Source organism: Copadichromis virginalis, linkage group LG4 (assembly GCF_057382275.1).
Source record: "Copadichromis virginalis isolate Kocher_CV1m ecotype Utaka linkage group LG4, C_Virginalis_male_GT1.1, whole genome shotgun sequence".
In the NCBI taxonomy this organism is placed as follows: Eukaryota; Metazoa; Chordata; class Actinopteri; order Cichliformes; family Cichlidae; genus Copadichromis; species Copadichromis virginalis.
The window spans coordinates 25,579,835-25,645,031 of record NC_140621.1 but is presented as its reverse complement, the minus strand read 5'-3'; the positions used below and the strand labels follow the sequence as shown (position 1 = coordinate 25,645,031).

General features: G+C 40.3%; 2 protein-coding genes and 1 pseudogene across 3 annotated transcripts; all 3 read left to right on the top strand.

The window, feature by feature from the left end:
* Positions 1–6,652: 6,652 nt before the first annotated feature.
* On the top strand, positions 6,653–16,653 carry LOC146711598 (myosin heavy chain, fast skeletal muscle-like; annotated as a pseudogene). Its single transcript, XR_014920184.1, has 35 exons — positions 6,653–6,713; positions 6,918–6,975; positions 7,064–7,286; positions 7,376–7,519; positions 7,614–7,770; positions 7,955–7,982; positions 8,072–8,363; positions 8,452–8,515; positions 8,808–8,906; positions 9,506–9,609; positions 9,707–9,845; positions 9,931–10,049; positions 10,149–10,298; positions 10,383–10,553; positions 10,641–10,947; positions 11,100–11,173; positions 11,293–11,380; positions 11,463–11,580; positions 11,694–11,817; positions 11,899–12,035; positions 12,139–12,394; positions 12,585–12,827; positions 12,942–13,118; positions 13,211–13,356; positions 13,452–13,542; positions 13,646–14,035; positions 14,141–14,267; positions 14,394–14,512; positions 14,729–14,925; positions 15,018–15,201; positions 15,294–15,459; positions 15,593–15,717; positions 15,837–16,145; positions 16,233–16,436; positions 16,519–16,653. The product of XR_014920184.1 is annotated as a myosin heavy chain, fast skeletal muscle-like (transcript).
* Positions 16,654–16,729: 76 nt separating this feature from the next.
* On the top strand, positions 16,730–17,887 carry LOC146711597 (uncharacterized). The gene is made up of 5 exons (XM_085454496.1): positions 16,730–16,900; positions 17,042–17,146; positions 17,237–17,332; positions 17,447–17,578; positions 17,768–17,887. The coding sequence occupies exons 1-5, from the start codon at positions 16,736–16,738 to the stop codon at positions 17,783–17,785; spliced, it is 516 nt and encodes a 171-aa protein (XP_085310622.1). The 5' UTR covers positions 16,730–16,735; the 3' UTR covers positions 17,786–17,887.
* Positions 17,888–21,746: 3,859 nt separating this feature from the next.
* On the top strand, positions 21,747–47,473 carry LOC146711596 (uncharacterized). The gene is made up of 77 exons (XM_085452967.1): positions 21,747–21,780; positions 21,972–22,021; positions 22,115–22,337; positions 22,435–22,578; positions 22,664–22,820; positions 22,995–23,022; positions 23,102–23,399; positions 23,487–23,550; positions 24,082–24,180; positions 24,271–24,374; positions 24,468–24,606; positions 24,692–24,810; positions 24,910–25,059; positions 25,144–25,314; positions 25,402–25,708; positions 25,842–25,915; positions 26,015–26,102; positions 26,185–26,302; positions 26,416–26,539; positions 26,621–26,757; positions 26,861–27,116; positions 27,314–27,556; positions 27,691–27,867; positions 27,977–28,122; positions 28,218–28,308; positions 28,412–28,801; positions 28,907–29,033; positions 29,160–29,278; positions 29,500–29,696; positions 29,789–29,972; positions 30,065–30,230; positions 30,364–30,488; positions 30,582–30,890; positions 30,979–31,182; positions 31,265–31,390; positions 31,478–31,648; positions 31,790–31,894; positions 31,985–32,080; positions 32,195–32,326; positions 36,893–37,105; positions 37,203–37,346; positions 37,432–37,588; positions 37,763–37,790; positions 37,870–38,167; positions 38,255–38,318; positions 38,860–38,958; positions 39,052–39,155; positions 39,249–39,387; positions 39,473–39,591; positions 39,691–39,840; positions 39,925–40,095; positions 40,183–40,489; positions 40,623–40,699; positions 40,854–40,941; positions 41,024–41,141; positions 41,255–41,378; positions 41,456–41,592; positions 41,696–41,951; positions 42,149–42,391; positions 42,526–42,702; positions 42,813–42,958; positions 43,054–43,144; positions 43,248–43,637; positions 43,743–43,869; positions 43,996–44,114; positions 44,338–44,534; positions 44,627–44,810; positions 44,904–45,069; positions 45,203–45,327; positions 45,421–45,729; positions 45,818–46,021; positions 46,103–46,228; positions 46,316–46,486; positions 46,622–46,726; positions 46,817–46,912; positions 47,027–47,158; positions 47,354–47,473. Exons 3-77 carry the CDS (start codon positions 22,134–22,136, stop codon positions 47,369–47,371), a joined length of 11,808 nt encoding a protein of 3,935 aa, XP_085309093.1. The 5' UTR covers positions 21,747–21,780; positions 21,972–22,021; positions 22,115–22,133; the 3' UTR covers positions 47,372–47,473.
* The last annotated feature ends 17,724 nt before the right edge of the window (positions 47,474–65,197 follow it).

The following is a 65,197-nucleotide window of genomic DNA, read 5'->3' as shown; positions in this document are numbered from 1 at the left end:
TCCTGTAACTATGTCTGATTTTATATAGACTTTGTGAACTGGCCTGGGAACGTAGCCCAGCTCTATCCCATGCAGAACAGAGTTGAAACCACAGGTACTCTCTGCTGAAAAAGGTATGACGCTAGAGAGAATGACAATCTGGGATCCTCCAGTGTCCCTCAAAATACTTACTGGTTTCTGATCAGGGGGATCAGCTGTCAGTGACACCAATCCATCAAAAATGAAAGGTTCAAAACAAGGGTCAGGAATCTTATCACCACAACCAAGGACCTCATTGCGGGACTCTGTTGGAAATTTGACTGTGTTTTTCAAGCTTGGCCACCTTCTGTTTATTCAAATACAAAACAACATGCTCAGGGATGCAGTTTTCAAAGTCTTCCAGAAGCATTAATTCACATAGGGAGTCATAATCATTGGCTTTTGATGCAAGACACCACTTATCAAAGATGATTCCCTTCTCTCTGGCAAATCCCAAATAAGTTTGATCACAAGGTTTCCTCTGTTGTCGAAACTTCTGTCTATAAGCTTCAGGGACCAACTCATAAGCCTGCAAGACATCTGCTTTAACACTGATAATTTAGACTGTCTTTTAAAGGAAGAATGGCCACCACCATTTGAGCTTTACCAGAAAGTTTGCACTGAACAAAAGGAGCCAAATATCACTAGGCCACTGCAAAGCACCAGCAATGCATTCAAATGCTGCAAAATATGAGTCAACTTCAGCTTCTCTAAAAGCTGGCACTAGGTTGCTGACATCAAATGCTGTAGCAGACATGGGGGTAGAACCCACAGAGTCAGCAGAGGCTGGGACTCCATCTCAAGCTTGCGCAGCTTTACTGCTTTGTCTGCCTCTATCTCCAGCCACCTAATTTCAAGCTCCAGCTGAGCTCGCCTGGCCTGGCCATTTTCTTCAGCCTCCAAATGGAGACATAACAACACTTTTAGCCAAGCTCCATCTTGGCCTTTTGAAGTCCTAGAAGACAGTGGATCATAGCTAGGGAGTGTACAAGCTGTCTTCCCCCACTCATCCACCTCACCATCCACACTGTGACCATCTTTATGGTCCTCTTGAAACAAGGCAGCTTGGCTTGGCACAATAGAATCCTCAGGCAGATCAGGTGCTTGAATCAAACCAGCTTCCATCAACTTGGCTACTACTAGAGCTTTTAAATCACTTTTAAGGACTGGTGTTGGGACCTGCAACTTAAAGTGGTCCACAATGTGCAGCAAATCCCACTCGTGGCAATTATTAAGATGTTCAAAAGACAGAGCCGCTAAAAAGCATGCCAAACAAAATATAGCCAACATAGCACTTGAACACTAATGAAAAGACTACCCTAAGCCAAAAACATTTTCAGCTCCAGACACAGGGACCCTGTTTGTGTCTCCTGGATGAGCCCCCACTTATGTTAGGAGTCCTAGAGGTCAGAGAAGGTAACATAAAAGATAGTGTCATGATGGTAAGATTAAAAGGCTGTTATATTACCAAACCAACAAACAACCAATACCAAACCACTTTTCTAGTAAAGCGTGTGTGTCTAACTACTTAAAAGAAAATAATAGAATAATAATAATAGTTAGAAAGACTTTCTAACTAAACTGACTAACAGAAAAACAAATAAAACAAAACACAGGGGAGGAGCAAAACCCAAACGGCTTTCACTTCAGGTTTCAAACAGTAGAAATCAAAATTAACCTTTCAGGCTTCAGTAAAACTAACTGTTAGATTAAATAGTTAAACATTTGTCATTTTTATATTTACCATTTGTCCATTGTTTTAACTCTGTGAAAGGAATTCTTTCTTTCCTCCCATCCCCAGATTCTCGAGGTTCTGGGTGGGAGGTTGAAGTGTTTTATCACAGGAACGTCCTTTTGAAGATCTGTTTGATGTTTGGTAGAGCTTCCTACCCTTTGTATGGTTTCACTGTGTTATCTTTGGTAAACCATACATTGGGTGTGGGGGAAGACTACCCTCTTTATGACCAAGGATGTTGTTCCTGCTTTTAGGTTTTATGACCCTTTGATCAACACACACACACACACACACACACACACACACACACATTCTCACATAACACCCACACACACACACTTACATACAGTGCCTTGTCTTTGTAACCAAAGGGGGTTGCAGGGGGAGGTGTTTTGTAAACTATTGTTTGAAGTTTGTCAATAAAAGGCAGCGAGAGGAGGCCATCATCGGGGTTCATTGTCGTGCTGGACACAGATGAGGGGGCCTCCCTTGCGCAAGAAATCGATCGAACACTGTTGCCTTGCTTTTCTTTCATGGGAATAAGTCTTGGATACAGCGGGGTCTGAGTTTAGACCCAACACTAACATTATATAAGTAAATCTCACAATTGAGTCAGGCTTCCACAAAGAAAACTCAAAGACAAAAGCAATACGGGGCAACTGCACACTGTTCCTCAGCCTTTTAAAGGTGCAGGTGTGACCAATCAGTTGCTAATTGGTCTGCCTCACTTCTTCTTTAAAGCCAGGGGCTGTAACATTGTATAATTCTCCTCTCACCCCTGTGGATGGGTTAGGGTTAGTACTGTTAATACTGTTCATACTCATCTTGTAGTCAAGCATCTGATTGCTGCTGCTGTGGTGTAGATCAGAGGATTGGTTTCAATGATGGTCACAGTAGGGATTGTACGTAGTGCTGCATTCACATCTTAAACCTTCAGAGGGTACCTCACGTAGTCTTGGTAACCGGCAACAGAGGCTGCTCTTGCACTCAACATTCCTTCTCCCACCATACTTAGGGGGTGATGATATCTCCCTCATGACCTGGCTGCCCCTTGCCGTAGCAGTTGTGTGGTATTACCTTGTCGATCTCTAGCAACCCCTTCCTCTGGGGTTACTTGCATAGTAACATTTCAACAGTGCCCTGTTCTCTTACCCACTCTGGTGAGGAGTCAAACCACCAATTGGAATTTTTTTGGTGTGTAGGGGTGGACATATAATGTGTTAATTGCACTTAATTTATTTGAAAATGCGTAAAAAAATATTAACACATTTAATCACACTTTGCATTCGAAAGTGCATAGTTTTGAGCACTGTAGCACCTTACGGTACCATCTAAATGCAAAACATGTTGCAGCAAGCATAGAAACTGTTGGAGCTGTTAGCACTAGCAATTCGAGTTCCAACAAAAGGTGTTGGCATATGGAACGCCAGGACTGCCATAATGAATTAATTAAATGCACCATTAAATAATTAATTAAATGTGGCAATAATTAATTAATTAAATGTGGCAATAATTAATTAAAATGTGAAATACATAAATAATTAATTAAATGTGTCAATAATTAATTAATTAAATGTGTCAATAATTAATTAAAATGTGAAATACATAAATAATTAATTAAATGTGTCAATAATTAATTAATTACATGTGTCATAACTATTTATTTAATTAATTAATTCCAATTTTAATTAATTATTGCCACATTTAATTAATTATTTAATGGTGTATTTAATTAATTCATTATGGCAGTCCTGGCGTTCCATATTGGCAGACCAAACTTGATGAAATGACTGACTTCAGGACCAAAATTAGTAAGTCAACATCGGACCATCTTACAAATTCTCTCACAAAATGGATTACTCTGGACTGTAGACCACTATCAGTGGTAGACGATATGGGGTTAGAAAATGTTTAGCTGCCCCTCCGGTGGTCCTCCTTGGGCTCTCGCACTCTGGGGCCTCTGGATGTCTGGGGCCTGGATCTCCTCCATGCCTGCTTCATGCCTTGTGGGACAGGGCTATTACATGGGGAAACCTTGTAATAGGTGCACACGGGTGTCCACTGTTCATAGACATAAACTACACCTTTATTGGCTGCTATTTCCATGCACAATGTGCGCTGTCGGTCCTGCTTGCTACACAACAACATTCAACATTTCGTATTTACTGCTGTTTACACTTAGCTAGATTAATGTGATGGTTTTGTTTTTAGTATGTTGCTCTGTTGTTGTTGTTTTTTTGCTTGTTTTCTCTTCTTTTTCTCTCAACAGGTGATCCAGGAGATTTTATTTTTCTTTTTTTTCTCTTCTTTCTCTTTTTAAGTGCCTTCTCTCACTGTCCCTCTTCCCTTTTGTTTTTCTTTTCCTTCATCTTTCTTTCTCCCTTTCCTATCCCTCAGTCATGTCTGTCCCGTCTGTAACAACTGAAAATAAAATAAAAATAAATAATAACAACAAAGGTCGATCAAATGGACCAATACGGCAAGGCCATGATGATCCATTTGGCAAAGTGAATCCATTGGGTACAAACAAAGCAAGATGCGAACGAAAAATAAAAACAACAAAAACAAAGAAACAGACAAAAAACAAAACAAACAAACAAACAAAACAACAAAACAACCCCCCCCCCCCTACACACACACGAACCCCCCCCCCCCCCCCAAAAAAAAAAAAACAAACAAAAACAAAAAACTCAGCACCAAGTATCATTTTCTAAAGTCACAATTCTTTGGGTATATACCCAACACACACATTTTTGCTTCAACAGGTATATTTACTCCAACAATCTTAGATAAAGTTTGCGTGATTGATTTCCAGTACTGCTGTAATTTTGGACAGCTCCATACATAGTGAAAAAGAGTGCCCTTCTCGTCTAAACATTTACTGCAGCTATCTGGGATGACAGGCGACCAGCGATTCAGTTTGACTGGGGTTCTGATCCACCCTTTAGTGTGGTCTCTATGACTCTTGTGCCAGGAGCTTGTTCCTGTGCTGCTATGATTAGTGCCTCTGTGCTATATTTCAGTCCAGTTATGTACAGCCATTGGTAGGATTTCTTGATATCAGCCAATTCTTCTAACAAAGGTAGAAGGCAGGCGCCATCCTTCCATGGTGGTTCCTGTTCTTGTTCCTCTTCTTTTTTGGGTTTCAACTGCCTGACGTATTCACTAAGTACACTATTAGTTGTGGCCATCTTCCTGATGCACTCATGGATGTTTGTTGTTTAATCCTGCTGATTATGATTCTATGAAGGGTTGCATAACATACAGGAACTACATCATCTGTACTTACTGTTCTTTGATAAGAAAAGAAAACCTACAATCTTTTGTCTTTTGTTGTAAAAGAACCATATAGCATTACATTATGACCAGCAAATTTAAGAATTATCATGGAAGCAAAGAAGAAAGAGTAGGGAAGGAGTTAAGATGGTTCAGCAAAACCTTGACTTCACTCCTTGCTATTCCTCTCCCTTCTCAAACTCACAATAATTATTTTAACTCTATCTCTGTATTGTATTTACTGTATTTAAATTCATTTATAAATCTAACCATGATGATTTTTGATGGTCAGTATCTGACAAAGTCTGCCTACAATTTTTTTTTATTTGGGGTGGTCGGGGTTCAATCAAATATATATTACATAAATATTAGTGCCTGTATGGGTAGCAAGTGATAGCAAAGTGGTCATTTATACAATGGTTCGGAAGGGAGTCATGCTCTTCTGTAATGCCAGGGCTAAAAGGAAGCAGATGAAGTCAGTTGTTTTCCTGTTTTGGTTATAGCTCCTCCTTAATCACATGTGTCTACTCTGCAATTTCTTTTTTTCTTTTTTTTGCTCTGCTGCCTGATTCCAAGAGTTATAGTTAAAATGCACAACATCTTGTACTTTATCCCTTATCTATAAATCCATACTTTTTAGCAAATTAAATATGAATATTAAACAATAAAAAGAGAGAAAGAAAGTACATAAATTAAGATTAAGCTTATGTTGGGTTATGGTGTTAATATCATTTCTAAATGTGTCCTATAAATACATCTTTCTCTTGTGCCAAACACAAATCGCTTCCCTTTGCTGGATTTATTTTCAAATAAGCTGGCAAGCTGCTGGTAAGATGGCAAATATTAAGCCAACTCCATGCAAAACTTGGAAATGAAAGTTAACCACAGGGTTTCTCTTCTGTAAATCATTTAGCACTCACTCAATACATCAAAAATTCAAACCTATGTATTTCCCAGGAGATATACAACACCTGTCTGGCATAAACAGAAAGTCTTACCATGAATTTTATTTCCGATGTCTGAGATTTCTATGCTCTGTAACAGAACACCAGTGACATTTCAAGACTTCTCCAAATTTAAATCCATTACTGGCTGTGATATTACATTAACAGGACACGCATGTGCTTAGTATAAGCTATGTGAACTTAATATCTGTTTCCCTTCAACATTTATTTGAATAAATAATCTACAAACCATGCAATACAGTATTATAATTTGCTTTAGACATTTTGTGGGCATTACTGATCTCCTAAAAATGCAGTTTATATACTTTCAGTGAAATATGAACCAAATGACATTTAATACTGTTTTTTTTTAAAATAAGAACCATAATTATATTGATTGTAAAAATAGTTTTAATAAAAGAAAGATTTGAGTTGATGCCATTTAAGTATAATGTAATTAATCTGCCATTATTATTGCATATAATTTGTTCTTTAATAAAATAAAGAAATTAAATGTATATACATTTATTATTGTACGTATTATTATTAAAATCCTCTGTAAAATGGTAATTTGATGTGTAGAAAATGACGCATTAGCTTATTTTTGACCATATCTATCAGCAAGGTGTCAGAGAATCCTGACCAAACTTAGTGAGCTGCAGTTGCTGAGGAAGCAGATCCGATGTGTATAAAAGCAGGAGCTCTGAGTGTTTGCTCTAACTGAAAGGCTTCTAAGGCAGGTGAGTAGAGTCAACATTTTCCTCTGCCATGTCTCTGCTGTGAGTTAATAGATTATTTGTTTTAGTAATCAGTTACTTAAATTATTTTACACACTGATACATTTTTGTGAACATTTTGTTTTTAAATATATTCTTAAAGTCTTTTACAAAATCTACAAGTCAATATAAAAAGTGCATGAATCTACCTTTAACCTTATTTTATAGTGCCTTGACATACACAGGATCACAGGATACCAAGGAATTTCTGTTTGCATCAGCTGAGGTAAATTCCATAAAACCAAAACAATGGAGATTAATTGTGGGTTGCATAACAAACATATGATTTATTTTTCAATCGATCATATTTTCAGTCTTGATTAAAGTGCCACCATGAGCACTGACGCGGAGATGGAGCAGTATGGCGCGGCGGCCATTTACCTCCGCAAGCCAGAGAGGGAGAGGATTGAAGCCCAGACTGCTCCATTTGATGCCAAGACGGCCTTCTTTGTGACTGTTCCTGATGAGATGTATGTCAAGGGCAAACTTACCAAGAAGGAGGGTGGTAAAGCCACTGTTGAGACAGACGACGGAAAGGTAGATGAATAATCTATGTACTTAATTCATGTGTTTAATATGCACTGTGTAATTGTAAAAGTTGAGGCTGATTTACATTTTCTATTCAGACGGTCACTGTAAAGGAGGATGAAATCCACCCTAGAAACCCTCCAAAGTTTGATAAGATGGAGGACATGGCCATGATGACCCACCTTAATGAGCCATCTGTGCTGTTTAACCTCAAAGAGCGTTATGCATCATGGATGATCTACGTAAGTTTTCACTTTCCTATGTTTGCTGTGTGTAAAATGAACGTATCATGCTGATCTGTAAATGTTTAAATGATATTTATTGTCTATGATACAGACCTACTCTGGGTTGTTCTGCGTTGTCGTCAATCCCTACAAGTGGCTTCCTGTATATGATGCTACATGTGTAGGAGCATACAGAGGAAAGAAGAGGATTGAGGCTCCACCCCACATCTTCTCCATCTCTGACAATGCCTATCAGTTCATGCTTACTGGTAATGTCAATTACTGTTAATATGTTTTAATACAAATTATAGACATTACCTTAAATTTCAGTTTATTGAAGTTGTCATTAATCCTTGCAAATAAATAGTTTCTTAGCACTTTATTAATTAACCTTATAGTTATTAAAGAAATGATGAAAGCAGGATTCATGAACCTTGTATGCTTTTATTTTAGATCGTGAGAACCAGTCTGTCCTGATTACGTGAGTATATTACAAATCTGTGTGTAAAATCTATACAAAACTTTAAGATACTGAAGCTGAAATTTAACAATGTGTCCCATAAACCCCAGCGGAGAATCTGGTGCAGGAAAGACTGTCAACACCAAACGTGTCATCCAGTACTTTGCAACAATTGCAGCTCTTGGTGGTAAGAAGGCTGAGCCAACACCTGGCAAAATGCAGGTAGATTCTTTATTTAGTATCAAGCTACTTGCAACAGAAAAATAAAATAGAAACTTCAGCTCACATAAACACAATATATTCTTGCAGGGCTCTCTTGAGGATCAGATTGTTGCTGCCAACCCTCTGTTGGAGGCCTACGGTAATGCCAAGACTGTGAGGAATGACAACTCCTCTCGTTTTGTAAGTAATTAAGAGTGAGTTAAAGTAAGTCAGATATTTACTATTTGCTTTCAGAAAAGACAATGCTAATAAAGATTTTCCACTCTAGGGTAAATTCATCAGGATTCACTTCGGTACTACTGGCAAGCTGTCTTCAGCTGATATTGAAACATGTAAGTTTGAACCAGTCTACATTGTACTTATCTGTGCTAGAAATGTTTCTTAACTACTCAATTCAATTTATTTTATATTTATATATTTAGTTCAATGCAGTACATCAAAAAAAAAAAGACTTGGGTACATAATTAGTAAATTATGTAATAAGTAAAGTAACAGAATTGAAATCACTCCCATGACTCTTTTGATAATCTATGAAAATGGTAGGCTTGACATGAAATGTTAGTCTGTCATGCCTTATGTCTACATGACATGTCTACACTCTCCAACTGAATTTGTTGTTCTTAGATCTGCTGGAGAAGTCCCGTGTCACCTTCCAGTTGTCTGCTGAGAGAAGCTACCATATCTTCTATCAGCTGATGACAGGCCACAAGCCTGAGCTCCTGGGTATGACAACTTTAATTATTTATGACACTAACTAACTTTGATTGAATTGAATTCAACTATATATGGACAGTTCATATAACAACAACAATATTTTTAAATGTTGTATACCAGTATATAACGACTATTAATTGTACTATTAAAATATAGTGTATTAATTATAATTAATCAATATTAACTAATTAATTATTTAATTATAGTATTAAAATACAATTTAATTTTTGCACAATATCAGATATTATATGGTAATGTATAAACCCTGTAGTATTAAAGAGAAAACCCCAACCGATGATGAGAATTGCCTATGAGCCGACACTTGGCAATGATGGAATAGAAGAATTGCATTTGAACAAGAAAACCAAAACTCTCCAAACCCAGGCTCAGACAGGGGTACACAACTAGGGGATGTTTTACTCTGACCTGATCCATTCTTAACCATAAGCTAATTTAAAGAAGAATTTTTAAGCAGAATCTTCAAAGTAACAAACATGTCTTTCTCCTGAATATAAAGGCTGAAGGCTTTGCTTCCCATTTCATGTTTGAAAAGATTGCAAACAATATACTAAAAATACCTCACTGATTTTCGGTATTGCATTTTACAGAGGCTCTTCTGATCACAACCAACCCATATGACTACCCAATGGTCAGTCAGGGTGAAATCACAGTGAAGAGCATCAATGATGTGGAGGAGTTCATTGCAACAGATGTAAAATCGCATTTGTCTTTGGATTTGTATACTTAACTATAAATGAAGTGTTTTTAAAAATAACATAAATTGTTGCTTTCATTCTTGTGTCGTACAGACTGCTATTGACATCTTGGGCTTTACTGCTGAAGAGAAGTTAAGCATCTACAAGCTGACTGGTGCTGTGATGCATCATGGCAACATGAAATTTAAGCAGAAGCAGCGTGAAGAGCAGGCTGAACCTGATGGCACCGAGGGTATTGTGAAAAATTTCTATAATGGAGAAATGTTTGAAGTATTTGTATTTATTAGGTATTATAATGATTTGTTTTAATCCAACAGTGGCTGACAAGATTGCGTACCTACTGGGCCTGAACTCGGCTGATATGCTGAAAGCTTTGTGCTACCCAAGAGTCAAGGTTGGCAATGAGATGGTGACCAAAGGTCAGACCGTCCCACAGGTAATTTAAAAAAGGGAGACTTGTATAATCATATTATATTTATAAACATTATAGCTGTATTCATATGGTTTTGTATCATTATAAATTCTTGTTTGCCAGGTCAACAATGCTGTCTCGGCTCTGTGCAAATCTATCTATGAGAAAATGTTCTTGTGGATGGTTATCCGTATCAATGAGATGCTGGACACAAAGCAGCCCAGACAGTTCTTCATTGGAGTGCTGGATATCGCTGGGTTTGAGATCTTTGATGTGAGCACTTGAAACATTTCACCACATTTGCTAAATGTTAAATACTGTATTGCCATGAAGTTAAACATGTTTGTAATGTTACAGTTCAACAGCTTGGAGCAACTCTGCATCAACTTCACCAATGAGAAACTGCAACAGTTTTTCAACCATCACATGTTTGTCCTGGAGCAAGAGGAGTACAAGAAAGAAGGCATTCATTGGGAGTTCATTGACTTTGGTATGGACTTGGCTGCCTGCATTGAGCTTATTGAGAAGGTAAACAGCTACTATGGAAGAAATTTACATATGGGTGCATATGTTACCTCCCTTGAAATTTTAATATGACATGTGACATTTTCTCAGCCAATGGGCATCTTCTCCATCCTTGAAGAGGAGTGCATGTTCCCCAAGGCCTCTGACACAACTTTCAAGAACAAGCTGCACGATCAGCATCTTGGCAAGACCAAATGCTTCGAGAAGCCAAAGCCTGCAAAGGGCAAGGCTGAGGCACACTTCTCCCTGGTTCACTATGCTGGTACAGTGGACTACAATATCACTGGCTGGCTGGACAAGAACAAGGACCCACTGAATGACTCAGTTGTTCAGCTCTACCAGAAGTCTTCAAACAAACTAATGTGCTTCCTTTATGCAGCCCATGCTGGAGCTGATGGTAAGAAACAAAAGTGCTCACAAGCTAGCGTGTCCAGTACAGATAGTATGTATCTGTGTAATAACTATAATGTGCATACTGCAGGCTAATACGTATACTGTGAAAAATATTCATTAAATTCCAATAATGAAATTTACTGTTTATGAAAACAGAGGCTGCTGGTGGTGGCAAGAAGGGTGGTAAGAAGAAGGGTGGTTCCTTCCAGACTGTGTCTGCTCTTTTCAGAGTATGTATCGATTTATAATTAAAATAAATAAATAAATAAATAAATAAATAAATAAATAAATAAATAAATGCTAATTTTTAAATAGTAATAACCTATTATCTAATGATGCTGATCTACAGGAGAATCTGGCCAAGCTGATGACCAACTTAAGAAGCACTCATCCTCACTTTGTCCGTTGCCTGATTCCCAATGAGACAAAGACCCCAGGTACCCCACAGTAATATTAACTGTAAAAATGACAGTAAGAATATAGAAAAGATTTGAAACATTATGCATTTCTGACTCTCAGGTCTTATGGAGAACGCCCTGGTCATCCACCAGCTGAGGTGTAACGGTGTACTAGAGGGCATCAGAATCTGCAGAAAGGGTTTCCCCAGCAGAATCCTCTATGGTGACTTCAAGCAGAGGTGACAGCACATTACAATATTGGAAAGGAAAAATGGTTTCATTGTTGTTGTAAAGGACAAACTTGAATATGATGGAAGAAAAATCTAAGTAACAACCTGATTCTCTCTTGAAGATACAAAGTGTTGAATGCCAGTGTCATCCCTGAGGGACAGTTCATTGACAACAAGAAAGCTTCAGAGAAGCTGCTTGGCTCCATTGATGTGGATCACACACAGTACATGTTTGGGCACACAAAGGTACACTTTGTTATATTAATAGACATTTTGAAAAAAAACTCTCAATATCCACGTATACATATGTTTTCAATGATTAAATAGGTGTTCTTCAAAGCTGGTCTGCTGGGCACTCTTGAGGAGATGAGAGATGAGAAACTGGCTGAGCTGGTGACCATGACTCAGGCTCTCTGCAGAGGATACGTCATGAGGAAAGAGTTTGTGAAGATGATGGAGAGGAGGTAACATTATCATACTAAACTCTATTGTATTCTCTTTTGTATTTCCTTCCTCATATTAAGATCCTACGACACTAAAAGTAACACTCTCATGTTTGGTTTTTAGAGAATCTATCTTCTCCATCCAGTACAACATCCGTTCTTTCATGAATGTCAAGAACTGGCCATGGCTGAAACTGTACTTCAAGATCAAGCCTCTTCTGAAGAGTGCTGAGACTGAGAAGGAGTTGCAGAACATGAAGGAGAACTATGAGAAGATGAAGACAGACCTGGCTACTGCTCTGGCTAAGAAGAAGGAACTGGAAGAGAAGATGGTCAGCCTGCTGCAGGAGAAGAATGACCTGCAACTTCAAGTGGCTGCAGTAAGTAGTAGAGAAAAGTATACATTGCACCTGTAGTTCATGTATATAAGGTAGATATAAAAGGACCACCTGTTTGTCTCATCCTCTGATTATTTATTTGCTAAAAGTGTAGTTAAAATTACAATCAAGAAAACACTAGGACAATGTGACTCACAAATAATCTAACTTGTGTGTTCAACATGTATTATAGGAAGTTGACAATCTCTCTGATGCTGAAGAAAGGTGTGAGGGGCTCATTAAGAGCAAGATCCAGCTCGAGGCCAAACTCAAAGAGACAAGTGAGAGACTGGAGGATGAAGAGGAAATCAATGCTGAGCTGACTGCTAAGAAGAGGAAGCTGGAGGATGAATGCTCTGAGCTGAAGAAGGACATTGATGACTTGGAGCTCACCTTGGCCAAAGTGGAGAAGGAGAAACATGCCACAGAAAACAAGGTTCAATTTATCTATATCTGAGAGGAAAAATGACTCTAAATGAAAATATATTAATTCTTTCCTGAGATATAGTTGTTAAGTTATATTTAAATACATCCTTTGTACAATTCTTAGGTGAAAAACCTGACAGAGGAGATGGCATCTCAGGATGAGGCCATTGCCAAGTTAACAAAGGAGAAGAAAGCCTTACAAGAAGCCCATCAGCAAACACTGGATGATCTCCAGGCAGAGGAGGACAAAGTCAACACTCTGACCAAGGCCAAGACAAAGCTGGAACAGCAAGTTGATGATGTAAGAAAATTATAATCATATAGCTTTTTAATGGAAAGAGTATTGAATCATTGTCTTTCCAACCACTTGAATCAACTGACATGACTTTATAGCTTGAGGGTTCACTGGAGCAAGAGAAGAAGCTCCGCATGGACCTTGAGAGAGCCAAGAGGAAGCTGGAGGGAGATCTGAAACTGGCCCAGGAATCCATAATGGATCTGGAGAATGACAAGCAGCAGTCTGATGAGAAAATCAAGAAGTAGGGCTTTTTTTGTAAATAATTTTCTTTACACACACTGCATTGCAATAATCATATGGACTATGATCGTAAAACCATACTTCTTCCACACCAAGGAAGGACTTTGAAATCAGCCAACTTCTCAGCAAAATTGAAGATGAACAATCCCTTGGTGCTCAACTTCAGAAGAAGATTAAAGAACTTCAGGTAACACTAATGACCAGTGTTCATAAAGAATATTGTTCATTATAAGTCAAAAACCTAGTTTAGTTTAGGTTCTAATCGATAAATCCAAATAATTTCAAACTAGGCTCGTATTGAGGAGCTGGAAGAGGAGATTGAGGCTGAGAGGGCAGCTCGGGCTAAGGTAGAGAAGCAGAGAGCAGACCTCTCCAGGGAGCTTGAAGAGATCAGTGAGAGGCTCGAGGAAGCTGGTGGAGCAACAGCTGCTCAGATTGAGATGAACAAGAAGCGAGAGGCTGAGTTCCAGAAACTGCGTCGTGATCTTGAGGAATCAACTCTGCAGCATGAAGCTACTGCAGCAGCTCTCCGTAAGAAGCAGGCTGACACTGTTGCAGAGCTCGGAGAGCAGATCGACAACCTCCAGCGTGTCAAACAGAAGCTGGAGAAAGAGAAGAGCGAGTACAAGATGGAGATTGATGACCTCTCCAGCAACATGGAGGCTGTTGCTAAAGCAAAGGTGCGGACAGTATTTATAGAGAACAGATTTTTTCTTTTTTACATTTCAGGACCGCCAAAGCAGCTCATTAACTGTTAACATGGATATGGCATTACTTGGTGACAGGGCAACTTGGAGAAAATGTGCAGGACTCTTGAGGATCAACTAAGTGAACTCAAAGCCAAAAATGATGAGAATGTTCGTCAGCTGAATGACATTAATGCCCAGAAGGCGAGACTTCAAACAGAGAATGGTAAGTGATGTATAACAAAGAAACAGTCTGTGTCTGGAAATTTGTCATTTACAGGTACCTAAAACTACAACCAATCAGTGGGTGAAATGAAACAAACTGGGCTTAATACATGTGTGTTAACTACAGGTGAGTTCAGTCGCCAGCTTGAGGAGAAAGAAGCTCTTGTTTCTCAGCTCACAAGGGGCAAGCAGGCCTTCACTCAGCAGATTGAGGAACTGAAGAGACACGTTGAGGAGGAAGTGAAGGTCTGAAATGTTTTCTCTCTTCTGTTAAATTTCAGCACTTCAAACAGAGACAAGTTTTAATCAGTTACAGAGACACTCAGTAACTCTGAGACAGATAATCCTCTAATATCTTTCTAAGGTTTTACCTCTTAAATCTGTTATCCTCTCAGCATTAGACTTTAAAATTGATTTCAACAATAAAATATCAAAATCTGAAATCAACTGTCACTTCAACAGGCCAAGAATGCCCTGGCTCATGCTGTTCAGTCAGCACGTCATGACTGTGATCTGCTCAGAGAGCAGTTTGAGGAGGAGCAGGAGGCCAAGGGTGAGCTGCAGCGAGGAATGTCCAAGGCCAACAGTGAGGTGGCTCAGTGGCGATCCAAATATGAGACTGATGCTATCCAGCGCACTGAGGAGCTGGAGGAGGCCAAGTAAGTCACCATACTTTCATTGTTTAAATTGGTTTTCAGACTTAAAACCAACCAATTCAGCCTTAATAAAAACAGAATTCTTTTAACAACAGGAAAAAGCTTGCCCAGCGCCTGCAGGAGGCTGAGGAATCCATTGAGGCTGTGAACTCCAAGTGTGCCTCACTGGAGAAGACCAAGCAGAGGCTGCAGGGTGAGGTGGAGGACCTCATGATTGATGTGGAGAGAGCTAATGCTCTGGCTGCCAACCTTGACAAGAAGCAGAGGAACTTTGATAAAGTAAATTTTAAACATAACCTCTGTCATCAAAGGAGAAATTACACCCATTACAACAACTAATTATTTAATTAATTAATTTTTAATTAATCTAGGTCCTGGCAGAATGGAAGCAGAAGTATGAGGAGAGCCAGGCAGAGCTGGAAGGAGCCCAAAAGGAGGCTCGTTCTCTCAGCACTGAGTTGTTCAAGATGAAGAACTCATATGAAGAGGCTCTGGATCATCTTGAGACCATGAAGAGAGAGAACAAGAACCTGCAGCGTATGCTTATCTTGCTATAGATCATATGGATATGATTCTAATGTTTATATTCATATACAGCTTTTGTTGTGGCCAAAACATTTGCATATATCAGCTCCAAGTACTAAAACTCTTGGCTGTGTTTGCTCTGTAGAGGAGATCTCAGATCTGACTGAACAGATTGGTGAAACAGGAAAGACCATCCATGAGCTGGAAAAGGCCAAGAAGACTGTTGAGACTGAGAAGTCTGAAATTCAGACAGCTCTGGAGGAAGCTGAGGTAATGATTTATATATTACAAAACAAAATATGTATTTTCCTTAAAAAAAATTAGTCCTAGTCTGTTCAATTCATATTATTAAGAGATTCATTAGTAACAGTTGTTACATTTATTTAAAGGGAACTCTGGAGCACGAGGAGGCCAAGATCCTTCGTATTCAGCTTGAGCTAAACCAGGTGAAAGGTGAGATTGACAGGAAGCTGGCAGAGAAGGACGAGGAGATGGAGCAGATCAAGAGGAACAGCCAGAGGGTGATTGACTCCATGCAGAGCACTCTGGATGCTGAGGTCAGGAGCAGGAATGATGCCCTGAGAGTCAAGAAGAAGATGGAGGGAGACCTGAATGAGATGGAGATTCAGCTGAGCCATGCCAACAGACAGGCTGCTGAGGCCCAGAAACAACTGAGGAATGTCCAAGGACAGCTCAAGGTGAGTTGGTAGATTGTGTGTGTGTTTGTGTTTTTTAATTAACCTCCAAGCAAACAATGATAATATCTTTTGTTTGTTTGTCATCAGGATGCCCAACTGCACCTGGATGACGCAATCAGAGGACAGGAAGACATGAAGGAGCAGGTCGCCATGGTGGAGCGCAGAAATGGTCTGATGATGGCTGAGATTGAGGAGCTGCGAGCCGCTCTGGAGCAGACAGAGAGAGGACGCAAAGTAGCTGAGCAGGAGTTGGTTGATGCTAGCGAGCGTGTTGGACTGCTTCACTCTCAGGTTGGTATTCATTACTTTACAAGAACTTTGAGACATCAGAGAGTGAGAATCACATCATTAAAACGGTTTCTTTTTCATTCAGAACACCAGTCTTTTGAACACCAAGAAGAAGCTGGAGGCTGACCTTGTCCAGGTTCAGGGTGAGGTGGATGATGCAGTTCAGGAAGCAAGAAATGCTGAGGAGAAGGCCAAAAAGGCTATCACTGATGTAAGTTAGTACTTTACAAGCCTTCTTTTCTTTTAAATTTTTGTTCATGCTTGATCAATAATGCCAACACCACCCATACTTTCAGGCTGCCATGATGGCTGAGGAGCTGAAGAAGGAGCAGGACACCAGTGCTCACCTGGAGAGGATGAAGAAGAACCTGGAGGTCACAGTCAAGGACCTGCAGCACCGTCTGGATGAGGCAGAGAGCCTCGCCATGAAGGGTGGCAAGAAGCAGCTCCAGAAACTGGAGTCCAGGGTATGTACTGCATATATATATGCATATATAGTTATTATTCAAGTATTAAATAAACACTTTGATGCCATCACATGATCTCCACCCATTTTCTTTCTACTCTTAATATTTATTAAAAGCTGATTACTTATCATGGCATTAAAGGTCCGTGAACTAGAAACTGAAGTTGAAGCTGAGCAGAGACGTGGAGCTGATGCTGTTAAAGGAGTCCGCAAATATGAGAGGAGAGTGAAGGAGCTCACCTACCAGGTGATTACACATTTACCTAAACATCTATTACATTTAAGTTCCTAAATTGTTTCTTCTTCAGCCATCAGTAACAGTTTGTTGTTTATGCAGACTGAGGAGGACAAGAAGAATTTGGTCAGACTTCAGGATCTGGTGGACAAGCTACAGCTCAAAGTCAAGGCTTACAAGAGACAGGCTGAGGAGGCTGTGAGTGAAATGTTTTGTGATTTTTACATATGGAATTCACAGCTTCATAACTGAGATATCTCTCATATATGATCAGATATGTTTTTAAATAAAACATATTGTTGCACTGAACAGGAGGAACAGGCCAACACCCACATGTCCAGACTGAGAAAGGTCCAACATGAGATGGAGGAAGCTCAGGAACGTGCTGACATTGCTGAATCTCAGGTCAACAAACTGAGAGCCAAGAGCCGTGATGCTGGAAAGGTAATTCATGTAATTTGTTTTACGAAAAAATGTACCGTTGTTTAATGGAGTTGTTTGATATAAGAGCTTTATGTTAATAATTTTCTGTGAATTGAAGAGAGTGTAGATACTATATTTACAATGTAGAATGAATTGTTTCAATGTTGATAATATGTGTTGAATCATTTTACCTTTCATTATTTTTTTCAGGGTGAAAGTGCTGAATAAGACACATTCTTTTGGAACTTTTTGGCAGTGTTCATAAAATATGAACTAACTGTTAAATTGTCCACGTATGATGTATTAATTCAATAAACACTTTCATTATGATTTCATGAAATGTAAAGAGTTTAATTTATTCTTTATTCTAAAAAAAGTCACATTCACATATACAATTTTTAACACGATAGTTTCTTCAGAATAATCGTGATTCATACCTACAGGACATCGTCCTGTGAAATGAGGACAGCACTTTTCCCTTTGTGTTCTCCCTTCTTGTGTTCAGCATTAGTGATGGCAGAGTTAAGTTAACCTTTAAAAGAAAACCATTCTTCCAGAAATATATTTGTAAGGTCAGACAATGTTGTTGGATGAGAAGGCCTGGTTCACAGTCTAACTCACTCCAAAGGTGTTTAATCAGGTTTTGGTCAGGACTCTGGCAGGCCAGTCAAGTTCTTGCACACCAAATTCCCCCATCCAATTTGTGCACTGGCACTCCATCATGTTAGACCAGGAAGGGGCTGTCCCTAAACTGTTCCCACAAAGCTAGGAGCATGAAACTGTCCAAAATGTCTTGGTGTGTTGAAACATTTCACCGGAACTAAGGGGCCAAGGCCATTTCGTGAAAAATAACTTCACACCGGCGCGATTCATCTCTTATCCAGAAAACATGAATACTGCCACAGTGTCAGTGTGCTTTTCTGCATCTTATGTATTGCATTGTGCCTGGTTATGTAAGGCTTTAGTGCAACTGCGTAGCCATGGAAACCCATTCCATGAAGCTCTATAAACACTGTTCATGAGCTAATCTGAAGACCACATGAAGTTTAGAGTGTTGTAGTGACTGACTCCAGAAAGTTGGTGACCTCTGTGCACTATGTGAGACCCTGCTTTATCAATTTATGTGGCTTACCAATACACGGCTGGTTGCTGTGGTTCCTATTCACTTCCACTTCATTATAACACCACTAACAGTTGAATGTAGAATATTTAGTAACAAGGAATTTTCACTACTGGACTTGTTGCACAGGTGGTATTCTATAATGCTGCCATGTCGGAATTCACTGAGCTCCTGAGAGAGACCCGTTCTGCAATAAATGATTGGAGAAGAAGACTGCATGCCTAGGTGCTTGATTTTAAGCATGTGTTGCCATGGAAGTTTTTGAAACAATTGAATTCAGTGCTTTGGGTGGGTAATTAAAAAATTCTCTGTAGAACAATATGCCATTTTGCATCTTTAGCAGGTTAAACATTTTAGGCTAAATATTACCATAAATTCACAGTCAAAAACTGATAATGCCTGAGATTGACTTTTTACATCCAATCTATTTACAGTTATAAAAATATTCCTTCAGACAGAGCTGTATATATGTGTTTATATTAAAATGTCCAAATTAATCTTATTACCAAACTTTAATAGGTATATTCAACAACTGCCATAATAACATCACATATTTTTTCAGGATAGTATTTGTAGCTGCACTGCTCTATATATACAACTCTGGTATACATTTACTTTTGAGAAAGGCAAAGCAGTAAAAAAGACGGACCAAAATCCAGTTCGCTTGTAAAAATACAAATTGAGTTTAAGGCAGTGCAAGTCACCATAAAACAGTGTCACTGATATAATACTGTAATGCTCACTCACATATAAGGCCACAATTGGTGGTGCCTTTCTACTTTCTATTTCGGATCATGCAGTACAGCTTACCTCAACTGAAAATGTGGACAGACCTCTAACAAAATCTGATATCTCCCCCACAGCACATCTATCTATACGCGTGTGTGTGTGTGTGTGTGTGTGTGTGTGTGTGTGTGTGTCTGTGTGTGTGTGTGTGTACATGTTTAGACATTTTTGTGAGGACAGAAAATTGGCATACTACTATACTTGTGGGGACCATCAATCCCCAAAGTAAAATGAAGAGTAGAAGAGGATTTGAAATTTTGAGCTGGACATTTCCTCTGCTCTTTAATGTCACCCTATGGTCATCCCTCTCCTTGAAATATCTGTTCACAACAGCCCTTTCCATTTTTATTTGTCAGAGTCTGATACAATCACCACTCTCTCCCCAGGAACACTCTCTACCACTTTACCCAACTTACTCCAGAATTCTTTTTCTTTTCTAACTGACATCCAACTTGTGGGGCATATGTACTGACAACATTCAGAATCATCCTTTTGATTTCCAGGTTCAAACTCATGTTCCTGCCTGACACTTTATTCACCTCTACAACAGGATAGCAAGGTGTGACAAAAGAAAATAATAATGAAGTGATGTGGATAAAAAGAATAGCAAGAAGTACCAGGTCCAGTGTTCCATGACTAGGATAAAAACTGCATTGTTCCTCCTTAATTAAAGGTTCAACTAAAAGACACACTCTGCAGCATGCTGGCATAGACCCTACCAGAGAGGCTGAGGATGATGCCCACCATTTGACACTCTGTGCTTTTTGCAAATGACTTCATCCTGAGCACTTGAGACATGTGTGAAAGGTTCTGGAGAAGCCACGGATAATGTTGTCAGACCTCTCGTTTGGGCAGAGTACTTGATTTGTCATTCATCATAGTAAAGGGATCTTATCCTTGTCTCATTAGAGTTTAAGGCTTTGTGAATGGTGAAGGGATCACAGAGACTTCATGTGTAGAACTGTCAATTAAATTGGGGGATTTTGTGCATGTTAGTGGCATCCATAGATGTCTAAGTGATCAGACAGTACTCATCACTAGCTCTCTCTAATGAGAGAGAGTTAGTAGCTCCATTGTAATTAAGAAATTTCAGTGCACTCGTCCAGATAGAAGTCCAAGCAAAAGAAACTCATCTATGACTCGATATGGACTACGATAGTATTTTCACAAAAGTATTAAGATATTAGTAAGTAAGAAGTAAGACACTTAATACTGTACACCTAGCAAAGCACTGGGCTAAATAAAAAGCAGATCAAAAAGTGTTTCCATTTTTGGTTGTAATGCTGTGTGTCTGCTCTGCAGTTTTGTTGCAATTCTACTGGCCCTTGGAATTACAGTGAAAACACACAACATACTGCATTTGATATTTGACCATGGACTTACCTTACCAATAGGTATAGGTACTTGTGGGTACTTCTGTGTTGTTGAAAAATAAATATATCTGTCTTTTGTGCCAACCACAAACCACTCCTCCTGTCCTTTGCTGGATTTATTTTTGACCATGATAGTATCTCATGTTCTGCTAGAAAGATAGCAAACATTAAGCCAAGTTTGTGCAAGCTTTAGAAATAAAAGCTAATCCTTGCTATGATCCCAGATTTTCCCTTCCTGTAAGAATATATCATTTAATTAGTTTATCAAAATTGTAAGCTAAAAGCTGTACGTTCACTTCTATCCACACAGAAATGAAATGTATTTATAACAAATTATTTTATAGTAATAAATTTTTTAATATTATGTTCCCAGTAGCTATATATAACACCCTTCTGGCAATAACAGAAAGTCTGATGATTTTTATGTCCTGTAATTATACACCAGTGGCACTAGAAGTTTAAAACTGGCTATCAAAATATCAAAGATAGTTGGACACACAGATAAGCTTACTATAAACTGTATCAAATTAATATCCATTTATCTTCAAAAGTTATTAGAATGAATAATCCCAAAACCATGCAGAGCACTATTTTAATTTAACACTAACTATATTGTTAACATTTCTTACATTTTCCATATTTAGGAGCATAATCACTTAAAGAAATATACCAAATAAACCACAATACATTGGCAATATTTTTTTCACTAAGGAATACAGCTGAATTGTTTATATTTGAAAGTATGTTGTATTAGAAAAGAGGGATTACATATGTGGAAAATGGATCAAAACAATTCATTTATTTTTGACCATATCAGTATCAAGAAGCAAGGTGTCAGACATTCATGACCAAACTAAGGAGAGTGTAAATGCTGAGGAAGCAGTCGTTGTTTATAAAAGCAGCAGCTCTGAAGATTTGCTCTAACTGACGGGCATCTAAGACGGGTGAGTACAGTAAAGGATTCAGCTACCATGTTTTATCTACTGTGTATTATATGCTCTCATTAAGTTTATATTTTCCATTTTTAAGTGTTCAGTTATTAAATTTTTTTTTGACACTGAAAATTTTACTTTTTGAATGGATTCTTAAACTGAAGAGTAAAATGTCCATTGATATACGTTTACTTATTTTATAGCACCTTGACATACACAGGATACCAAGGAATTTCTGTTTGCATCAGCTGAGGTAAAATCCACGAATCAAAAAGAATGGATGTTAATTATGGTTTGTATAATAAGTACAGTAAATGATTTATGTGTCAATCCATCATATTTTCAGTCTTTAGTAAAGTGCCACCATGAGCACAGACGCGGAGATGGCGCAGTATGGCGCGGCGTCCATTTACCTACGCAAGCCAGAAAAGGAGAGGATTGAGGCCCAGACTGCTCCATTTGATGCCAAGACGGCCTTCTTTGTGACTGTTCCTGATGAGATGTATGTCAAGGGGAAACTTACCAAGAAGGAGGGTGGTAAAGCCACTGTTGAGACAGACGACGGAAAGGTAGATGAATTATCAATGTACTTTATCTATTTGTCAAATATATAGTGCCAAACTTTGAAAGCTGATTTTTTCTAAGTGATCTTAATTTTCTATTCAGACGGTCACTGTAAAGGAGGATGAAATCCACGCTAGAAACCCTCCAAAGTTTGATAAGATGGAGGACATGGCCATGATGACCCACCTTAATGAGCCATCTGTGTTGTTTAACCTCAAAGAGCGTTATGCATCATGGATGATCTACGTAAGTTTTCACATTGCTGTGTGTGAGAGGAAAGTATCATGCTGATCTGTAAATGTTTAAATGATATTTATTGTCTATGATACAGACCTACTCTGGGTTGTTCTGCGTTGTCGTCAATCCCTACAAGTGGCTTCCTGTATATGATGCTACATGTGTAGCAGCATACAGAGGAAAGAAGAGGATTGAGGCTCCACCCCACATCTTCTCCATCTCTGACAATGCCTATCAGTTCATGCTCACTGGTAAGCTCAATTCTCTATTAAAGACTTTAAATGCATTTAGGACTTCTACTTAAAGAGATGACCATTAATCATTGCGTGAAAAAAATTGCTTCTTACCACATTACTACTTATAAGTGATTGGAAATAAATGAATCCTAAGATTATTCAAGACATGCTTATATGTTTTTCTTTTAGATCGTGAGAACCAGTCTGTCCTGATTACGTGAGTATAATAAAAACTGTATGCAAAATATATAAAAACGATATAAAGGCATTTTAACAATGTGTCCCATAAACCCCAGTGGAGAATCCGGTGCAGGAAAGACTGTCAACACCAAACGTGTCATCCAGTACTTTGCAACAATTGCAGCTCTTGGAGCTAAGAAGGCTGAGCCAACACCTGGCAAAATGCAGGTAGATTTTTTATTCTGCATCAACGTCTTTGTGACAGAAAAAGAAAATCAATTTTGGAAGATCAGCTCACATAAACACAATATATTCTTGCAGGGCTCTCTTGAGGATCAGATTGTTGCTGCCAACCCTCTGTTGGAGGCCTACGGTAATGCCAAGACTGTGAGGAATGACAACTCCTCTCGTTTTGTAAGTGATTAAAACGAGTTAATGTAAATGAGCTTTTTACTACTTGCTCTCATGAAAGGCAATATTAATAAAGATCTACCCCTGTAGGGTAAATTCATCAGGATTCACTTTGGCACATCTGGCAAGCTGTCTTCAGCTGATATTGAAACATGTAAGTTTGAACCACAGTGCAAATTACCATTATCTGTGACAGAAATTATATTTAATTAGTCACTTAAATGTATTCAAGCTCTGGGGAATGAGAATCAAACTGATAAGTCCAGAATGCCCCCCCCCCCCAAACCAACCAAAAAAACCCCTAAATATTATGTAACAGATCTGTTTAGTTATTTTACAGCACATAAGAATATGAGTCACTTAATTTCAGAAGAAGTAATATTGTCTGTTGTGGTGGAACACACGGATGCATGAACAGTGTGGTTACGCTATATATATAAGTTATATACTGTAACCCAGCAGTTATCGTGTGTAAGTATAAGTAGGAACATATTGCAACTTCACGGAACATTTAAAGTATAATAAGGTATACTGTGAAGCACGTTATAAGTAAAGCAACAGAACTGAAAAAAGTTTCAAACACGCCCAATGACAGCCAAGGAAATGAATGCATGCATGATCCATTTTGCAGTTTTGACTGTGATGTCTCATGTCTACAGTGTCAAAATTAATCTGTTGTCCTTAGATCTGCTGGAGAAGTCCCGTGTCACCTTCCAGTTGTCTGCTGAGAGGAGCTACCATATCTTCTATCAGCTGATGACAGGCCACAAGCCTGAGCTTCTGGGTATGTTGACAGGACACCTAAATTTAAAATTTAAAACCATTAAAATCACATTCTAAGCAAAAAACAAGTTAACTTCATTTCTCCTTTCAGAGGCTCTTCTGATCACAACTAACCCTTATGACTATCCAATGATCAGTCAGGGAGAAATCACTGTCAAGAGCATCGATGATGTGGAGGAGTTCATTGCAACAGATGTAAAATCACATTTGACACAGAATCTTATACTTAACCATAAATATCTTCTTTTGTTTTATTTATTGATAGCTGATTTCATTTTTTTCTTACAGACTGCTATTGACATCTTGGGCTTTACTGCTGAAGAGAAGTTAAGCATCTACAAGCTGACTGGTGCTGTGATGCATCATGGCAACATGAAATTCAAGCAGAAGCAGCGTGAAGAGCAGGCTGAACCTGATGGCACCGAGGGTATTGTGAAATATTTCTATAATGGAGAAATGTTTGAAGTATTTGTATTTATTAGGTATTATAATGATTTGTTTTAATCCAACAGTGGCTGACAAGATTGCGTACCTACTGGGCCTGAACTCGGCTGATATGCTGAAAGCTTTGTGCTACCCAAGAGTCAAGGTTGGCAATGAGATGGTGACCAAAGGTCAGACCGTCCCACAGGTAATTCATAAAAGGGAGACTTGTATAATCATATTATAATTATAAACATTATAGCTGTATTCATATGGTTTTGTATAATTATAAATTCTTGTTTGCCAGGTCAACAATGCTGTCTCGGCTCTGTGCAAATCTATCTATGAGAAAATGTTCTTGTGGATGGTTATCCGTATCAATGAGATGCTGGACACAAAGCAGCCCAGACAGTTCTTCATTGGAGTGCTGGATATCGCTGGGTTTGAGATCTTTGATGTGAGCACTTGAAACATTTCACCACATTTCTTAAACTTTAAAGACTTTATTGCCATGAAGTTAGACATGTTTGTACTATTACAGTTCAACAGCTTGGAGCAACTCTGCATCAACTTCACCAATGAGAAACTGCAACAGTTTTTCAACCATCACATGTTTGTCCTGGAGCAAGAGGAGTACAAGAAAGAAGGCATTATATGGGAGTTCATTGACTTTGGTATGGACTTGGCTGCCTGCATTGAGCTTATTGAGAAGGTAAACAGCTGCTCTGGAAGAAATGTACATGTGGTTGCATATGTTACCTCCCTTGAAATTTTAATATAATTTATGATATTTTCTCAGCCAATGGGCATCTTCTCCATCCTTGAAGAGGAGTGCATGTTCCCCAAGGCCTCTGACACAACTTTCAAGAACAAGCTGCACGATCAGCATCTTGGCAAGACCAAAGCATTTGAGAAACCAAAGCCTGGAAAGGGCAAGGCTGAGGCACACTTCTCCCTGGTTCACTATGCTGGTACAGTGGACTATAATATCACTGGCTGGCTGGACAAGAACAAGGACCCACTGAATGACTCAGTTGTTCAGCTCTACCAGAAGTCTGCAAACAAACTAATGTGCTTCCTTTACGCAGCCCATGCTGGAGCTGATGGTAAGAAACAAAAGTGCTCACAAGCTAGCGTGTCCAGTACAGATAGCTACAATGTGCATACTGCAGGATAAATTTATACTGTGAAAAATATTTTTTCAATTCCAATAATGAAATTTACTGTTTATGAAAACAGAGGCTGCTGGTGGTGGCAAGAAGGGTGGTAAGAAGAAGGGTGGTTCCTTCCAGACTGTGTCTGCTCTTTTCAGAGTATGTATAGATTTATATATATATATATATGTGTATATATAAATTAAATGCAAATTTTTAAATAGTATTAACCTATTATCTAATGATGCTGATCTACAGGAGAATCTGGCCAAGCTGATGACCAACTTAAGAAGCACTCATCCTCACTTTGTCCGTTGCCTGATTCCCAATGAGACAAAGACCCCAGGTACCCCACAGTAATATTAACTGCAAAAATGACAGTAAGAATATAGAAAAGATTTGAAACATTATGCATTTCTGACTCTCAGGCCTTATGGAGAACTTCCTGGTCATCCACCAGCTGAGGTGTAACGGTGTACTGGAGGGCATCAGAATCTGCAGAAAGGGTTTCCCCAGCAGAATCCTCTATGGTGACTTCAAGCAGAGGTGACAGCACATTACAATATTGGAAAGGAAAAATGAATTCATGGTTGTTGTAAAGGACAAACTTGAATATGGTGAAAGAAAAATCTAAGTAACAACATGATTTTCTCTTGAAGATACAAAGTGTTGAATGCCAGTGTCATCCCTGAGGGACAGTTCATTGACAACAAGAAAGCTTCAGAGAAGCTGCTTGGCTCCATTGATGTGGATCACACACAGTACATGTTTGGGCACACAAAGGTACACTTTGTTATATTAATAGACATTTTTAAAAAAAACTCTCAATATCCACGTATACATATGTTTTCAATGATTAAATAGGTGTTCTTCAAAGCTGGTCTGCTGGGCACTCTTGAGGAGATGAGAGATGAGAAACTGGCTGAGCTGGTGACCATGACTCAGGCTCTCTGCAGAGGATACGTCATGAGGAAAGAGTTTGTGAAGATGATGGAGAGGAGGTAACATTGTCATACTAAACTCTATTGTATTCTCTTTTGTATTTCCTTTCTCATATTAAGACCCAACGACACTAAAAGTAACACTCTCATGTTTGGTTTTTAGAGAATCTATCTACACCATCCAGTACAACATCCGTTCTTTCATGAATGTCAAGAACTGGCCATGGCTGAAAGTATACTTCAAGATCAAGCCTCTTCTGAAGAGTGCTGAGACTGAGAAGGAGTTGCAGAACATGAAGGAGAACTATGAGAAGATGAAGACAGACCTGGCTACTGCTCTGGCCAAGAAGAAGGAACTGGAAGAGAAGATGGTCGGCCTGCTGCAGGAGAAGAATGACCTGCAACTTCAAGTGGCTGCAGTAAGTAGTAGAGAAAATTTTATATTACACTTATAGTTCATGTATATTAAATTTAGATATGAAAAGGCCACATGCTTATTTTATCCTCTGATTATTTATGTGCTAAAACAAAAGTGTAGCTAAAAGTACGATCAAGAAAACACTAGGACAATGTGACTCACAAATAATCTAACTTGTGTGTTCAACATGTATTATAGGAAGTTGACAATCTCTCTGATGCTGAAGAAAGGTGTGAGGGGCTCATTAAGAGCAAGATCCAGCTCGAGGCCAAACTCAAAGAGACAAGTGAGAGACTGGAGGATGAAGAGGAAATCAATGCTGAGCTGACTGCTAAGAAGAGGAAGCTGGAGGATGAATGCTCTGAGCTGAAGAAGGACATTGATGACTTGGAGCTCACCTTGGCCAAAGTGGAGAAGGAGAAACATGCCACAGAAAACAAGGTTCAGTTCATTTTGATTATATTCTTAGTTCAATTAAAACATATAATGTTGTTCTTTGAATATATATGTTAAACGTTCAAATAATCAGCAAAATCTCAAACAAAATTAAACTTAATGTATTCACATTGTTTCAGGTGAAAAACCTGACAGAGGAGATGGCATCTCAAGATGAGTCAATTGCCAAGTTGACTAAGGAGAAGAAAGCCTTACAAGAGGCCCATCAGCAAACACTGGATGATCTCCAGGCAGAGGAGGACAAAGTCAACACTCTGACCAAGTCCAAAACAAAGCTGGAACAGCAAGTTGATGATGTAAGAAAACTATAATAATGATGTGTTTGTTTTTGTTTTTTATGGAAAGAATTTTAGTGCTGAATCATTGTCTTTCCAACCACTTGAATCAACTGACATGACTTTATAGCTTGAGGGTTCACTGGAGCAAGAGAAGAAGCTCCGCATGGACCTTGAGAGAGCCAAGAGGAAGCTGGAGGGAGATCTGAAACTGGCCCAGGAATCCATAATGGATCTGGAGAATGACAAGCAGCAGTCTGATGAGAAAATCAAGAAGTAGGGCTTTTTTTGTAAATAATTTTCTTTACACACACTGCATTGCAATAATCATATGGACTATGATCGTAAAACCATACTTCTTCCACACCAAGGAAGGACTTTGAAATCAGCCAACTTCTCAGCAAAATTGAAGATGAACAATCCCTTGGTGCTCAACTTCAGAAGAAGATTAAAGAACTTCAGGTAACACTAATGACCAGTGTTCATAAAGAATATTGTTCATTATAAGTCAAAAACCTACTTTAGTTCAGGTTCTAATCGATAAATCCAAATAATTTCAAACTAGGCTCGTATTGAGGAGCTGGAAGAGGAGATTGAGGCTGAGAGGGCAGCTCGGGCTAAGGTAGAGAAGCAGAGAGCCGACCTCTCCAGGGAGCTTGAAGAGATCAGCGAGAGGCTCGAGGAAGCTGGTGGAGCAACAGCTGCTCAGATTGAGATGAACAAGAAGCGAGAGGCTGAGTTCCAGAAACTGCGTCGTGATCTTGAGGAATCAACTCTGCAGCATGAAGCTACTGCAGCAGCTCTCCGTAAGAAGCAGGCTGACACTGTTGCAGAGCTCGGAGAGCAGATCGACAACCTCCAGCGTGTCAAACAGAAGCTGGAGAAAGAGAAGAGCGAGTACAAGATGGAGATTGATGACCTCTCCAGCAACATGGAGGCTGTTGCTAAAGCAAAGGTGCGGACAGTATTTATAGAGAACAGATTTTTTCTTTTTTACATTTCAGGACCGCCAAAGCAGCTCATTAACTGTTAACATGGATATGGCATTACTTGGTGACAGGGCAACTTGGAGAAAATGTGCAGGACTCTTGAGGATCAACTAAGTGAACTCAAAGCCAAAAATGATGAGAATGTTCGTCAGCTGAATGACATTAATGCCCAGAAGGCGAGACTTCAAACAGAGAATGGTAAGTGATGTATAACAAAGAAACAGTCTGTGTCTGGAAATTTGTCATTTACAGGTACCTAAAACTACAACCAATCAGTGGGTGAAATGAAACAAACTGGGCTTAATACATGTGTGTTAACTACAGGTGAGTTCAGTCGCCAGCTTGAGGAGAAAGAAGCTCTTGTTTCTCAGCTCACAAGGGGCAAGCAGGCCTTCACTCAGCAGATTGAGGAACTGAAGAGACACGTTGAGGAGGAAGTGAAGGTCTGAAATATTTTCTCTCTTCTTTTAAATTTCAGCACTTACTAATAAAAACAGACAAGTTTTAATCAGTTACAGAGACACTCAGTAACTCTGAGACAGATAATCCTCTAATATCTTTCTTAGGTTTTACCTCTTAAATTTGTTATCCTCTCAGCATTAGACTTTAAAATTGATTTCAACAATAAAATATCGAAATCTGAAATCAACTGTCACTTCAACAGGCCAAGAATGCCCTGGCTCATGCTGTTCAGTCAGCACGTCATGACTGTGATCTGCTCAGAGAGCAGTTTGAGGAGGAGCAGGAGGCCAAGGCTGAGCTGCAGCGAGGAATGTCCAAGGCCAACAGTGAGGTGGCTCAGTGGCGATCCAAATATGAGACTGATGCTATCCAGCGAACTGAGGAGCTGGAGGAGGCCAAGTAAGTCACCATACTTTCATTGTTTAAATTGGTTTTCAGACTTAAAACCAACCAATTCAGCCTTAATAAAAACAGAATTCTTTTAACAACAGGAAAAAGCTTGCCCAGCGCCTGCAGGAGGCTGAGGAATCCATTGAGGCTGTGAACTCCAAGTGTGCCTCACTGGAGAAGACCAAGCAGAGGCTGCAGGGTGAGGTGGAGGACCTCATGATTGATGTGGAGAGAGCTAATTCTCTGGCTGCCAACCTTGACAAGAAGCAGAGGAACTTTGATAAAGTAAAGTTTTAAACATAACCTCTGTCATCAAAGGAGAATTACACCCATTTCAACAACTAATTATTTAATTAATTAATTTTTAATTAATCTAGGTCCTGGCAGAATGGAAGCAGAAGTATGAGGAGAGCCAGGCAGAGCTGGAAGGAGCCCAAAAGGAGGCTCGTTCTCTCAGCACTGAGTTGTTCAAGATGAAGAACTCATATGAAGAGGCTCTGGATCATCTTGAGACCATGAAGAGAGAGAACAAGAACCTGCAGCGTATGCTTATCTTGCTATAGATCATATGGATATGATTCTAATGTTTATATTCATTTACAGCTTTTGTTGTGGCCAAAACATTTGCATATATCAGCTCCAAGTACTAAAACTCTTGGCTGTGTTTGCTCTGTAGAGGAGATCTCAGATCTGACTGAGCAGATTGGTGAGACTGGAAAGAGCATCCATGAGCTGGAAAAGGCCAAGAAGACTGTTGAGACTGAGAAGTCTGAAATTCAGACAGCTCTGGAGGAAGCTGAGGTAATGTATTTTATAAAAATGTACTTTGTTTGTAATTACATTTCTAAAACTATCCCTTCTCCAGTTTATGTTGAAATAAACCTTTATTTAAAGGGAACTCTGGAACACGAGGAGGCCAAGATCCTTCGTGTTCAGCTTGAGCTAAACCAGGTAAAAGGTGAGATTGACAGGAAGCTGTCAGAGAAGGACGAGGAGATGGAGCAGATCAAGAGGAACAGCCAGAGGGTGATTGACTCCATGCAGAGCACCCTTGATGCTGAGGTCAGGAGCAGGAATGATGCCCTGAGAGTCAAGAAGAAGATGGAGGGAGACCTGAATGAGATGGAGATTCAGTTGAGCCATGCCAACAGACAGGCTGCTGAGGCCCAGAAACAACTGAGGAATGTCCAAGGACAGCTCAAGGTGAGTTGGTAGTTCATTTGTGTTTGTGTGAATTTTTAATTAACCTCCAAGCAAACAATGATAATATCTTTTGTTTGTTTGTCATCAGGATGCTCAGCTGCACCTGGATGATGCAGTCAGAGGACAGGAAGACATGAAGGAGCAGGTCGCCATGGTGGAGCGCAGAAATGGTCTGATGGTGGCTGAGATTGAGGAGCTGAGAGCCGCTCTGGAGCAGACAGAGAGAGGACGCAAAGTAGCTGAGCAGGAGTTGGTTGATGCTAGTGAGCGTGTTGGACTGCTTCACTCTCAGGTTGGTATTCATTACTTTACAAGAACTTTGACACATCAGAGAGTGAGAATCACATCATTAAAACGGTTTCTTTTTCATTCAGAACACCAGTCTTTTGAACACCAAGAAGAAGCTGGAGGCTGACCTTGTCCAGGTTCAGGGTGAGGTGGATGATGCAGTTCAGGAAGCAAGAAATGCTGAGGAGAAGGCCAAAAAGGCTATCACTGATGTAAGTTAGTACTTTACAAGCCTTCTTTTCTTTTCAAAATTTTTGTTCATGCTTGATCAATAATGCCAACACCACCCATACTTTCAGGCTGCCATGATGGCTGAGGAGCTGAAGAAGGAGCAGGACACCAGTGCTCACCTGGAGAGGATGAAGAAGAACCTGGAGGTCACAGTCAAGGACCTGCAGCACCGTCTGGATGAGGCAGAGAACCTCGCCATGAAGGGTGGCAAGAAGCAGCTCCAGAAACTGGAGTCCAGGGTATGTACTGCATATATATATGCATATATAGTTATTATTCAAGTATTAAATAAACACTTTGATGCCATCACATGATCTCCACCCATTTTCTTTCTACTCTTAATATTTATTAAAAGCTGATTACTTATCATGGCATTAAAGGTCCGTGAACTAGAAACTGAAGTTGAAGCTGAGCAGAGACGTGGAGCTGATGCTGTTAAAGGAGTCCGCAAATATGAGAGGAGAGTGAAGGAGCTCACCTACCAGGTGATTACACATTTACCTAAACATCTATTACATTTAAGTTCCTAAATTCTTTCTTCTTCAGCCATCAGTAACAGTTTGTTGTTTATGCAGACTGAGGAGGACAAGAAGAATTTGGTCAGACTTCAGGATCTGGTGGACAAGCTGCAGCTCAAAGTCAAGGCTTACAAGAGACAGGCTGAGGAGGCTGTGAGTGAAATGTTTTGTGATTTTTACATATGGAATTCACAGCTTAATAACTGAGATATCTCTCATATATGATCAGATATGTTTTTAAATAAAACATATTGTTGCACTGAACAGGAGGAACAGGCCAACACCCACATGTCCAGACTGAGAAAGGTCCAACATGAGATGGAGGAAGCTCAGGAACGTGCTGACATTGCTGAATCTCAGGTCAACAAACTGAGAGCCAAGAGCCGTGATGCTGGAAAGGTAATTCATGTAATTTGTTTTACGAAAAAATGTACCGTTGTTTAATGGAGTTGTTTGATATAAGAGCTTTATGTTAATAATTTTCTGTGAATTGAAGAGAGTGTAGATACTATATTTACAATGTAGAATGAATTGTTTCAATGTTGATAATATGTGTTGAATAATTTTACCTTTCATTATTTTTTTCAGGGTGAAAGTGCTGAATAAGACACATTCTTTTGGAACTTTTTGGCAGTGTTCATAAAATATGAACTAACTGTTAAATTGTCCACGTATGATGTATTAATTCAATAAACACTTTCATTATGATTTCATGAAATGTAAAGAGTTTAATTTATTCTTTATTCTAAAAAAAGTCACATTCACATATACAATTTTTAACACGATAGTTTCTTCAGAATAATCGTGATTCATACCTACAGGACATCGTCCTGTGAAATGAGGACAGCACTTTTCCCTTTGTGTTCTCCCTTCTTGTGTTCAGCATTAGTGATGGCAGAGTTAAGTTAACCTTTAAAAGAAAACCATTCTTCCAGAAATATATTTGTAAGGTCAGACAATGTTGTTGGATGAGAAGGCCTGGTTCACAGTCTAACTCACTCCAAAGGTGTTTAATCAGGTTTTGGTCAGGACTCTGGCAGGCCAGTCAAGTTCTTGCACACCAAATTCCCCCATCCAATTTGTGCACTGGCACTCCATCATGTTAGACCAGGAAGGGGCTGTCCCTAAACTGTTCCCACAAAGCTAGGAGCATGAAACTGTCCAAAATGTCTTGGTGTGTTGAAACATTTCACCGGAACTAAGGGGCCAAGGCCATTTCGTGAAAAATAACTTCACACCGGCGCGATTCATCTCTTATCCAGAAAACATGAATACTGCCACAGTGTCAGTGTGCTTTTCTGCATCTTATGTATTGCATTGTGCCTGGTTATGTAAGGCTTTAGTGCAACTGCGTAGCCATGGAAACCCATTCCATGAAGCTCTATAAACACTGTTCATGAGCTAATCTGAAGACCACATGAAGTTTAGAGTGTTGTAGTGACTGACTCCAGAAAGTTGGTGACCTCTGTGCACTATGTGAGACCCTGCTTTATCAATTTATGTGGCTTACCAATACACGGCTGGTTGCTGTGGTTCCTATTCACTTCCACTTCATTATAACACCACTAACAGTTGAATGTAGAATATTTAGTAACAAGGAATTTTCACTACTGGACTTGTTGCACAGGTGGTATTCTATAATGCTGCCATGTCGGAATTCACTGAGCTCCTGAGAGAGACCCGTTCTGCAATAAATGATTGGAGAAGAAGACTGCATGCCTAGGTGCTTGATTTTAAGCATGTGTTGCCATGGAAGTTTTTGAAACAATTGAATTCAGTGCTTTGGGTGGGTAATTAAAAAATTCTCTGTAGAACAATATGCCATTTTGCATCTTTAGCAGGTTAAACATTTTAGGCTAAATATTACCATAAATTCACAGTCAAAAACTGATAATGCCTGAGATTGACTTTTTACATCCAATCTATTTACAGTTATAAAAATATTCCTTCAGACAGAGCTGTATATATGTGTTTATATTAAAATGTCCAAATTAATCTTATTACCAAACTTTAATAGGTATATTCAACAACTGCCATAATAACATCACATATTTTTTCAGGATAGTATTTGTAGCTGCACTGCTCTATATATACAACTCTGGTATACATTTACTTTTGAGAAAGGCAAAGCAGTAAAAAAGACGGACCAAAATCCAGTTCGCTTGTAAAAATACAAATTGAGTTTAAGGCAGTGCAAGTCACCATAAAACAGTGTCACTGATATAATACTGTAATGCTCACTCACATATAAGGCCACAATTGGTGGTGCCTTTCTACTTTCTATTTCGGATCATGCAGTACAGCTTACCTCAACTGAAAATGTGGACAGACCTCTAACAAAATCTGATATCTCCCCCACAGCACATCTATCTATACACGCGTGTGTGTGTGTGTGTGTGTGTGTGTGTGTGTGTGTGTGTGTGTGTGTGTGTGTGTGTGTGTGTGTGTGTACATGTTTAGACATTTTTGTGAGGACAGAAAATTGGCATACTACTATACTTGTGGGGACCATCAATCCCCAAAGTAAAATGAAGAGTAGAAGAGGATTTGAAATTTTGAGCTGGACATTTCCTCTGCTCTTTAATGTCACCCTATGGTCATCCCTCTCCTTGAAATATCTGTTCACAACAGCCCTTTCCATTTTTATTTGTCAGAGTCTGATACAATCACCACTCTCTCCCCAGGAACACTCTCTACCACTTTACCCAACTTACTCCAGAATTCTTTTTCTTTTCTAACTGACATCCAACTTGTGGGGCATATGTACTGACAACATTCAGAATCATCCTTTTGATTTCCAGGTTCAAACTCATGTTCCTGCCTGACACTTTATTCACCTCTACAACAGGATAGCAAGGTGTGACAAAAGAAAATAATAATGAAGTGATGTGGATAAAAAGAATAGCAAGAAGTACCAGGTCCAGTGTTCCATGACTAGGATAAAAACTGCATTGTTCCTCCTTAATTAAAGGTTCAACTAAAAGACACACTCTGCAGCATGCTGGCATAGACCCTACCAGAGAGGCTGAGGATGATGCCCACCATTTGACACTCTGTGCTTTTTGCAAATGACTTCATCCTGAGCACTTGAGACATGTGTGAAAGGTTCTGGAGAAGCCACGGATAATGTTGTCAGACCTCTCGTTTGGGCAGAGTACTTGATTTGTCATTCATCATAGTAAAGGGATCTTATCCTTGTCTCATTAGAGTTTAAGGCTTTGTGAATGGTGAAGGGATCACAGAGACTTCATGTGTAGAACTGTCAATTAAATTGGGGGATTTTGTGCATGTTAGTGGCATCCATAGATGTCTAAGTGATCAGACAGTACTCATCACTAGCTCTCTCTAATGAGAGAGAGTTAGTAGCTCCATTGTAATTAAGAAATTTCAGTGCACTCGTCCAGATAGAAGTCCAAGCAAAAGAAACTCATCTATGACTCGATATGGACTACGATAGTATTTTCACAAAAGTATTAAGATATTAGTAAGTAAGAAGTAAGACACTTAATACTGTACACCTAGCAAAGCACTGGGCTAAATAAAAAGCAGATCAAAAAGTGTTTCCATTTTTGGTTGTAATGCTGTGTGTCTGCTCTGCAGTTTTGTTGCAATTCTACTGGCCCTTGGAATTACAGTGAAAACACACAACATACTGCATTTGATATTTGACCATGGACTTACCTTACCAATAGGTATAGGTACTTGTGGGTACTTCTGTGTTGTTGAAAAATAAATATATCTGTCTTTTGTGCCAACCACAAACCACTCCTCCTGTCCTTTGCTGGATTTATTTTTGACCATGATAGTATCTCATGTTCTGCTAGAAAGACAGCAAACATTAAGTCAAGTTTGAGCAAGCTTTAGAAATAAAAGCTAATCCTTTCTATGATCCCAGATTTTCCCTTCCTGTAAGAATATATCATTTAATTAGTTTATCAAAATTGTAAGCTAAAAGCTGTACGTTCACTTCTATCCACACAGAAATTAAATGTATTTATAACAAATTATTTTATAGTAATACATTTTTTAATATTATGTTCCCGGTAGCTATATATAACACACAGGATACATACAGGACATAAAAATCTGATGATTTTTATGTCCTGTAACTATACACCAGTGGCACTAGAAGTTTAAAACTGGCTATCAAAATATCAAAGATAGTTGGACACACACACAAGCTTAGTATAAACTGTATCAAATTAATATCCATTTATCTTCAAAAGTTATTAGAATGAATAATCCCAAAACCATGCAGAGCACTATTTTAATTTACCACTAACTATATTGTTAACATTTCTTACATTTTCCATATTTAGGAGCATAATCACTTAAATAAATATACCAAATAAACCACAATACATTGGCAATATTTTTTTCACTAAGGAATACAGCTGAATTGTTTATATTTGAAAGTATGTTGTATTAGAAAAGAGGGATTACATATGTGGAAAATGGATCAAAACAATTCATTTATTTTTGACCATATCAGTATCAAGAAGCAAGGTGTCAGACATTCATGACCAAACTAAGGAGAGTGTGAATGCTGAGGAAGCAGAGCCGTTGTCTATAAAAGCAGCAGCTCTGGACATTTGCTCTAACTGACAGGCATCTAAGACGGGTGAGTACAGTAAAGGATTCAGCTACCATGTTTTATCTACTGTGTATTATATGCTCTCATTAAGTTTATATTTTACATTTTTAAGTGTTCAGTTATTAAATTTTTTTTTGACACTGAAAATTTTACTTTTTGAATGGATTCTTAAATTAAAGAGTAAAATGTCCATTGATATACGTTTACTTATTTTATAGCACCTTGACATACACAGGATACCAAGGAAGTTCTGTTTGCATCAGCTGAGGTAAAATCCACGAATCAAAAAGAATGGATGTTAATTATGGTTTGTATAATAAGTACAGTAAATGATTTATGTGTCAATCCATCATATTTTCAGTCTTTAGTAAAGTGCCACCATGAGCACAGACGCGGAGATGGCGCAGTATGGCGCGGCGGCCATTTACCTACGCAAGCCAGAAAAGGAGAGGATTGAGGCCCAGACTGCTCCATTTGATGCCAAGACGGCCTTCTTTGTGACTGTTCCTGATGAGATGTATGTCAAGGGGAAACTTACCAAGAAGGAGGGTGGTAAAGCCACTGTTGAGACAGACGACGGAAAGGTAGATGAATTATCAATGTACTTTATCTATTTGTCAAATATATAGTGCCAAACTTTGAAAGCTGATTTTTTCTAAGTGATCTTAATTTTCTATTCAGACGGTCACTGTAAAGGAGGATGAAATCCACCCTAGGAACCCTCCAAAGTTTGATAAGATGGAGGACATGGCCATGATGACCCACCTTAATGAGCCATCTGTGTTGTTTAACCTCAAAGAGCGTTATGCATCATGGATGATCTACGTAAGTTTTCACATTGCTGTGTGTGAGAGGAAAGTATCATGCTGATCTGTAAATGTTTAAATGATATTTATTGTCTATGATACAGACCTACTCTGGGTTGTTCTGCGTTGTCGTCAATCCCTACAAGTGGCTTCCTGTATATGATGCTACATGTGTAGGAGCATACAGAGGAAAGAAGAGGATTGAGGCTCCACCCCACATCTTCTCCATCTCTGACAATGCCTATCAGTTTATGCTCACTGGTAAGCTCAATTCCCTATTAAAGCCTTTAAATGCATTTAGGACTTCTACTTAAAGAGATGACCATTAATCATTGCGTGAAAAAAATTGCTTCTTACCACATAGCTACTTATAAGTGATAGGAAATAAATGAATACTAAGATTATTCAAGACATGCTTATATGTTTTTCTTTTAGATCGTGAGAACCAGTCTGTCCTGATTACGTGAGTATAATAAAAACTGTATGCAAAATATATAAAAACGATATAAAGGCATTTTAACAATGTGTCCCCTAAACCCCAGTGGAGAATCCGGTGCAGGAAAGACTGTCAACACCAAACGTGTCATCCAGTACTTTGCAACAATTGCAGCTCTTGGAGCTAAGAAGGCTGAGCCAGCAGCTGGCAAAATACAGGTAGATTCTTTATTCTGCGTCAAAGTCTTTGTGACAGAAAAAGAAAATCAATTTTGGAAGATCAGCTCACATAAAAACAATATATTCTTGCAGGGCTCTCTTGAGGATCAGATTGTTGCTGCCAACCCTCTGTTGGAGGCCTACGGTAATGCCAAGACTGTGAGGAATGACAACTCCTCTCGATTTGTAAGTGATTAAAATGAGTTAATGTAAATGAGCTTTTTACTACTTGCTCTCATGAAAGGCAATATTAATAAAGATCTACCCCTGTAGGGTAAATTCATCAGGATTCACTTTGGCACATCTGGCAAGCTGTCTTCAGCTGATATTGAAACATGTAAGTTTGAACCACAGTGTAAATTACCATTATCTGTGATAGAAATTATATTTAATTAGTCACTTAAATGTATTCGAGCTCTGGGGAATGAGAATCAAACTGATAGGTCCAGAATGCCCCCCCCCCCCCCCCCCCCCCAAACCAACCAAAAAAAACCCTAAATATTATGTAACAGATCTGTTTAGTTATTTTACAGCACATAAAGAGATGAGTCACTTAATTTCAGAAGAAGTAATATTGTCTGTTGTGGTGGAACACACGGATGCATGAACAGTGTGGTTACGCTATATATATAAGTTATATACTGTAACCCAGCAGTTATCGTGTGTAAGTATAAGTAGGAACATATTGCAACTTCACGGAACATTTAAAGTATAATAAGGTATACTGTGAAGCACGTTATAAGTAAAGCAACAGAACTGAAAAAAGTTTCAAACACGCCCAATGACAGCCAAGGAAATAAATGCATGTATGATCCATTTTGCAGTTTTGACTGTGATGTCTCATGTCTACAGTGTCAAAATTAATCTGTTGTCCTTAGATCTGCTGGAGAAGTCCCGTGTCACCTTCCAGTTGTCTGCTGAGAGGAGCTACCATATCTTCTATCAGCTGATGACAGGCCACAAGCCTGAGCTTCTGGGTATGTTGACAGGACACCTAAATTTAAATTTTAAAACCATTAAAATCACATTCTAAGCAAAAAATAACAAGTTAACTTCATTTCTCCTTTCAGAGGCTCTTCTGATCACAACTAACCCTTATGACTATCCAATGATCAGTCAGGGTGAAATCACTGTCAAGAGCATCGATGATGTGGAGGAGTTCATTGCAACAGATGTAAAATCACATTTGACACAGAATCTTATACTTAACCATAAATATCTTCTTTTGTTTTATTTATTGATAGCTGATTTCATTTTTTTCTTACAGACTGCTATTGACATCTTGGGCTTTACTGGTGATGAGAAGTTAAGCATCTACAAGCTGACTGGTGCTGTGATGCATCATGGCAACATGAAATTCAAGCAGAAGCAGCGTGAAGAGCAGGCTGAACCTGATGGCACCGAGGGTATTGTGAAAAATTTCTATAATGGAGAAATGTTTGAAGTATTTGTATTTATTAGGTATTATAATGATTTGTTTTAATCCAACAGTGGCTGACAAGATTGCGTACCTATTGGGCCTGAACTCGGCTGATATGCTGAAAGCTTTGTGCTACCCAAGAGTCAAGGTTGGCAATGAGATGGTGACCAAAGGTCAGACCGTCCCACAGGTAATTCATAAAAGGGAGACTTGTATAATCATATTATAATTATAAACATTATAGCTGTATTCATATGGTTTTGTATAATTATAAATTCTTGTTTGCCAGGTCAACAATGCTGTCTCGGCTCTGTGCAAATCTATCTATGAGAAAATGTTCTTGTGGATGGTTATCCGTATCAATGAGATGCTGGACACAAAGCAGCCCAGACAGTTCTTCATTGGAGTGCTGGATATCGCTGGGTTTGAGATCTTTGATGTGAGCACTTGAAACATTTCACCACATTTCTTAAACTTTAAAGACTTTATTGCCATGAAGTTAGACATGTTTGTACTATTACAGTTCAACAGCTTGGAGCAACTCTGCATCAACTTCACCAATGAGAAACTGCAACAGTTTTTCAACCATCACATGTTTGTCCTGGAGCAAGAGGAGTACAAGAAAGAAGGCATTATATGGGAGTTCATTGACTTTGGTATGGACTTGGCTGCCTGCATTGAGCTTATTGAGAAGGTAAACAGCTACTATGGAAGAAATGTACATGTGGTTGCATATGTTACCTCCCTTGAAATTTTAATATAATTTATGATATTTTCTCAGCCAATGGGCATCTTCTCCATCCTTGAAGAGGAGTGCATGTTCCCTAAGGCCTCTGACACAACGTTCAAGAACAAGCTGCACGATCAGCATCTTGGCAAGACCAAAGCATTTGAGAAACCAAAGCCTGGAAAGGGCAAGGCTGAGGCACACTTCTCCCTGGTTCACTATGCTGGTACAGTGGACTACAATATCACTGGCTGGCTGGACAAGAACAAGGACCCACTGAATGACTCAGTTGTTCAGCTCTACCAGAAGTCATCAAACAAACTGCTGGGCTTCCTGTACGCAGCCCATGCTGGAGCTGAAGGTAAGAAAAAAAAGTGCTCACAAACTCCCATGTCCAGTACAGATAGCTACAATGTGCATACTGCAGGCTAAAATTATACAGTGAAAAATATTTTTTCAATTCCAATAATGAAATTTACTGCTTACAAAAACAGAGGCTGCTGGTGGTGGTGGCAAGAAGGGTGGCAAGAAGAAGGGTGGTTCCTTCCAGACTGTGTCTGCTCTTTTCAGAGTATGTATAGATTATATATATATATATATATATATATATATATATATATATATATATATATATATATATATATATATATATATATATATATATATAAATTAAATGCAAATTTTTAAATAGTATTAACCTATTATTTAATGATGCTGATCTACAGGAGAATCTGGCCAAGCTGATGACCAACTTAAGAAGCACTCATCCTCACTTTGTCCGTTGCCTGATTCCCAATGAGACAAAGACCCCAGGTACCCCACAGTAATATTAACTGTAAAAATGACAGTAAGAATATAGAAAAGATTTGAAACATTATGCATTTCTGACTCTCAGGCCTTATGGAGAACTTCCTGGTCATCCACCAGCTGAGGTGTAACGGTGTACTGGAGGGCATCAGAATCTGCAGAAAGGGTTTCCCCAGCAGAATCCTCTATGGTGACTTCAAGCAGAGGTGACAGCACATTACAATATTGGAAAGGAAAATTTGTTTCATTGTTTTTGTAAAGGGGAAACTTGAATATGGTGAAAGAAAAATCTAAGTAACAACATGATTCTCTCTTGAAGATACAAAGTGTTGAATGCCAGTGTCATCCCTGAGGGACAGTTCATTGACAACAAGAAAGCTTCAGAGAAGCTGCTTGGCTCCATTGATGTGGATCACACACAGTACATGTTTGGGCACACAAAGGTACACTTTGTTATATTAATGGGTATAAAAAACACTGTCCATTTGCACTTGTACTTATGTTTTCAATGATTAAATAGGTGTTCTTCAAAGCTGGTCTGCTGGGCACTCTTGAGGAGATGAGAGATGAGAAACTGGCTGAGCTGGTGACCATGACTCAGGCTCTCTGCAGAGGATATGTCATGAGGAAAGAGTTTGTGAAGATGATGGAGAGGAGGTAACATTGTCATACTAAACTCTATTGTATTCTCTTTTTTATTTCCTTCCTCATATTAAGATCCTACGACACTAAAAGTAACACTCTCATGTTTGGTTTTTAGAGAATCTATCTACACCATCCAGTACAACATCCGTTCTTTCATGAATGTCAAGAACTGGCCATGGCTGAAAGTATACTTCAAAATCAAGCCTCTTCTGAAGAGTGCTGAGACTGAGAAGGAGTTGCAGAACATGAAGGAGAACTATGAGAAGATGAAGACAGACCTGGCTGCTGCTCTGGCTAAGAAGAAGGAACTGGAAGAGAAGATGGTCAGCCTGCTGCAGGAGAAGAATGACCTGCAACTTCAAGTGGCTGCAGTAAGTAGTAGAGAAAATTTTATATTACACTTATAGTTCATGTATATTAAATTTAGATATGAAAAGGCCACATGCTTATTTTATCCTCTGATTATTTATGTGCTAAAACAAAAGTGTAGCTAAAAGTACGATCAAGAAAACACTAGGACAATGTGACTCACAAATAATCTAACTTGTGTGTTCAACATGTATTATAGGAAGTTGACAATCTCTCCGATGCTGAAGAAAGGTGTGAGGGGCTCATTAAGAGCAAGATCCAGCTCGAGGCCAAACTCAAAGAGACAAGTGAGAGACTGGAGGATGAAGAGGAAATCAATGCTGAGCTGACTGCTAAGAAGAGGAAGCTGGAGGATGAATGCTCTGAGCTGAAGAAGGACATTGATGACTTGGAGCTCACCTTGGCCAAAGTGGAGAAGGAGAAACATGCCACAGAAAACAAGGTTCAGTTCATTTTGATTATATTCTTAGTTCAATTAAAACATGTAATGTTGTTCTTTGAATATACATGTTAAACGATCAAATAATCAGCAAAATCTCGAACAAAATTAAACTTAATGTATTCACATTGTTTCAGGTGAAAAACCTGACAGAGGAGATGGCATCTCAAGATGAGTCAATTGCCAAGTTGACTAAGGAGAAGAAAGCCTTACAAGAGGCCCATCAACAAACACTGGATGATCTCCAGGCAGAGGAGGACAAAGTCAACACTCTGACCAAGTCCAAAACAAAGCTGGAACAGCAAGTTGATGATGTAAGAAAACTATAAAAATTACGTTGTTGTTTTTTGTTTTCTATGGAAAGAATTTTAGTACTAAATCATTGTCATACCAACCACTTGAATCAACTGACATGACTTTATAGCTTGAGGGTTCACTGGAGCAAGAGAAGAAGCTCCGCATGGACCTTGAGAGAGCCAAGAGGAAGCTGGAGGGAGATCTGAAACTGGCCCAGGAATCCATAATGGATCTGGAGAATGACAAGCAGCAGTCTGATGAGAAAATCAAGAAGTAGGGCTTTTTTTGTAAATAATTTTCTTTACACACACTGCATTGCAATAATCATATGGACTATGATCGTAAAACCATACTTCTTCCACACCAAGGAAGGACTTTGAAATCAGCCAACTTCTCAGCAAAATTGAAGATGAACAATCCCTTGGTGCTCAACTTCAGAAGAAGATTAAAGAACTTCAGGTAACACTAACGACCAGTCTTCATAAAGAATATTGCTCATTATAATTCAAAAACCTAGTTTAGTTTAGGTTCTAATCGATAAATCCAAATAATTTCAAACTAGGCTCGTATTGAGGAGCTGGAAGAGGAGATTGAGGCTGAGAGGGCAGCTCGGGCTAAGGTAGAGAAGCAGAGAGCCGACCTCTCCAGGGAGCTTGAAGAGATCAGCGAGAGGCTCGAGGAAGCTGGTGGAGCAACAGCTGCTCAGATTGAGATGAACAAGAAGCGAGAGGCTGAGTTCCAGAAACTGCGTCGTGATCTTGAGGAATCAACTCTGCAGCATGAAGCTACTGCAGCAGCTCTCCGTAAGAAGCAGGCTGACACTGTAGCAGAGCTCGGAGAGCAGATCGACAACCTCCAGCGTGTCAAACAGAAGCTGGAGAAAGAGAAGAGCGAGTACAAGATGGAGATTGATGACCTCTCCAGCAACATGGAGGCTGTTGCTAAAGCAAAGGTGCGGACAGTATTTATAGAGAACAGATTTTTTCTTTTTTACATTTCAGGACCGCCAAAGCAGCTCATTAACTGTTAACATGGATATGGCATTACTTGGTGACAGGGCAACTTGGAGAAAATGTGCAGGACTCTTGAGGATCAACTAAGTGAACTCAAAGCCAAAAATGATGAGAATGTTCGTCAGCTGAATGACATTAATGCCCAGAAGGCGAGACTTCAAACAGAGAATGGTAAGTGATGTATAACAAAGAAACAGTCTGTGTCTGGAAATTTGTCATTTACAGGTACCTAAAACTACAACCAATCAGTGGGTGAAATGAAACAAACTGGGCTTAATACATGTGTGTTAACTACAGGTGAGTTCAGTCGCCAGCTTGAGGAGAAAGAAGCTCTTGTTTCTCAGCTCACAAGGGGCAAGCAGGCCTTCACTCAGCAGATTGAGGAACTGAAGAGACACGTTGAGGAGGAAGTGAAGGTCTGAAATATTTTCTCTCTTCTGTTAAATTTCAGCACTTACTAATAAAAACAGAGACAAGTTTTAATCAGTTACAGAGACACTCAGTAACTCTGAGACAGATAATCCTCTAATTTCTTTCTAAGGTTTTACCTCTTAAATTTGTTATCCTCTCAGCATTAGACTTTAAAATTGATTTCAACAATAAAATATCGAAATCTGAAATCAACTGTCACTTCAACAGGCCAAGAATGCCCTGGCTCATGCTGTTCAGTCAGCACGTCATGACTGTGATCTGCTCAGAGAGCAGTTTGAGGAGGAGCAGGAGGCCAAGGCTGAGCTGCAGCGAGGAATGTCCAAGGCCAACAGTGAGGTGGCTCAGTGGCGATCCAAATATGAGACTGATGCTATCCAGCGCACCGAGGAGCTGGAGGAGTCCAAGTAAGTCACCATACTTTCATTGTTTAAATTGGTTTTCAGACTTAAAACCAACCAATTCAGCCTTAATAAAAACAGAATTCTTTTAACAACAGGAAAAAGCTTGCCCAGCGCCTGCAGGAGGCTGAGGAATCCATTGAGGCTGTGAACTCCAAGTGTGCCTCACTGGAGAAGACCAAGCAGAGGCTGCAGGGTGAGGTGGAGGACCTCATGATTGATGTGGAGAGAGCTAATGCTCTGGCTGCCAACCTTGACAAGAAGCAGAGGAACTTTGATAAGGTAAAGTTTTAAACATAACCTCTGTCATCAAAGGAGAAATTACACCCATTACAACAACTAATTATTTAATTAATTAATTTTTAATTAATCTAGGTCCTGGCAGAATGGAAGCAGAAGTATGAGGAGAGCCAGGCAGAGCTGGAAGGAGCCCAAAAGGAGGCTCGTTCTCTCAGCACTGAGTTGTTCAAGATGAAGAACTCATATGAAGAGGCTCTGGATCATCTTGAGACCATGAAGAGAGAGAACAAGAACCTGCAGCGTATGCTTATCTTGCTATAGATCATATGGATATGATTCTAATGTTTATATTCATATACAGCTTTTGTTGTGGCCAAAACATTTGCATATATCAGCTCCAAGTACTAAAACTCTTGGCTGTGTTTGCTCTGTAGAGGAGATCTCAGATCTGACTGAGCAGATTGGTGAGACTGGAAAGAGCATCCATGAGCTGGAAAAGGCCAAGAAGACTGTTGAGACTGAGAAGTCTGAAATTCAGACAGCTCTGGAGGAAGCTGAGGTAATGTATTTTATAAAAATGTACTTTGTTTGTAATTACATTTCTAAAACTATCCCTTCTCCAGTTTATGTTGAAATAAACCTTTATTTAAAGGGAACTCTGGAACACGAGGAGGCCAAGATCCTTCGTGTTCAGCTTGAGCTAAACCAGGTAAAAGGTGAGATTGACAGGAAGCTGTCAGAGAAGGACGAGGAGATGGAGCAGATCAAGAGGAACAGCCAGAGGGTGATTGACTCCATGCAGAGCACCCTTGATGCTGAGGTCAGGAGCAGGAATGATGCCCTGAGAGTCAAGAAGAAGATGGAGGGAGACCTGAATGAGATGGAGATTCAGTTGAGCCATGCCAACAGACAGGCTGCTGAGGCCCAGAAACAACTGAGGAATGTCCAAGGACAGCTCAAGGTGAGTTGGTAGTTCATTTGTGTTTGTGTGAATTTTTAATTAACCTCCAAGCAAACAATGATAATATCTTTTGTTTGTTTGTCATCAGGATGCTCAGCTGCACCTGGATGATGCAGTCAGAGGACAGGAAGACATGAAGGAGCAGGTCGCCATGGTGGAGCGCAGAAATGGTCTGATGGTGGCTGAGATTGAGGAGCTGAGAGCCGCTCTGGAGCAGACAGAGAGAGGACGCAAAGTAGCTGAGCAGGAGTTGGTTGATGCTAGCGAGCGTGTTGGACTGCTTCACTCTCAGGTTGGTATTCATTACTTTACAAGAACTTTGAGACATCAGAGAGTGAGAATCACAGCATTAAAACTGTTCTCTTTCATTCAGAACACCAGTCTTTTGAACACCAAGAAGAAGCTGGAGGCTGACCTTGTCCAGGTTCAGGGTGAGGTGGATGATGCAGTTCAGGAAGCAAGAAATGCTGAGGAGAAGGCCAAAAAGGCTATCACTGATGTAAGTTAGTACTTTACAAGCCTTCTTTTCTTTTCAAAAATTTTGTTCATGCTTGATCAATAATGCCAACACCACCCATACTTTCAGGCTGCCATGATGGCTGAGGAGCTGAAGAAGGAGCAGGACACCAGTGCTCACCTGGAAAGGATGAAGAAGAACCTGGAGGTCACAGTCAAGGACCTGCAGCACCGTCTGGATGAGGCAGAGAACCTCGCCATGAAGGGTGGCAAGAAGCAGCTCCAGAAACTGGAGTCCAGGGTATGTTGTTCTCGAACTATTATTCAAATATTTAAAAAGAAAAAACACTTTGATTCCATCACATGATCTCCACCCATTTTCTTCTCTGTACTCTTAATATTTATTAAAAGCTGATTATTTTTAATGGCATTAAAGGTCCGTGAACTGGAAGCTGAAGTTGAAGCTGAGCAGAGACGTGGAGCTGATGCTGTTAAAGGAGTCCGCAAATATGAGAGGAGAGTGAAGGAGCTCACCTACCAGGTGATTACACATTTACCTAAACATCTATTACATTTAAGTTCCTAAATTCTTTCTTCTTCAGCCGTCAGTAACAGTTTGTTGTTTATGCAGACTGAGGAGGACAAGAAGAATTTGGTCAGACTTCAGGATCTGGTGGACAAGCTGCAGCTCAAAGTCAAGGCTTACAAGAGACAGGCTGAGGAGGCTGTGAGTGAAATGTTTTGTGATTTTTACATATGGAATTCACAGCTTAATAACTGAGATATCTCTCATATATGATCAGATATGTTTTTAAATAAAACATATTGTTGCACTGAACAGGAGGAACAGGCCAACACCCACATGTCCAGACTGAGAAAGGTCCAACATGAGATGGAGGAAGCTCAGGAACGTGCTGACATTGCTGAATCTCAGGTCAACAAACTGAGAGCCAAGAGCCGTGATGCTGGAAAGGTAATTCATTTAATTTGTTTTACAAAAAATGTACCGTTGTTTAATGGAGTTGTTTGATATAAGAGCTTTATGTTAATAATTTTCTGTGAATTGAAGAGAGAAGAGAGTGTAGATACTATATTTACAATGTAGAATGAATTGTTTCAATGTTGATAATATGTGTTGAATAATTTTACCTTTCATTATTTTTTTCAGGGTGAAAGTGCTGAATAAGACACATTCTTTTGGAACTTTTTGGCAGTGTTCATAAAATATGAACTAACTGTTAAATTGTCCACGTATGATGTATTAATTCAATAAACACTTTCATTATGATTTCATGAAATGTAAAGAGTTTAATTTATTCTTTATTCTAAAAAAAGTCACATTCACATATACAATTTTTAACACGATAGTTTCTTCAGAATAATCGTGATTCATACCTACAGGACATCGTCCTGTGAAATGAGGACAGCACTTTTCCCTTTGTGTTCTCCCTTCTTGTGTTCAGCATTAGTGATGGCAGAGTTAAGTTAACCTTTAAAAGAAAACATATTTCACACAAACCAAGATACTTTTAATATACATTTTTCGTAACGCCTGATGTCAGCTCACTCTTTGCAGCTATAACAGCTTCAGCTGTTCTGGCTTTACACAAGTTTTAGGAATGTATCTATGGGAATTTTCAACCATTCTTCCAGAAATATATTTGTAAGGTCAGACAATGTTGTTGGATGAGAAGGCCTGGTTCACAGTCTAATTCACTCCAAAGGTGTTTAATCAGGTTTTGGTCAGGACTCTGGCAGGCCAGTCAAGTTCTTGCACACCAAATTCCCCCATCCAATTTGTGCACTGGCACTCCATCATGTTAGACCAGGAAGGGGCTGTCCCTAAACTGTTCCCACAAAGCTAGGAGCATGAAACTGTCCAAAATGTCTTGGTGTGTTGAAACATTTCACCGGAACTAAGGGGCCAAGGCCATCTTGTGAAAAATAACTTCACACCGGCACAATTCATCTCTCATCCAGAAAGCATGAATACTGCAACAGTGTCAGTGTGCTTTTCTGCATCTTATGTATTGCATTGTGCCTGGTTATGTAAGGCCTTAGTGACACTGCGTAGCCATGGAAACCCATTCCATGAAGCTCTCTAAACACTGTTCATGAGCTAATCTGAAGACCACATGAAGTTTAGAGTGTTGTAGTGACTGACTCCATAAAGTTGGTGACCTCTGTCCACCAGAGATGGACAGCGTTACAAGTAACGCGTTACTGTAATCCGATTACTTTAAGTAACGAGCAAAGTAAGGGATTACTATTGCAAAAAGGTCATTAGATTGCTGTTACTTTCCCGTAAGCACGCTGCATTACTGCATTACTAAAACCGTGGTTTTTTGCGAGAACGTCTCATGACAATGACGTAAGCGAATGCGACGTTCGTGGCAACAGCTGTGTGCAGATCAACAATGGATAATATATCAAGTGCGGGAGAGAGTATGAGCGTCCAGCGTTTAAAGCGTGGAAGTACTGGCCTTACTTTGAGTTTGATTCCGTAAAATTGACAAAAACATTAGCATCCGCTGTTCATTGTGTGGGAAGAAAACTTCTTTCTTACAGCGAAAAAAACCCCTAAACTTCCGAGCAAGCACCGAGTATGCTACCACAGAATGGGAAATCAACAGACAAACTCGCGGATTCTTCCACTGACCGCTGCGGCACACCTGTACCGCCTTCCATACAGGTGAAAATAGAGAAACAGGACCGCTGAGTCTTTGATTTATTTATTTTCCGCTGTGTTTAACTTTCATTTATGGCGCTATGGAGCCGCGGACCAAGATGGCTGCATAAAGTGGTTGCTCCATGTAACCTGCATTAAAAACCCAGAACAACCCAAAACTACAAACTTAACTGCTATTGGAAAATGTCAAAAACGACTAATCTCAAGGACTGTGATATTTTCACCCGAAAACGCGGTTCCCAAAAACCAGTTAAAACCGATATTTTCGCAACGCCTGAAAGCAGCGAGGGAGCTGCTAGCGCTAGTAGCATGGGTGACCTTAGCACGGTGTTAGCTGAACTTCGGTCGTTGCGCGGCGAGTTTATAGATAACCGTAGATGGATAACCGTATGGGCGAAATGACGAAGTCAGTTGCTGCTTTGGAGACAAAAATGACGGAGGTAAAGCAAAATGTTGCTGCAAATGCTACACGACTGGAGGAAGCTGAAAATAGAATAATGTCGGCAGAGGAGCTCCTGGGTAAGAGCGTGGCCTATCCCAGCAATGCCATGAAGCGGATATCCTACCTGGAGGCAAAAACCGACGACCTGGAGAACCGGGGCCGAAGGAAGAACCTGCAGCTATTTGGCCTCCGGGAGGGCACCGAGGGTCAGCCGCCACTGCTGGAGTTTATAAGGGAGGTGTTACTGCGCTGGCTTGAGACCGACAGATCGTTCGTTATTGAGAGGGCCCACCGCACCCTAGCACCTCCAAAGCCAAACCAACACAGAGCTGTCCTTATCCGATTCCTGAACTTCCAAGATCGGGAGTTTGTTTTCCGCTCCACAAAACACAGTAACATCGAGCACGATGGAAACAAACTCTTTTTTTGCCCAAGATTTCTCAGCTGAGACCATCCGGCAGCGAACCGAGTTCAACGCAATCAGAAAAGTGTTTGCTGACGAAGGAGTGTTCCGCGGTTTTCAATATAATCCATGCAAGATGAGGATCCTCCACGATGGGAAGATACGGCTGTTTTCATCTCCAAAGGAGGCCAAGGATTTCCACCGTAGACACACTGGACAGGACTAACTGTAGCGGTGAGCGTTTCACTCCCTGAACTGCAGAATCAGCTGCTCATAACTAATAGACGAGCTGTAAAAATCTGTATTTTCGCTCAGTTATAATATTTGGCTTTTTGCTACTCATTAACTTGCCATGTTATTGGACACAGGAAGTTTTTTTTTCTTCTTTTTTAGAGCTTGAAAATTTTCCATTACGTTTTAATAACGGCACTACAAACGTAATTTTTTGTTTGTTTGTTTTTCCTTTTTCTCTCTTTCTCCCTCTTGAACACAACAATGTTACCTACTTTGGTTAAACTTTTATCCTTTCAAGTGGGATTCTGTAAGTTACAAAAAGGACACAGTCATGGAATTATTCTAATTTAGTGGCTAGTCTGATATGTTAACACATATGGGTTTGTTATGTTTATGTTATGTTTGAATATGGTGTATGTATGGTTGACGGACGCCACTGTTGCTTTAGTTGGGTTGGGTTCTTATAGTTCAGCTATTCCCCTTTGTAGTGGAATAGCACAGCCCCTTGTTTACTACTCTGAGTAAGGGAAAGGGGGGGGAGGGACTTTAAGTGTTATGGGTCAATGCCAGGGTTTTTTTTTCACTATTTATTTCTCTATTTTATTTTATTCATAGTTTACTTGTCACTTTTGTTTACTCAACATCAGCATCACGTGTTGTTATCTTAATATTACAGAATGAAAAGTATGGACCAACTAAACACCCGCAATATCTCTGACATAAAAGTCACTAGTGGGAATGTCCGGGGTCTCTGGAAACTAATCAGACGGAAACAGGTTATAAGCAGGATCAAGCAATTGAAATCAAAAATAGTTTTTCTTCAAGAAACACATCTGACAGACTGTGAACTAAAGTCTGTGAGGAACAGATGGCCTGGCCAGGTGATCCACGCATCATACAATAACTATGCAAGAGGTGTAATTATTTTGATTCATAGAAGCATACCATTCCAAATGACGAACATAATAAAAGACCCTGCTGGTAGGTACGTAATCACTCAGGGTACCATCCTTTCTATTACTTTAAACTTGGTGAGTCTCTATGGCCCAAATGAAAATAAGCCCAAATTTTTTGAAGATCTGTTTCTTACTGTATCTGCTTTGCAAGGACTGTATATAATTGGAGGAGACTTTAACTGTACTCTCAATCCGAGTATGGATCGCTCAACAGGTTCAGATACATATAAAGCACAAACTAGACAACTGATAAATCGATTTATATCAGATATCAACTTGGTAGACGTGTGGAGAGAACAAAATCCTGATAAAATAGAATTCTCCTGTCATTCAAGTATACATAAATCCCGCTCACGTATAGATTACTTTCTTGTCTCAAGAGAACTTTTATCAAGGATCAAACAGTGTCAGTATGATAGCATAGTGATCAGTGATCATGCAGCTATCTCACTGAATATCCATCTAGGAAAGTTTATCCATAACCCCCTCACTGGCGGTTTCAAACAAAATGGCTGCAGAATCCTGAATTTGTTAAATTTGTAGAGGAGAAAATCGAAAATTACTTTGAGTTAAATACAGATCAAACTTGTGCCTCAGTGAGATGGGAAGGATTCAAGGCATATATTATCAAATCAAATCAAATCAAATCAAATCACTTTTATTGTCACATCACATGTGCAGGCACACTGGCACAGCACATGCAAGTGAAATTCTTGTGTGCGAGCCCCACAAGCAACAGAGATGTGCAAACACAACAACACAAACGAGCAAAATACAAGAATGGCCAACCTGAAACTAATAAATATATGTACAATATATAATAGTGTATGCATTTCTGGATGTGTATACTAAATGTTTTTCTACGTGTGTGTGTGTGTGTGTGTGTGTGTGTGTGTGTGTGTGTGTGTGTGTGTGTGTGTATACACATTTTTACAAATTAAATAGTAAAAAATAAAATAAAATATATAAAAATATACAGAGTGAGACATGTGCAAAACAGTGGCATTACTGTACAGTGTGTAGTGCATAATGTTGAAGTTCCAATAGTGAAGCTGAGGTGTCTATGACGTGTTCAGCAGTCTGATGGCCTGGTGGAAGAAGCTGTCTCTCAGTCTGCTGGTACGGGACCGGATGCTGCAGAACCTCCTTCCTGATGGAAGCAGTCTGAACAGTTTATGGCTGGGGTGACTGGAGTCCTTGATGATCCTCCCCACTTTCCTCAGGCAGCGCTTCCTGTAGATGTCTTGGAGGGAGGGAAGCTCACCTCCAATTATCCGTTCAGAGCACCGCACTACTTGCTGGAGAGCTTTGCAGTTGTAGGCGGTGCTGTTGCCATACCAGGTGGTGATGCATCCAGTGAGGATGCTCTCAATGGCACAGCGATAGAAGGTCCTGAGGATGCGGGGGCTCATGCCGAATCTTTTCAGTCTCCTGAGAAAGAGGAGGCGCTGCTGCGCCTTCTTCACTGTTTTGTTTGTGTGTACTGACCACGTAAGATCCTCAGCCAGATGTACACCAAGGAACCGGAAGCTGCTCACTCTCTCCACAGCAGCGCCGTTGATGGTGATGGGGGTGTGTACTTCTCTGCACCTCCGGAAGTCCACTATCAACTCCTTTGTCTTTGCGACGTTGAGGGTGAGATGGTTGTCTTGACACCAGTGGGTCAGGGCACTGACCTCCTCCCTGTAAGCCGTCTCATCACCGTTGGTGATAAGACCCACCACTGTAGTGTCGTCCGCAAACTTCACAATGATGTTGGAGTTGTTAGTGGCTGTGCAGTCGTAGGTGTAGAGTGAGTACAGGAGAGGGCTCAGTACACACCCCTGTGGAGCACCAGTGTTCAGTGTGATGGGGGATGAGGTGATGCTGCCCGGTCTGACCACTTGGTGTCTGTCAGACAGGAAGCTAAGGATCCAGCTGCAGAGGGAGCTGCTCAGTCCTAGATCCTGCAGTTTCCTGTCCAGCTTCGAGGGAACGATGGTATTGAATGCTGAGCTGTAATCTACAAACAGCATTCTCACATACGTGTCTCTCTTCTCCAGGTGTGACAGGGCAGTGTGTAGTGTCAGGGCTATGGCATCATCAGTGAAATTCTTAGCTTTACGAGTACAAAGAATAAACAGCAAAGAAAGTGAATGGAAACCCTGGATAAACAGATTAAATCTTTGGAATTAGACTTAAACGTTAGCGATGACTCAACAAAACAAAGTGAGTTGCTACGTCTAAGAATTGAATATAATAAATTATCATCTGATGCAGCAGCAAAAAGTCTAATGTGGCTGAAGCAATCTTATTACGACCAAGGAGAGAAAGCAGGTAGACTTTTGGCATGGAGAATTAAGAAAATGCAGAGTGAAAGAGCAATTAATAGTATAAAGACCTCCTCAGGGAATGTAACAGTAGATCCATTGGAAATTAATGACAGCTTTAGATAATTTTATGAAAAATTGTATAAATCAGAATGTGCTCAAACCTCAGAAGAACAGGACATATTCTTAGATCAACTTCAGTTTCAGACACTAACAGAAAACACAAAGCAGGAATTAGACAGACGTCTAACTACTGAAGAGATATCACAGGCTATCAAAAGCATTAACAGTGGTAAAGCACCTGGGCCGGATGGCTTTCCGATTGAATTTTATAAAACTCTCCAAGACAAATTGTTAATTCCACTTTTTAACATGTATGAAGCGTATAAATGTAGAATGCTATGAAGCGCCTTGAGGCGACTTATGTTGTGATTTGGCGCTATATAAATAAAATTGAATTGAATTGAATATGAAGAAGCGTATCAAAATGAAGCTCTCCCACCCACTCTGAGACAGGCAATGATTACTTTGATACTGAAACCTGGCAAACCCCCTGCAGAGCGTTCATCATTTAGACCAATAAGTCTGATGGGGGTTGACACTAAAATACTTTGTAAAGTTTTAGCAAGGAGATTAGACCCCTATATATCACATTTAGTTCATAATGATCAAAATGGCTTTGTGCCAAAACGTCAAGGGTTTCACAATATAAGAACGATTCTAAATATAATTCACGAGAAATTTGATGCTAAAGATACAGCATTATTATCACTTGACGCTCGTCAAGCTTTTGACAGGATAGAGTGGTCATATTTATTTACTGTTCTCCCAAGATATGGATTTGGAAACAATTTTCTCAAATGGGTCAAATTTTTGTATACAAATCCCGAAGCTTGTGTTTTAACAAATAACATAGTTTCTAACCCTATTACATTGGAGCGTTTCACTCGCCAGGGGTGTCCATTATCTCCAATGCTATTTATCTTAGCTATAGAACCCCTGGCAATGACAGTTAGAATGAGAACTGACATATTTGGTGTCCAGTTAGGAGATCAGGAGCATAGATTGGCTCTGTATGCTGATGACCTGACCTTTTTCTGACTAGGCTGTCCATTAGTATACCAAAATTAATGCAACAAATGGAGTTATTCGGACAATTCTCTGGCTATAATATAAATGATTCAAAATCCTCAATCCTATTTCTGAACAAGGATGAATGGCTAAATCCTATTATACAAACCCCGTTTATTAATGCAAAAGAAGGATTTGTGTATCTTGGAGTTAAAATCACCCTAGACATTGATACCATTGTAGCAACAAACTATGATCCTCTGATTAGTGAAGTGGAGGAATCTCTAAATAAATGGATGACAATGCCCATATCAGTGATTGGCCGTATAAACATGATTAAAATGAATATATTGCCCAAATTTTTATATCTCTTCCAGTCACTTCCTCTGCCTCTTCCTAAAGAATTCTTTGATAAACTAAATGGTATCTTTAATAGATTTATTTGAAATAATAAAAAACCTAGACTAAGACTTCACTTGTTGTACCTACCATATGAAAGAGGGGGGTTACAACTCCCTAATCTTAGACTGTATTACTGGTCTGCACAACTGCGCTCAGCCATGTTCTACTTTTCCACTGAGACACCCCCGGCCTGGTTACAAATTGAACAAACATCAGTAACAAATCTTCAGTTAAATCTATATTTATATTCTGCAAGCCTGAACAATTTTAAAAAAATGACAAATAACCCTTTCTTAAAAAACACAATAGATGTTTGGTATAGGGCCCATCAGTATATGGGAGATAAGTCTTCTATCTCTCGTTTTTCACCTATTTGGGGCAACACATGTTTTAAAGCAGGAAGAGCGGATGGGGGTTTCAAAATCTGGGCAGACAAAGGTGTACAGAAGGTGGGAGATCTTTATAAGGACGGCAACCTTCTTACATTTGATCAGCTATGCCAAATATACAACATCCCCAAAAAACATTTTTTTAAATATCTACAAGTTAAACATTTCATTATGTCAAAATATAAACAGATTGTATCTGAGCCACCATTATCACACTTGAAGAATGTCATACTTCAAAAGCCAGTGGGCAGAGGTCATATCTCTTCGGTTTATACAGCTCTGTTAACACATGATAGGGAATCTGCCACTGACAAGTTGGACGCATGGAGGGCTGACATCAAAGAGGAGATACAGGAGGTGGACTGGGAAACCTCCTGTAGCAATCAATTAATACAAGGATGAAACTCCTCCAATATAAGTGGTTGATGAGAACTTACATAACCCCAGTCAAACTGAATCGCTGGTCGCCTGTCATCCCAGATAGCTGCAGTAAATGTTTAGACGAGAAGGGCACTCTGCTCCACTGTGTATGGAGCTGTCCAAAATTACAACAGTACTGGAAATTAATCACACAAACTTTATCTAAGATTGTTGGAGTAAATATACCTGTTGAAGCAAAAATGTGTGTGTTGGGTATATATCCAAAGAACTGTGACTTTAGCACCAGACAGCTAAAATTAATTGACTTTGGCCTCCTGCAAGCTAGGCGCTTAATATCTTTGTATTGGAAGAAAGTGGATGTACCCTCAAGTCATATGTGGGTAAAGGAGATGGCATCATGTATTGTATTGGAACGACTTACTTATATTGTCAGAGGAAAGGGAGTAGATTTTGAAGAAACATGGTTACCTTTAACTGAGTTTCTGAGACATTATGAAGGGAATTAATCTAGAAAGTGATACTTGGTGCTGAGTTTTAGGTTTCTTTGTGTGTGTGTGGTTTTCTTTTTGTTTTTGTTTTTTGTTTTTTTGTTGTTGTTTTCCTTGTTATCTGTTTCTTTGTTTTTGTTGTTTTTATTTTTCGTTCGCGTCTTGCTTTGTTTGTTTTACCCATGCTGTGCATCGGTTTTGTTTTATTTTATTATTTATTTATTTTTATTATTATCGTTGTTTCTTTTAATTTATATTTGTTTGTTTTGGGGACTATGTTCTTTAATATAAATCTCATGTTAACTGTACTATTATTCTTTGCTTGTTCTGTGATATAAAAGTCATTAAACATAATGTTTAAAAAAAACACAAAAAAAACCCAACTTTCATTTATTAGAGCGACTGAGTGTAAACACAAAAACCTATTTTATTTTATATGCTGGAATGTGCAAAAAAAATGTTTAAATGTTAAACAAATTTCTTCCAGTCAGAGAATGTTGCATAGAATTTATTTTTTGCTTGATGCATAAAGTTAAAAGATTAAAACGAATAAAACAAGTTTTAAAAAGAGACTTTTCCATTTGATTACATTTTTTATGATGAATATAGAAAAAGTAGAATTGGGCTGACAGATCTATTGCTTTATTATCTATTCAGGTTGTAAATTGTGTTTTTAAAAAGTAACTAAATAATTAATTACTTTTGAAAATAAGTAATCAGTAAAGTAACAGGATTACTTTTTTGGGGGAAAGTAACTTGACCAACACTGCTGTACATTATGCAAGACCCTGCTTTATTAATTTATGTCACTTACCAACACATCGCTGAGCTGCTGTGGTTCCTAATCACTTCCACTTCATTATTACACCACTAACAGTTGAATGTAGAATATTTAGCAACAAGGAAATTTCACTACTGGACTTGTTGCACAGGTGGTATTCTATAATGCTGCCATGTTGGAATTCACTGAGCTCCTGAGAGAGACCCGTTCTGCAATAAATGATTGGAAAAGAAGACTGCATGCCTATGTGCTTGATTTTAAACATGTGTTGCCATGGAAGTTTTTGAAACAATTGAATTCAGTGCTTTGGGTGGGTAATTAAAAAATTCTCTGTAGAATAATATGCCATTTTGCATCTTTAGCAGGTTAAACATTTTAGGCTAAATATTACCACAAATTCACAGTCAAAAACTGATAATGCCTGAGATTGACTTTTTACATCCAATCTATTTACAGTTATAAAAATATTCCTACAGACAGAGCTGTATATATGTGTTTATATTAAAATGTCCAAATATATCGTACCAAACTTTAATAGGTATATTCAACAACTGCCATAATAACATCACATATTTTTTCAGGATAGTATTTGTAGCTGCACTGCTCTATATATACAACTCTGGTATACATTTACTTTTGAGAAAGGCAAAGCAGTAAAAAAGACGGACCAAAATCCAGTTCGCTTGGAAAAATGCAAGTTGAGTTTAAGGCAGTGCAAGTCACCATAAAACAGTGTCAATGATATAATAATGTAATGCTCACTCACATATAAGGCCACACTTGTTGGTGCCTTTCTATTTCGGATCATGCAGTACAGCTTACCTCAACTGAAAATGTGGACAGACCTCTAACAAAATCTGATATCTCCCCCACAGCACATCTATCTATACACGCGTGCGTGTGTGTGTCTGTGTGTGTGTGAGAGAGAGAGAGTGTGTGTTTGTGTGTACATGTTTAGACATTTTTGTGAGGACAGGAAATTGGCATACTACTATACTTGTGGGGACCAACAATCCCCACATTAAATTGAAGAGTAGAAGAGGGTTTGAAATTCTTGGCCGGACGTAGACTAATTACTTGAGGAACCCAAGTAGTATGAGATGCAGTGCCAAAAACTAAAACTACTCCCCTGACACCACCTTGGAGTCTCCTTCAAATTACACCTGATGCACAGGATGTACTCCACCTGTGTGCACCTTTCCTCTGCTCTTTAATGTCACCCTATGGTCATCCCTCTCCTTGAAATATCTGTTCACAACAGCCCTTTCCATTTTTTTTACAAAGCCCACTACCATCTGCTCTTCTGCATTTCACTACTTAATACCATACCTACCCAACACCTCCTAATCACCTCTGCTCATTTTTATTTGTCAAAGTCTGATACAATCAGCACTCTCTCCCCAGGAACACTCTCTACCACTTTATCCAACTTACTCCAGAATTCTTTTTCTTTTCTAACTGACATCCAACTTGTGGGGCATATGTACTGACAACATTCAGAATCATCCTTTTGATTTCCAGGTTCAAACTCATGTTCCTGCCTGACACTTTATTCACCTCTACAACAGGATAGCAAGGTGTGACAAAAGAAAATAATAATGAAGTGATGTGGATAAAAAGAATAGCAAAAAGGGCACAAATATCAGGTCCAGTGTTCCATGACTAGGATTCATCCTTAATTAAAGGTTCAACTACAAGACACACTCTGCAGCATGCTGGCATAGACCCTACCAGAGAGGCTGAGGATGATGCCCACCATTTGGCACTCTGTGCTTTATGCAAATGACTGCAGTTTCATCCTGAGCACTTGAGACATGTATGAAAGGTTCTGGAGAAGCCACGGATAATGTTGTCAGACCTCTCGTTTGGGCAGAGTACTTGATTTGTCATTCATCATAGTAAAGGGATCTTATCCTTGTCTCATTAGAGTTTAAGGCTTTGTGAATGGTGAAGGGATCACAGACACTTCATGTGTAGAATTGTTAATTAAATTGGGGGATTTTGTGCATGTTAGTGGCATCCATAGATGTCTAAGTGATCAGACAGTACTCATCAATAGCTCTCTCTAATGAGAGAGTTAGTAGCTCCATCACAATTAAGAAATTTCAGTGCACTTGTCCAGATAGAAGTGCACGCAAAAGAAACTCATCTATGACTCAATATGGACTACGACAGTATTTTCACAAAAGTATTAAGATATTAGTAAGTAAGAAGTAAGACACTTAATACTGTACACCTAGCAAAGCACTGGGCTAAATAAAAAGCAGATCAAAAAGTGTTTCCATTTTTGGTTGTAATGCTGTGTGTCTGCTCTGCAGTTTTGTTGCAATTCTACTGGCCCTTGGAATTACAGTGAAAACACACAACATACTGCATTTGATATTTGACCATGGACTTACCTTACCAATAGGTATAGGTACTTGTGGGTACTTCTGTGTTTTTGAAAAATAATTATATCTGCCTTTTTTTGCCAACCACAAACCACTCCTCCTGTCCTTTGCTGGATTTATTTTTGACCACGATAGTATCTCATGTTCTGCTAGAAAGATAGCAAACATTAAGCCAAGTTTGTGCAAGCTTTGGAAATAAAAGCTAATCCTTTCTATGATCCCAGATTTTCCCTTCCTGTTAGAATATATCATTTATTAATTTATCAAAAGTGTAAGCTAAAAGCTGTGCGCTCACTTCTATCTGCACAGAAATTAAATGTATTTATAACAAACTATTTTATAGTAATAAATTTTTTAATATTATGTTCCCGTTAGCTATATATAACACCCTTCTGGCAATAACAGAAAGTCTGACGACTTTTATGTCCTGTAATTATACACCAGTGGCACTAGAAGTTTAAAACTGGCTGTAATGGAGACCAGGGGTTCCATTACCTGGTTGGTATTGTTAATAATAAATTGTTGGTTTGGGAATTTAAAATAGGGTAATAAAGAAAACACATTAGGTCTTATGGAGTCTTTTATTAGGTTATTTGACATACAATTAAATTGACAGCTTGTAACAGAAAAGAGACAGTGGGACTGGCCATCCTACCTGTGAGGAGAAGAGCCAAAGTTAGAGCTGCTTGCAGTTAATCATTTATCAATAACCTAAACATATGTGAAATGAGAACTTGTAAAGGTACTCACCTGTCCTAGTTGCTTCTTGCAGGATGTGGAGCAAAAGAGTGAAAGCGGCTCAATCACCTGTTTAAGAGCTCTTGGAGCAGACTAGTGTGCCAGGTTAGGGAGTATGGATAAAGAGGGTTTTACAGTTTTAATCGATTGGTTTGGCTCATTTCTTGAAACCGAGATGACATTCTCAAAACCATAAGGTCATTTGGCCAAACAGTCTTACAGTTCTGCCCAACATTATAGCTCACTAGCAAAATCAAATATCTTTCCCCAAACTCTTCGTCCACGCTTCAAAAGCAGATTCCTTTCCCATATAAAAGGTCAGTACAGTCAAAATAGCACAGATCCTTCTCAATTGCCTTGGCACATGTGCATTCATTTAGTGCTTTTGTCAAAATAACCTGGATGGTTTAGCACAACACCATGGATCCCCTGCAAAAGCTCATATCTCTCCCAAAAGAGTTTATGTCACGGTCCGGGGCAGCGGCCGTGTGAAGAGTGGAAAGGAGGACTCAAATGCAGCACTTACTCAGATGTGAAGGCGATTTATTGACAATATCAAACATAAAGTGGAGATGGCAAAACAGAACTAAGGATGAACTAAACTGGGTGAAACTACACAAAGGAGTGGCAAACCTGAACATGAAGGGAGAACAGCAGGGAGAGCACCCAGGGGATTTCACAGGGTATGAACACAGACGACGCGACGAGGAGCAGAGGAAAACACACACTAAAGTACACAAAGAGACACTGGGAAATCACACACAGGTGGGAGACACAGCTGGACCTGATTAACCTGACGAGACAGGGGAACACTAACACCAGGGACCAATAGAGGGAGCACAAACCCAAAACCCAGTATCTAAAATCCCAAAACACAAACCATCCCAAAACAGCCCAAGAATAATAAAGAGAATAATAACAATAAGGAACACAAACACAAAGTCACTGAGTCATGGCCGCAGGACCATGACAGTACCCCCCCCCTCAAGGGCTGGCCCCCGACAGCCACAGAAACACACCACCAGATCCGGGCGGGCGGCAGGGGGCCCAGGACGGAGGGACCGGGCCAAGACCAAAGACGGAGGCCCCAGAGTCCCAAACAAATGTTCACAAAAAAAACTCACAGGGGAGCAGAGTCCAAAACACAGTTCAGGTGGCCGGCCACGAAGAAGGCCGTGGCGGCGCGTAAAGAGTTCGGGAGGCCGTCCACGAAGAAGGCCGTGACGGCGCGCAAAAAGTTCAGGGGGCCGACCGTGCGGAAGGCAACGGCGGCCACTCAGGCGAAGAGGGTCCGGGGGCCGGCCGTGTGGAAGGCAACGGCGGCCGCTCAGGCGAAGAGGGTCCAGCGGCCGGCCATGCGGAAGGCAACGGCGGCCGCTCAGGCGATGGCGGTCCGGGGGCCGGCCGTGCGGAAGGCAACGGCGGCCGCTCAGGCGATGGCGGTCCGGGGGCCGGCCGTGCGGAAGGCAACGGCAGCCAGTCAGGCGACGGCGCCCGGCCAGTAGCCTAGCCAGCGGTCTAGAAAACGGCCGTTTAGCTCCAGACCCAAACGAGGCTGGGCCAGGCGAGGCTGAAGGCACGGAATCCGGGGCCGCAGCGGGCGAAGATGCTGAAGACGCTGCTGCAGGCGATGGTGCGGATGCTGAAGACGCTGCTGCAGGCGATGGTGCGGATGCTGAAGACGCTGCTGCAGGCGATGGTGCAGACACGGAGGCTGGACCAGACGAGGATGCAGACACGGAGGCTGGACCAGACGAGGATGCAGACACGGAGGCTGGACCAGACGAGGCTGATGAGGATGCTGAAGCTGGACCAGGCGATGCTGATGAGGATGCTGTGGCCGAGGATGCGGGCACGAAGGCTGGACCAGACGAGGATGCAGACACGAAGGCTGGACCAGGCGATGCTGAAGCAGAAGCCGAAGCCGGACCAGGCGTGGATGAAGCTGGAGATGAAACCGGGCCAGGCGTGGATGAAGCCGGACCAGGCGTGGATGAAGCTGGAGATGAAGCCGGGCCAGGCGTGGATGAAGCCGGGCCAGGCGTGGATGAAGCCGGGCCAGGCGTGGATGAAACCGGGCCAGGCGATGAAGAAGCTGTAGCTGAAGCCGGGCCGGGCGAGGACGAAGCTGTAGCTGAAGCTGGGCCAGGTGAGGATGAAGCTGGACCAGAATCAGGCGAGGATGAAGCCGAGGATGAAGCCGGACCAGGCGTGGATGAAACCGGGCCAGGCGAGGATGAAGCCGGAGCAGGCGATGAAGAAGCTGTAGCTGAAGCCAGGCCGGGCAAGGACGAAGCTGTAGCTGAAGCTGGGCTAGGCGAAGCTGACGCTGTAGCTGAAGCTTCAGGCTGAGGCGTGGCAGTAGCAGGTGGTAGCGCTGCAGGTGATGGTACTGCAGGAGGCGGCGCTGCAGCCACAGGTGGAGAAGCAGCCACAGGTGGAGAAGCAGCCACAGGTGGAGAAGCAGCAACAGGTGGCCGGACGGGATCCTCGGGCCCCCCAGCCGACGTGGCAGTCAGTGTGGCATGAGGCTGGACGGGCTCCTCGGGCCCCCCAGCTAGCGAAGCAGGAGGCTGGATGGGCTCCTCGGGCCCCCCAGCAGGCGAAGCAGGAGGCTGGACGGGCTCCTCGGGCCCCCCAGCGAAAACAGCCGCAGAACCAGTGGGCACCGGGGCCCCCGGCACACATGAAACAAAACCAGTAGGCACGTGGGCCTCTGGCACACATGAAACAAAACCAGTAGGCACGTGGGCCTCTGGCACACATGAAACAAAACCAGTAGGCACGTGGGCCTCTTTCCTCCAAACTCTCCCAGCTCAGCGTGTCACCAGCTACCTGTCAGTGGATCACCAGCTTCCTGACAGACAGAAAGCAACAAGTGAGGCTGGGGGAGATCACCTCACCTTAGTGCGCATGCGCCAACCAGCGTGCAGCCTGTTACAGTCGCTCTTTAAATAATTTCCCCCAGGGATCAATAAAGTATTCTGATTCTGATTCTGATTGATTCTGAAACCCGGTCCCTCAGAATTGGTGCCCCTCAAGGTTGTGTCCTCTCACCACTACTGTTCTCCCTCTACACTAACGACTGCACCTCCAAGAACTCGGCTGTCAAACTCCTAAATTTTGCAGATGACACCACTGTCATTGGCCTCATTCAAGATGGTGATGAGTCTGCATACCGGCAGGAAGTTGAGCGGCTGGTACTCTGGTGCAGTCAGCACAATCTGGAGCTGAACACTCTTAAGACTGTAGAGATGACAGTGGACTTCAGGAGACATCCCTCAACTCTGCTCCCCCTCACCATATCAGACAGCCCTGTGTCAACTGTGAAGACCTTCAAGTTCCTGGGTACAACCATCTCCCAGGACCTGAATTGGGAGACCAACATCAACTCCATCCTCAAAAAGACCCAGCAGAGGATGTACTTCCTGAGACAACTGGGGAAGTACAGTCTTCCACAGGAGCTGCTGATCCAGTTCTACACTGCGGTCATTGAGTCTGTCCTGTGCTCCTCCATCACAGTCTGGTATGGAGCAGCCACTAAACAGGACAGGAGCAGACTGCAGCGGACTGTACGGGCAGCAGAAAGGATCATCAGCGCCCCCCTGCCCTCCATCCAGGATCTGTACCTCTCAAGAACCAGGAAACGGGCAGGGAAAATCATCACAGACCCCTCACACCCTGCACACAGACTTTTTGATCTGCTGCCCTCTGGCAGACGGTACAGAAGCCTGCAGACCAGGACCACCCGACACAGGAACAGTTTCTTTCCCCTTGCCATCTCCCTTCTTAATAGTTGACCTGTCACACTGCTCCCACTGCCAGACTGCAACTGCACCTTATGTACATTTTGTAGTATTCATTCCACCTCATTCATTTCTGTATTTTATGTATATAAGTTTAGATTTGTTATTTATAGTTGGTTTACACAGCTGTGTGTGTGTGTGTGTGTGTGTGTGTGTGTGTGTGTGTGTGTGTGTGTGTGTGTGTGTGTGTGTGTGTGTGTGTGAGATTTACATTGCTGTGCTTGAGAGCCACCATCTACCGGAACCAAATTCCCTGTATGTGTCTGCACATATACTTGGCCAATAAACACGATTCTGATTCTGAATAGTGTTAACATACTGCACAGGTCATAAACAAGATTTTTTTAAATTTTCATTGTAAGTGGGCTAAAGCAGTAAATTAAAAGTAGTCTAACATAAATGTAAATGCTGTAATTTGATTATTTTAATAAACCATGTAACTTGGATGGATTCGATGCTGGCGTGACCACGGTGCACACATCTGCTGTTGCTCACAGTGGTCCAAGTGTTTGCTTAGGGAGTTTGTGTGTTCGCTCAGACAAATGAAAAATTAAAGGGAACATTGTCTGTGGGGTTCTTTTAATCTGAATTATAACGTAAGCGTCCAGATGAAAATAAGGAGGTTGTGCTGGGATTTATTTTTATCTTTAAGGCTTTGGACCCAGAGTGCGGGACAGCAACAATTTCAATCAATTTAGAAATGGACTTTGGCAGCAACTTAGAGCCACCTATCCAGGAATTAAAGATTTGAGAGGTGGAAGATTCACCCAACTTTACTTTTCACTTTATACTTTGTACTTTGGTCAACCTGTGTTTTTTTATGTGCTTATAAATACATTAATTGATTGATTGATTGAGTCATTTCCAAAATATTTACAGAATGCAGCTAAGCTTTGGGATCATATGGGGGGCCTCAGATGAAATGAAACACTATGGGGATGTGAATGTGAACAGCAACCAGGAAGCAGGAAAGCCTGGATGAATGGGCTTCGTGGCAGACTGCCTATGGATGGATAACCAGCATTATGTGCACACAGGAAAAATGAGGATCATGAAGAGGAAGAAATAAAAAAGTTAAATAAAAGATTTCTGAAATACCAGGTGGCACAAAAGGAAATTAACAAAACAATGGAAAAGGCCAAGCAAATGGTGGTAACAACTATGAACTTGGAAACTTAGATGCAAGAAGCAGTAGCAGCTGCGCTAGCAAAACAACAACAGCTGACTCCACCAGCACCAGCTATATGGGGAATATCTCCTAACCAGCCCATAATGTATTAACAATCTATACCATGGCACGGAAGATGGACCAATAAGGGACCAAGGGGTCCGCCACGAGAGGTGGGTCGTGCTGGCCTCATGCAGCTCTGTGTCTAGGTGATGTCTGATGAAGTGGAGACCTGTGGAAAGATGTATGGTTTTCAAAAGAATTAGGTCTGGTCATTATAGTGCTGTATACACTGCCAAGCTGCAGATGTTTGTTTGGAGCTAGCCTCCAAAAGCTGGCCATACACTGTGTGATTTGTGGCCCAC

Bases quoted from the DNA above. Each gene is read 5' to 3' on its own strand.
- LOC146711597 (XM_085454496.1), top strand. From the start codon at position 16,736: ATGATGGCTGAGGAGCTGAAGAAGGAGCAGGACACCAGTGCTCACCTG. The intron at 17,147-17,236 runs GTGATTACACAT...TTGTTTATGCAG, and splicing joins TGAAGGAGCTCACCTACCAG to ACTGAGGAGGACAAGAAGAA. The intron at 17,333-17,446 runs GTGAGTGAAATG...TGCACTGAACAG, and splicing joins AGAGACAGGCTGAGGAGGCT to GAGGAACAGGCCAACACCCA.
- LOC146711596 (XM_085452967.1), top strand. From the start codon at position 22,134: ATGAGCACAGACGCGGAGATGGCGCAGTATGGCGCGGCGTCCATTTAC. The intron at 23,023-23,101 runs GTGAGTATAATA...CATAAACCCCAG, and splicing joins AACCAGTCTGTCCTGATTAC to TGGAGAATCCGGTGCAGGAA. The intron at 40,096-40,182 runs GTAAACAGCTAC...ATATTTTCTCAG, and splicing joins GCATTGAGCTTATTGAGAAG to CCAATGGGCATCTTCTCCAT.